The sequence below is a fragment of the Lotus japonicus genome, chromosome 1 (genome assembly GCF_012489685.1).
Source record: "Lotus japonicus ecotype B-129 chromosome 1, LjGifu_v1.2".
NCBI classification, from domain to species: Eukaryota; Viridiplantae; Streptophyta; class Magnoliopsida; order Fabales; family Fabaceae; genus Lotus; species Lotus japonicus.
Window position 1 is genome coordinate 67169831 of NC_080041.1, and position 58920 is coordinate 67228750.

General features: G+C 34.3%; 4 protein-coding genes and 1 long non-coding RNA gene across 12 annotated transcripts; 3 read left to right on the top strand and 2 right to left on the bottom strand.

Annotated features, from left to right (window-relative positions):
• Positions 1 to 3147: 3147 nt before the first annotated feature.
• LOC130740880 (uncharacterized) lies at positions 3148 to 9007 on the top strand. 6 transcript variants are annotated; one of them, XR_009020275.1, is made up of 10 exons: positions 3150 to 3818; positions 3912 to 4043; positions 4297 to 4385; positions 4573 to 4633; positions 4815 to 4882; positions 5200 to 5283; positions 5615 to 5662; positions 6406 to 6501; positions 8123 to 8284; positions 8564 to 9007. It is a non-coding gene; the product is annotated as an uncharacterized LOC130740880 (long non-coding RNA). The 6 variants fall into 6 exon arrangements; XR_009020276.1 differs by having other exon boundaries at positions 8168 to 8284; XR_009020280.1 differs by lacking the exon at positions 8123 to 8284 and having other exon boundaries at positions 3148 to 3818; positions 4284 to 4385.
• A 2929-nt stretch (positions 9008 to 11936) lies between these two features.
• On the bottom strand, positions 11937 to 15157 carry LOC130740871 (uncharacterized). The gene is made up of 5 exons (XM_057593587.1): positions 14834 to 15157; positions 14651 to 14754; positions 14372 to 14550; positions 12738 to 12846; positions 11937 to 12447 (listed from the first exon to the last, which is right to left on the bottom strand). The coding sequence occupies exons 1-5, from the start codon at positions 15111 to 15113 to the stop codon at positions 12136 to 12138; spliced, it is 984 nt and encodes a 327-aa protein (XP_057449570.1). The 5' UTR covers positions 15114 to 15157; the 3' UTR covers positions 11937 to 12135.
• Positions 15158 to 19462: 4305 nt separating this feature from the next.
• LOC130740828 (vacuolar protein sorting-associated protein 45 homolog) lies at positions 19463 to 29546 on the top strand. Its single transcript, XM_057593542.1, has 13 exons — positions 19463 to 19756; positions 20817 to 21018; positions 21164 to 21243; positions 21651 to 21878; positions 22136 to 22261; positions 22377 to 22457; positions 22556 to 22697; positions 22826 to 23004; positions 26641 to 26796; positions 27075 to 27182; positions 27273 to 27394; positions 28037 to 28168; positions 28994 to 29546. Exons 1-13 carry the CDS (start codon positions 19667 to 19669, stop codon positions 29052 to 29054), a joined length of 1707 nt encoding a protein of 568 aa, XP_057449525.1. The 5' UTR covers positions 19463 to 19666; the 3' UTR covers positions 29055 to 29546.
• Positions 29547 to 31970: 2424 nt separating this feature from the next.
• Positions 31971 to 38227, top strand: LOC130740839 (protein LAZ1 homolog 1). 3 transcript variants are annotated; one of them, XM_057593551.1, is made up of 9 exons: positions 31971 to 32124; positions 33226 to 33604; positions 33798 to 33854; positions 34471 to 34579; positions 34895 to 35079; positions 35175 to 35263; positions 35755 to 36010; positions 37084 to 37332; positions 37427 to 38227. In XM_057593551.1, exons 2-9 carry the CDS (start codon positions 33389 to 33391, stop codon positions 37721 to 37723), a joined length of 1458 nt encoding a protein of 485 aa, XP_057449534.1. In that variant the 5' UTR covers positions 31971 to 32124; positions 33226 to 33388; the 3' UTR covers positions 37724 to 38227. The 3 variants fall into 3 exon arrangements, with proteins under 3 accessions (XP_057449534.1, XP_057449548.1, XP_057449541.1); XM_057593558.1 differs by having other exon boundaries at positions 31972 to 32124; positions 33245 to 33604; XM_057593565.1 differs by lacking the exon at positions 37427 to 38227 and having other exon boundaries at positions 37127 to 37311.
• A 3385-nt stretch (positions 38228 to 41612) lies between these two features.
• Positions 41613 to 44010, bottom strand: LOC130740861 (WAT1-related protein At1g70260-like). Its single transcript, XM_057593575.1, has 7 exons — positions 43650 to 44010; positions 43461 to 43523; positions 43052 to 43168; positions 42723 to 42963; positions 42456 to 42617; positions 42051 to 42202; positions 41613 to 41900 (listed from the first exon to the last, which is right to left on the bottom strand). Exons 1-7 carry the CDS (start codon positions 43850 to 43852, stop codon positions 41744 to 41746), a joined length of 1095 nt encoding a protein of 364 aa, XP_057449558.1. The 5' UTR covers positions 43853 to 44010; the 3' UTR covers positions 41613 to 41743.
• Between the last annotated feature and the right edge of the window lie 14910 nt (positions 44011 to 58920).

The following is a 58920-nucleotide window of genomic DNA, read 5'->3' on the forward strand; positions in this document are numbered from 1 at the left end:
ATCTGTGAAACTTGGAAGTACCAACCACCTCTAGCATGAGAAAAAAGTGAGAGCCTTAACCTTGTCCCCGAAAAGTCATATAATTTTAATTAACTTTTCTCTCACAAACTAAGAAAATAAAATCTTGATAATCAAATCTTATGTCTAATATGCATATTTTGTCTTTAGTGTCATGAAATCCTCAAGCTTCAATGTGGTTATCCCAAGACTTACCTTGCATATTATGTAAAAAATGTAGTGAGAAATTATAGCATAATAAATCGCTTGACATGTAAAAAATTTAAAAACTTCAGGGGTTCAAATATGTTCTCATCAGAAGCTAATTCCAATAATTAATGATCATAATCAAGAAAGAAACCCACCATAATCAAGTTAGAAACCCACCACTACATCACAATGCTTAGTAATGTCACGTTTCACGTTACTGACAGAGTATGTCTCATTCCTTTTAAGATTATAATAAGCTTGTTAATGCCTTCTTACCTTGCACTTGAATATTCCTCATAGACTTCTTTTGTGAAATGAAAGTTAGGAAGTTGGAATTAAACCACCATATAAAAGTTCAAAGTTAATTTTCAGGATGCTCCACAGTGAATGGGTTTAACAGGTTAAGTCTTCCTAATTTCATCTGAACCATCTTAAAATTCTTAATAGTTCATGAACGAAAACCATAAGGAGCTATTGTAAGTGAAAAAATGGGCAAGAATAAAATTGAACAAAGAGATAATGTCAATCTCCTTTTAGAGTGCATCAATGGTAAAGAGCTGTAGAAATTTAGAAGAGTAACTATGCTGGATAATGAATAAGTGAGCAAACTAATGAAATACAATACAAACACGCTCACAAACCTGTTCCTGAAGTTCTGATTCTGCATTATTTAGCACCCTACATCATCATTAGATAAAGGAGAACAACATAATAGCTTTCAGAGTTTCAACAACCATACTACAAACACAATAAAAACATGCTCACAAACAATTAAAAGGAGCATGATAAAATTTAAGAACTCACACATGAGAGAAGCAGAGTTGTGAAAATCACGTGGCTGAACCAATCATCTTCAATTCCTGTAAAGAAAAATAAAAAAATGTCAAGAAAGAAATAAAATATTGATGAACCCTAATTTCCATGAAGCGTGAAGGCTCAACTCGATTTTGGTTCTCTTCAAGAGCCAAGCATGAAATGGGCTGAGATATAGTAAAAGAAGAAGGTTGCACACAAAAGAAGAAAATGTATAGCATGGCAAACAATTATAAGATAAAAAAACAATGCAGAGAAGAAAAACTGAAAAGGTGAAGTACAAAAGAAGAGAGAAGAGAACACATACGTTTTTATGATTTCAGTTGATTGAGTCATCTGTTTTTAAAAGCATTCAAGTGATTGGATGATAGTTGAGGTTGTTATAAATTAATTAGGTAGAAAAATGAAGTTTGAAATTTAAAATTAATAATAATTGCAAGTTTATGAAAGGTATTGAGGAAGCTGTTGACTATTGAGTGAGAAAGAGATAAGAAACAACTTTCAGTCATGCTAACCATCCAAATAGTTTAAATGTGCATTTGAATTAGAGATAACTATGAATTGTTACTCCCTCCGGTCTTATTTATAAGCATGAAAGAGAAGAAAAATCTTGGTCCTTTTTTATAAGAACCAAATGAAAGTTTGAGCCCTTATTAATTATTTTTTTTCAATGATGCCCTTATTAATTCTAACTTGTAAAATGTGTCTTATTAGTTATTCTTTTTCTTTCCAACTTTCCAACACTAATTTTTTTTTTGATAGACCAATGTTAGTTGTTAATTGTTAGTAGTAAATTAGTTCCTTCACCCACTAATTACAAAGGGTAATTTTGAAAGTTTATTTTGATTCAAGACATATTTAATGCATTTTATCTAGTTTAACTACATTTCTTAAACTATGTGAATTTTTTGATGTTGCTTATAAATAGGACCGGAGGGAGTAATATGCATTGTGAGTTACTATAAGAACACATGATATAATAAAAGACAACAATTAAAGATACCATTGAAATCAATTAGCAATTTTAATACGTTCAAAAAAAATAGCAATTTTAATTAGAGATTTTATGATTGGTAAAAAATATCCCTGGAGTAAGTACTCCCTCCGTTCCTGATCTTTTGTTGTTTAAGGTTATGCGCATTGTTTAAGAGTCTAATCATTGACATATTTGTTGACACAAACACCCCTATTTAATGTTGAGTTAGAGTGAAGAGAGAGAATAATAGTTATTAGTTAAGAAACTTGTTATGGTTTTGATTGGTGAAAATAAGAGGTGGTAGGTGAGAGATATAATATTAAATGAGGGTATACATGAAAAAATTAAGAAAAAATACATTGGGTTTGTAAAACAACAAAAGTTTTGAAATTTAGGTCAAAAGTTAAAAAAACAAAAGATCAGGAACGGAGGGAGTATTAAAGAGCACTAACCATGTTATCTCTAATTGGCTATTTATGTGGTGGAAATAATCATAGTTTTAAATCTGGTGGAAATAAACAGATATTTTAAGTTTTATAAGCTGCAAAACACGTGATTGGTTACTGAGTTTTTAGTGGGAAGAAAGTTTGAATTGATAATTAATGTTAGATATTTTATAGATTAAAAAATTTTAAAATAAAATTAATTAGTTGGCTTATTACATACTTACCCTTCAATACAATTGCAAATATCAAATGAACCATTCCAAAGTTTTCAAAAGTGGAATTAACATTTTCTTTTTAAATTATTTTATTCTTGGGAAAATGCTTGAAACCTATCTTAGTGATTGTCAAGGGTCAAAACTTGTCATCTTTTAGGTTCTCTTTTATATACTATTTAGATTGAAAAAAAAACACAGAAATACAATTCATTTCCAATTATAAAAATGTGAAAAGAGAAAAGTGGTTTAAACTCCGGCCAACTTTACACATTAGAAAAAAGACTTGGCAAAACATCAGGACAATGACAGAAGTTCGTTGCTTACTTTTAATAACTACAAAGCAATTAAGAAGAAATTGTGAATAAGTGAACAGGTAGAAAAAATCAAGAAGAATACTAAAAGCAATTGAGCTCAACTCACCATTATAAATTGCAGTCAAATTAGTGAGAGTCAATGTATGCTTCATATAATCCAGGACAGGACGTACACCAAGAAGTGCGTTCAAACACTAAAAGCCTAAAATTCAACTGCAAAAAGTTTCAAATAAAACACTGTAAGAACCACTGAATATGAAAAAGAATATCTATCTATAAACTCTATAAAAAAAGAGTTTTTGCAGCCTTCATGGTAAATCTGTCAATCAATATATAATTTCAAAGACTATGAAGCTTGACCATGGATATTTTCGTAAAAATGTCTTTTATTTCACTTGGATTGAATCTCAGCCATTGATTCACAATAAATTATTAGTTACGGATGAAATCTATACCGTTGAAATCCTCCAGCAATCTTGATCTCCTTGGCTGTTTGCGTTTCTCAATTTTCATCCGTTTTCATTCTAGGAGAAATGTTTCTCTCTCTTGAACGTTTGAGTTTCTCCCTGTGCTCCGTTTCAGGCTCTTTTCCTTCCCCTTCCCATTCGAGGATATTCCAAAACGCTATAAGTCTACAACGTCAAAGAGAGAAATCGAGAGAGAGAGAGGGGATGAGATTGGAGGCGACGTGGAAGACTCGGAGGAGGTTCGTAGGTTGTGGTGTTGCTGCGGCGCATTACCCTGCCTCGCGTTCAGTTCGGTTGCACGCACCATGTTTGTCGTCGCCCATTAAGGAATAAATCGGTATCGATGTGAAGTGTTAACATCACATAAAATTGATCCTGAGGTAAATGATATGATAAGTGCTCTCTCCATAGGGTTTTGATTGCAGTCTAAAGGGAAACCCCATATCTAATTGGAATTGGATGCGTTTTTGCAGTGTGTGTGCAGCAATAGTTTTAGTCTGCAAGAACAGAGAAAGGGTTTCAGATCGACGAGAGGGTTTAACATGGACCTGCATCGCCATTGACACTTTGTATACCCTGATGTTGTGATTTTGTTCATTCGGCGAGTAAGATCATGTTTTGCTTATTTGTGTTGTCATTGCGTTTTGGTGTTTTAAATTTTGTGCCATAAAACCTAATGGATGCGGCATTTTCTCCTCTGGAATCAGTTGATTGCCTCAAGGAGTCCATTGTGCGTCGTTTTGTCTACTTTTGGATTCATTATCTATTAGTTTTATTTTTAGTTATGTTTTTTTGTCTATTTCTTGCATACACTAATTTTGTCATGTTCCTTTCCTAAAATTCAGTTTGATGTTACAGATAACTACTATGGAATTGCTCAAACAGTATAACCAGTTCAGACAAGAGAAAAAAAAAAGGAGAGCAAGAAGAACAAGTAAGGTTTGCAGGTATCTCATATCCTCTCTCAAGATTGTTGACTGTGTAGGTTCTGATATTTAATCTTTTCAAAGGAGCACCAACATGGCTTTTGAAAGTCCTCCGGTTTTTCTCATTTCTAAAGCTACTAAATGCCTTGAGCTTTGAATTATCTAATTGTATATCTATTGAACTCTGAATTAGAACTACCTTTTGTAGGTTCAAGATATCGGTGAGGGGAAGGAGTTATGGCGCACTTGGTAGAAAAGCTTTCGCGAAAGTAAGTGCTTCTTGCTGTTTGTGATACCATATGTTGAAAGCCCTTTGTAGTTTCTATTTTCATTCTTTGCTTTTAATACCATATCTAGCAAGTTAGTTCATGATAATATTAACATGTGAGCAACATATAGTGGTAATAATAATGTCAAATTCATTATTTTTTTTCTAACAATTTCTTTCAGGGAGGAGGTTTCAGTGTTGTTACCACTTGCTATTTAACCTCTTCCAGCATTGATTGCCATTTTGAACTGTAAGTTTATTTCTCTTCTGTTGTTGTTTGTTTGTTTTTTATTTGCTTTGCTCTTTCTCTAGCTGGGTAGCTGTTGTTTTTTATTAATTCTCTATGTTGCACTCGCATGTTGTTATTTCTACTAAATCAGGTTAAAGATAACATCTCTATGCCTATTTTGTTATTTCTACTAAATCAGGTTAAAGATAACATCTCTAGATGGATCATTTTGACCTTTTCGTTTAGCCATTTGCAACTATAATTTGTTTCTCTTTTGCTGCTACTGTAACATTTTTATTCCTATCTCAAGGCTATGCTTCTATATTGTGATGTCACAGATACTTATCTTGAAGCATAGAGGTGAGAAAATATATATGGGGCCTTTAGGATGGCAGTGTTCTCATCTGATCAATTACTTGGAGGTCAGCAGCACTATCTCTAATTACTGAATTGGTACTAAATACTTTCTATATCAATCAGTTTTTACATCAAAGTAAGATGTGCATGGTCTAGGGAATTAATGGAGTGCCAAAACTTAAGAATGATTATGATCCTGCCACTTGGATGTTGGAGGTTACTTTACAAGCACAAGAAGCAGCTCTTGGAGTTAACTTTGATGAAATATACACAAGTATCTCATATCCATGTCATTGGAAATCCATAATGGAAAACATGATTCAGATGTTTGGAAGCAAACACTGCTCTTTAAGCAAACACTACTCCTCACATGTTACTTTAATGTTGTATTTGCAGGTGATGGAATTTCTCAAGTCCCTTGAGGTATGACAGTCACTTTAGAAGGTAATTTTACTGCTGCATTTACTCTGACACACTATAAGAACCAATTGGTCACAAACTCAATGTTTTAATCGGACTCACAAAGATATCATATAAATAAGTTATATTAAAGGAGATGACTGTCTTCTCAAAAATATAGACATTAGTCACAGTATAACAGACTCAATTTTGATTTGGTTAGTACTGATATCAAATTAGTTGTGACAAGTTCTGAGAGAACCGAATATAGGTTATGGGATCTTAGTATCTTCAGCACCAAAGGAAAACAACACAATTTACTCTCTATAATATATAAAGGAGCAGTTTTGGAAGCTGGGAGTGCAAAACAGTAATTCTTTAAAAAATAGCTGATCTGAGGATGTAGAGTGACCACATAGAGAAAAGGAGACTGACAGCTATAGAGATGGGGAGAAGGACGAGGGGAAAGATAAAACTAGAGAGAAGGAAAAGGAGATAAATCGATTAAAAGAAAGGCCAAGAGATAGAGTAAGTAGATAGACCCATGAGAAAGATCATAAATTGAGTAATGTTGATAAGTAGACTACCACTTTACCATAAATAAAGGATTTCACCTTCTTTTGCAAGGTTCTACCAGTACTATTTCCTTTGTTGTGGAAGGGACGCAAATATCTTATTGTATCAGGGATGTTCAAGGCAGAGAGAAGATCTTATATTGTTATTTATGATTTAGGGATTAATTATGACAGAATGGCTAGATAACTAAATGTTGATCGTTTTTTATGCAGGGGTGGAAAATCAGAAGACCAGATTCCAATGGCTTGCCAGGGTGCTGTAGCAATTTTGATTATGTTTGATCTAACAAGTTGATGCACATTAAACAGGTACCTTCTTTATCATGGTACATTTAAATTAATTTAAGATATGTAGCTTTTTAGGAGCAAATTGCTAATCACAGAAGAACTTACCACCATTTTAATTTTGGAATTTGTGTTTAGGTTGGTGATAAAGAAGTAAGATCATTGCTTTGATCTATTTTTTATCCTGATATATATATATAAGTTTTTTTTATTGCTTAAAATTTTAACTTAAAGTATCTGGTGGATTGTATGATGAATTTCTTGCATTTCTGTCCAAGTTCTTGCAGTTTAGTTTGGTCAAGTTCATAACTGTAACCACCTTTATTTGGAAAAAATTGGTAGAAATTGCTGGTGTCTTTTGTGAATCATGGGTATTCTTTCAGAGTTTAGAGTTTCTTTTAAACTAAGAACTAGATATTTGCCAAAACATCCCTAAAGAATCACCGATTCATTATCAGCTAAAAAGTAAAATGACATGTTCCGTTTTGATTCTAAAATGAGGTCTGTCAACGTCGTCAAGTGAAAACAGGTTATTTCTATTACCTTTTTTTCATTTTTCCTACTTTTCTGAAGTTCTCAAATAAGAACATGAAGACAGTGACGTTTGTGAAAGTAATCCAAGCTTCCTTTACTATTTCCCCCCTTCTTTTTGGTAATTCCAATTCTCTTAAGCTCCGTTTATGCATTCTGCTATTTTCCTATATTGGTTGAAAACTTGAAATGCATAGTTTTAAATGAAAGGAGTTCCTTTCTTTCAATAGAAAATGTTTGTAGCATATGTTGAGGTTTAGATCACAAAGAATATGAACTAAAAAACTATAATGGTAACACAGGTTGAGCTATAACTATTTGATGACTATCAGAACATATTCTATTGAATAAGAATTTGGAAGAAATAGCTACAGGGATACCAGAGAATTTATAAAAGCATTTCATGATTAGCTTTGTCTTGAGTAAGTGATAGCTTACGTTTCTTTCTAGACCAAATGATGATTATTAAGGGAATGTGAATGACTTCATTTTTGTCTATGTGGTTGTTGAGATAATGTTCCACACTATTTAGCACCAATTACTTCGCGTAGGCTGTTAGAAATGTTGATAGAGAATGATACCTGAACTACTTCTCACACCAGGTTGAAAGTAGAAGAAAGATTTTGTTGTTTTCTTAGCCAAAACCTGTTCAGTAATTTATTCACCAAAAGAACTTTGCTATGTAATACTCTGCATCATCTTGCAGTACAGCCATTGAAACCATGTTTTTAAACCAAAACTTATTGCATAGTTTTTCAATATACAGCCAGAGAGTACAATTGGTTGTTCACTTCAGAAGTTCTTTTTCCTCTTTAAAATCTTATTTAATATGTGAACCCATCTTCCATGTTTCTGAGGCTTCTTTGGAACATAATATAGTTGGAGACAATTTATACTTTAGAAACATATTTTATTCATGTTAAGTTCAGTGGATCCAGACTCAAACTTAATCCACAAAGTGATTCTTCTTTAGGAGTTCTTATTCCCATTTTAACTCTTACCAAAACCATAACCTATACTCATTTGGAAATCTTAATCTTAATATTCTACAATTGAGAGATATTTACCGCCACTACTGCACCCTGAATGATGTCCATACATTTCCCTTCTATAGGTGTTACTAATAGAAGCTTGGTCACTAATTGGAGTGGTTCTTTAGGTGCCTTTGCAGCAAATGGAGCTGCTAAAGTAGCTTCTTAGGATCATTTGGTTGGAAAGGTGTCCTGAAGATAACCACTTTTATGAAGATATTGTAACTGATTATAATCCTGCCAAGGTATTTTTATTGTATGCAAATAATCTAAAAGTATATTAAGTTCTTTGAATATTTCTACCTAACATTTGGCAAGGACGACATGAATTCAACAAATGAAATATGGGAGTGGGTGAATCTTAACACATGGAAGTCGATAATAAAGAAACGTCAGTAATATTTTGCTGATGTTTTGAAACCTGATGTCTAACATAAAAATGCATTCCCTCTTTATTTACCTCTTTGTAATGTATTTTAAATCTAATATCATTTGTAATGTTATTATGTCCATGCATTGTGTAGATAAATTCAAACATGGGACAACAAGGAACCTCGAAAAATTCAACACAAAGGTCAAATGATGGTGAAGCAGCTTTGGTTTTAATTTATGCCCATGTATTGTGTAATTTGAGGAACAACCTTATGAAATCCTCCTTTGGGAAAAGTTTGTTTCCTTAGCATTTTTTATCCATGCATTGTGTAGATAAATTCAAACATGGGACAACAAGGAACCTCGAAAAATTCAACACAAAGGTCAAATGATGGTGAAGCAGCTTTGGTTTTAATTTATGCCCATGTATTGTGTAATTTGAGGAACAACCTTATGAAATCCTCCTTTGGGAAAAGTTTGTTTCCTTAGCATTTTTTAGGTTGGTTATCATTTAGTTTTTGAATTTTTGAAATGGTGTTGATACTACTATAAATATGGTATTTTTAGTCCACAATATACTTTGTGTTTTGGCTGTCCTTTTGTGATTTTAATAGTTGTTTTTCAATCGAAGCATAGTAAATTGAAATTTTAATACTTTGGAAAGGGAAGCTGTGAAAGAATCTCTCCCCTAGAAATTGAGCATGTCATTGGAAACATCTCTCATTGAGCATATCCCTGTCTTGATTCTCTAAGATATATCAGTTGTGAAAGAATTTCTCCCCTGAAATTCGAGCATGTCTCTGAAAACGTCTCTCATTTTACTTTTGTGAGCTTAAAGAAGTTGTCAGTGATTAAATTTTGAAATTGTATTACTTCATGTGACTAAACTGCTTTATTTCTAATGCATCCATCTTTTTTATGTGGATCTCTCTTAATTTATGCATCAAAATTTGAATTTCAGATAGGTCACTTGAGATTTATGAAGCCTTCTATCAACAACTTAGATTTGAAAAAAAATGAATGCCCTTAAAATTCACCTCATACCATGGGGAAGACAAGTTTCATCCTTGCTTTTATCTGCTTAGCTTCTTTGTTCTTAAATGCTGCAATTACCTTTGTTAGATACAAGATGACTGGTCAGGGCAGAGAAAAAGTAAAATAGTTTGCAAAAGAAGACAGTTCTCACTCCTTTGAAGAACCCAACATGGCTTTGAGCTTTTTAGTAATGAGATCAATAAGTAGGATTGGTGTTAATGATGATAAATAATAAAATTAACAACATCATGTTTATTTGTCATCTACATATTTTCCAGTGTTAGTCATGTTAAGTGATCGCCATAAGGTGGTCAACACTATGTAAGAGTGCTGGGCCGCGAGTTTCAAGGCCCAACCAACTCAATTAACTTAGGAATTAGGGTTTAGAATTTTTCCTGTACAATCCCTATAAAAGGGATTTTTCACTTCAATGTAATGGGCTTTTATCATTGATCTAAAAACGGCTTCACCTTCATCTACTAGGGTTTGGGGCCTATACCCGTTTGGAATGTTCATTCCAAAACTTAAATTTTTTTTATCTTTTAATACTTAAATTATCTTTTAATAAATATAACAAAAAGAATACAAAAATTTACGCGATAAAAAATATGAAGATCCCCCGTACATCGCACGGGTCAAAGGACTAGTTGGGTAAAGAAATCAGAAGATTTACCTATATATTTTACGCTTAGAGTACTTATATCTCCTCATGGGTGCCATCATCAAACTAACCAAGAGATGATAACACTCCAAAATTCAAAATTCAAGTCAATTAAAACCAAAAGTTGTTGACACACAAACGATGAAATGTCATTTTTTGTAGCATGCACTGGTTACCATCACACGGGAATAACAATTCATGATCGCATGAAAAGTACTGCAGGTGAATCAAAATTCAAAGATAAGTTGATGGAGAAAATCTATAAGATGGAAGAGGATAATACTTGAGTGAGCCACTTACATAGAATATATATATATATATATATATATATATATATAGTATCATGTAAAATTGCAAGTTTTAAGATTTAAATGGCTTGATTCCACCTAAATGTATTTAATGTCACGTGTCATTGGGCAAAATGCAACATTAAGAATACAATAAAATTTGTGCATAGCCACATCGAATGACCAAAACAGGTGGCCAATAAATTTTTGTTAATATGCACTATAAATTTCTATAAAAACATATTATTTTTGCATTTAATTAATATTCTAGCAGATTATTTCACTTTTTTTTAACTGGTCAGATAGAGAGGCAATGTTTTTGCAATTGTTTTTAAACAATAGGAAATTGGAAGATAAGAAGGTAGTCAAAGGATAGGTACGTTAATAGAGAAAAAAAAAACAGAAAGGATTTTATGAGGTTTAAAAGAGCACTCACAATGCTTAATTATGATTGACTAATTGATTGGTGGTATTTATCATAGAATACATGTTTAAGTTAAAACACAATAGTTAGTAATTTCCGATTGGCTAGGTTAGTGGTGACATTAAATATTGTGATCAGATTTTTTAAATGGTTTAAGTTGTTTAATAGTGATTGGCTTAGAAATAGGTAGTGGATAATTAATGTGAATGAATAATGAATGTTAGTCAAATATAAGGTTAAAAATATTTCAAAAATAAAATAAATTATAGGTGCTATTACATGGCTACCCTTACATAAAAAAACAATTAGCAAAGATGCCACTCCCAAATTTCCTAAAGTAGTAATACTAATTTCTTTTTGATTTTTTTTAATCCTAGAAAAATAGTTGAAACATCTCCCAATAGATGCAAGTGTCAAAACTTGTCATCTTTTAGGTTCTCTTTTATATTCTATTTAGATATAGATTTCTCAGGATGATTGTATGTTTCCACAATATAATAGATTATTAGCGTTTTTTTTTAAATGCTATTGATAAATATATTTTTGAAAGTAATGCTATTGATAAATATAAATATTAAACCAAAGGCATGGAGGACATCAAATCAACATTTACGAACGGCATAAGGTCCGGTAGAATATCCTCAACCCAAACACATACACATTGGTAAAAAAAAACAGCATTATAAGTTCAACAGTTTGCGATACAATTACCAGTACGACGAACAAAAGACAACTTAGGAACGCTCACCATGAGGCTTTTGATTTTTCATTTGGATCAACTCCATGTGTAAGAATGCAAATATTCACAAGGTCCATGCATTCAGAAGGAAGCCCAGTTTTGCAGAACATAAATGACTGATGATAGTGAAAACTAGGGCATAAAGCCATAATAGACTATGTAATTCCTTTGCAAAGTAATTGATAGATATCAAGGGGTGAAAATTGTTTGCTTTGGAATATTTTTTTAAACCTTTTTTGTCCAAGAGACCACAGATGAAAGAAATGTTTTTAGCCATAAATGTTTTCCCTTGTAGGTGTAGCATTGTCATTCCATACTGCCATGGTCTCCACGTCTCTGCATGTGTTTTCTACCCTTTACTTGCCATGAAATAAACAGGTTAGAACAATAGCACTAAATGACAGAACGATTAGTCAAAGAGATAGTCAAGTTCCAAAGTGCGAAAAACTTAACTAATTTATGTGCTAACTGTTCTCCCAAGGATCTACACATGCAGCTCCTTATGTGCATTACATATACACACACACTCAGACGAAAGATGGGGATCTAACTAGCAACTGTCGGAGAAAATAAATTACTCAAGTGCCGGAGTGCAACCGTACAAAACGTAAGGAATCAAAGGGAGTGCTTAAACGCCATTCTCTTTGCTTTTTATTCAGTGGTCTTCCTTTCCCTGCTTTCTCTCTGTTAACTCTCACGTCTGCTAAACTCCAGGTGCAATATTTTGTATCCAAGTCAAAGGATTCAAGCTTGAACACACCATCACCTTCTGCAGATGGATTCATGGAATCATCATCATCTATGGCATATCTCACATACATAGATCTGTCCTTGAATCGGTCTAGGTCATCTGGAATCCGAACTACTCTTTCCACACCAGGAGAAGACACCTGAAGGAACACATCTCAGATATAAAAGCTAATTGAACACTTAATAAGCGACATTGACCATAATCAAGAAGGAAAACATTATCCAAAGACCAAAATCATTATCAGTTCCATAGCAAAACATGGTTCATTTGCTCTAAAATTTGAAGACATTATCCAAAGGTTCATGTGGATTTATTAGACTTCAATAATTTGCACTCTCAAATATTGTTCATCGTGACAATCTCCTGTTATATCTCTCCCTCCAGACTCCAACATAAGATAAAATGCCAATAAGATACTTGAAATTGTACCTCCAAAGTTAAATTCTCCGGAACAGATTTGGTAAGTTCTGCTTCATCCAATTTTGCTCTATAGGTTGTAGAAAAGGCTTCAATATCTTCTATGTTGGGGGAGCCAGACCTATCGAACACGTAAATCATAATTCACAGATTAAGCATGCATCCATTGTAATGGCAAGTTAAGCAGCAGTTTATGCAAAATGAAATAATCATTTAAGCACACATTGCATTAAGCGAAAGATGAAAAGATGCTGATAATTTATTTCTGCTAGTGCCTCTGCAGTTACAAGCCAGAAATCCATTCATTGAGCAATGGATAGATAGCATGTACTGCTTTTAACAAGGGTAAAATGTCCATTATGGGTCACAATCAGAAAAAAAATTTGCACTCAGAAATTGTGATTAATTAGGCACCCTGCACCCTTGGAAATCTGTTAATCTGTTATATGATTATAAAAATCTCCAGACTTCTCTAACTTATATTAGAAGGGACGGCAGTCAAGGCACAACACAACAGGACAACAATGTTTCTTTCAACAAGCTATACATTCCTTAGATTACAGAGGTTAAAAGGCTTTTCATTTTCTTATAGGGGATATGACTACCAGATCGTAATATACTGCATTCAACTTCAACATTTCCTTTTTCCTGTAAATCTTCTTTACGGATGAAATTGCAATAAAACTCCACATCCAGATAAAATGGTTCCAAAGTCTGATATTTAACCAGACACCCTATCTTAGTAAAGCTAGATATGAACAAAGGAAATAAGCCACAGAATGATTATGAATGACAGGAGCAAATGGCCTAAAAGATAGATGGACCTAAATAACATTGCTTTTTTCTAAAAAGAAACTTCGTAACATAGCACACTAATTTAAACATTTGAGTCATTTATATACCCTATCACTAAAATATCATAGATATTTACATGTATAAATGCATTATTCCATTCATTATCTGAAGTTAATGATGATGATATTGATATTAAAAGATAGCCTGCCTAGCATATCCAGGCATGGAATTTTAAAGTTAGGCTTACTATAGATTCATCACAAACCAATCAGAATAGAAATGTTCTTTAACTTGATGAAAAAATATGTTCTTAGTCCTAGTATAGTTCTCAAATTCTTATTTTAGTCCCTGATTTAGAAAATGTCCTGATTCGATCCCTCATCTTTTAAAGTAATGTGACCTAAGTTCCTAAAAGCACCATGACAAAAGATTAAAAACACTATTTTTGTTAAATATAGAGACGAAAATGAAGTATAAAAGAACTAATTCTAAAAAGAATGTGATATTGTCATAGACCAAAAATATATTTAATCCTTAGCTTTTAACAAATTTATCAAACTAAACCTGACTGATTGTTTAAGGATGTTGAACTGCACATTAACCAGGAATTATACATTTCTCAGACAATTACGGAGAGACATAGCAATTAGCAACAGGTGCCGTAGCTCATGTTTCCTTGTTGCTTAATCCGATCGAATCGGTTAAATTTGATTTAAAAAGTGTTCCCCTCTTAATAATTTCCAGCTCTCTATTATCTATTCACCTATTTTGGATCTATAGTAAAACACAACACTACATAGAACATAGCACACCATCTTCTATTCTATTCTATTCTAATAACAATGCCTTACTTGTTGGAAAGCTTCTCAATGCGAACTTGAATGGCGGAGTTACGCAGCAGCGTTCTAAAAGCATAAATTTGCAAATCACCATCAAAAGACTCAGTAACCTCTTTAGCAATAGCTAGTGCCTTTTTATCCCACCATGATCCGGCAAGGGAAATTCCACCACCTGAACCCCCATCACCTGCCTTCAAAAACGTGAAAAAAATCACACATTCCACACCAAAATTGACCATTTTCTATCAACAACAACACACACAAAAATATCAAGCTTTTAACAAAACCTACATAGGGCACACTATCCTCATCTTCATCCTCAAACTCTTCTTCTTCTTGTTCGTCGTCGTCATAGTACTCGTCACCGTCCTCGTCCTCGTCGTTCAGTGGTTCCTCTGTGCAATGAAGAACTTCAATCGAGAGTTGAGAAAGAGAGAGTGAGAGTGAGAGTTGAGAGGTTGAGAGCAGCTCTACCGTAATCGAATTCATCGTCTTCTTCTTCATCCATTGATACTTCTTGGACGATGGTGGGTTCGAGAACTGGTTCGGAATCAGAGGAGTTTCTCTTCTTGCCATGGAGAATTAGGGGCTTTAACTGAGTGTGTTGAACTTGAAAGGTTGAAAATGGAAACGAGAAATTTTTTGAAGAGCGAGGAGAGAAATAGAAGGTGGTAGCAGTCGAAGTGGTGATGTTAATTAGTGGCGGTGAAGGAATTCGCCATGGTTTCAGGCTTGAAGCTTTAACCAAATCCATTTGGTTTTTTGAAGAGGAGCAGAAGCTCAACACAATATTGAAGAATGAAGATCATCCAGCTCCTTTTTTTCGGTAAAACGTCTCATTATTCTTTGGGCAAATACAATATCGGGCCCAAGCCCATACATTTTCTTGGTACAAACATTTTATAGAGGCTGAATTCAAATATCACAAAGGCTTAAATATTTGAAGTTAGTTTTAATATACTAATGAGATTTCAAAGGTTTGTTTTGTTTGTAAATATCATCACAGCCCGTAGCTGTGAGATTAATCTTTCGCCCCACGATCATCATGCTAAGGCTATGTTTGGCATGTCATTTCAGCTAGCTTATAGCTTATTTGACTAGCTTAAAGCTTATTTGACTAGTTTAAAAGCTCTATAAAAATGTTTGGCGAATGAGCTTATTTCAGTAGCTTAAAGCTTTAAGCTATAAGCTATCTCAGGTAGCTTAAAGCTTAAAGCTTATAGCTTATTAAATATATTCTCATTTTTATCCTTATTATTTTATCAAAATTTCACCTTTAGCCTTATGGGCCCGTTTGGTGGTCAGGATAAGATATGATAGGATATGATATGTGAACAGGATATCAACAGGATAGGATAAGAGCAGGATAGACTCTTATCATATCCTGTATTTGAGGTGCACATGATAATGACAGGATATGATAAGAAAAAATGTATCAGATTTATATTTGAATAAAAAATACATTTAAAATTGATCATTCTATTAAATTTAATTTCTTTACATTTTCATGAATGAGTCTATATTTTAAAATAAATAAAATTAATTTAAATTTTATTAATTAGCCTATTTTATTGTTTTGAAGATACCCTATATTTTAAATAAAATTATGCAGTTAACCGATTGGTTTTCACTTAGTTGTGACACGTGATAATTAACAATAAAAGTTAACTAAATTAAGAATATTATTATTTCAAAAGTAATTTATATTTGAATTATAAATTATTATATAAGTAGATAAGTAGTTTTAAATAATAGGAGATGAAAATAAAAAATTAATCTATTACTATTAAAAAATCAATATTTGTAATCAATGTTTTTCACTTAGTTGTGACACGTGATAAACAATAAAAATTAACTAAATTAAAAATATTATTATTTCAAAAATACTTTATATTTAAATTATTATATAAGTAGATAAATAATTTTTAAATAATAGGAGATGAAAATATTAAATTAGTCTATTATTATTAATAAATCAATATTTGTAAGTGAGTAGTCTATTTTTACTATTTATGAATAATAATTTTATTTATTTTTTATTTTAGTTAAATTAATATTTTTATATTTATTAATTAATATTATTATAAATTATAAATTATATAATATTAAAATAAATTAATTTGGAGTTAGGATACTGAAAGAAAATATATAACTGGTATCCTATCCTGCTCTATCCTAGCTCGCCCCTCAGGATAACTTTTACACATGATTGACAGGATAGGATAGAAGACAGGATAGTGTTATCGTATCTTGCTGGTGCAACAAACAACAGATAACAACAGGATATGATTATTATCCTGTCCTATCCTATCCTATCCTTGTCACCAAACGGGCCCTATATGTTTTTTACTAAACCTATTTACCTACTCATTTTCCGATGTACCAAGAAAAAAACTTATTTATTTATCAGTTATCACACTTGTCTCATATTACATCGTTCCCGCACAGAAATAATTACTACTTCAGAATAAATAAATAATTTTATATTACAAATTATTTATTTTATTTAATTTAATTTAATAAAAATATAGAAAATTAGATAAGTAAAAATGAATATTATATTTTTAAGATGATAAATTATTTGAGTGAAATTAAAATATTTATAATAATTTTAATATTAATATCATATAGGTATTAATGTGAAAATAAAGTAATGTTAAATATAAAAAAAATTATACAAGTATGTCTTTTTATGTCATTTTACAATTTCAGCTTGTTCAACGACTAGTTTTACCAAACACTTTTGTTCAAATTACGTAGCTTTTCAGCTATCAGCTATCAGCTTTCAGCTAGCTTATCAGCTTTCAGCTTTCAGCTAGCTTTTCAGCTATCAGCTAGTTTATCAGCTAAACGTGTCAAACATAGCCTAAGTGGTATGAGGCTGCCTAATGGGTATTTTGTCAAGTGTTCATTTTTAAGCTCTCATTTCTCACTTTTTCGTCACAAGTTTTCTATTACATTTATTTAAGTAAAAAACGATAATGATAAATTTATATTTAAATAAAGGCTTAAGATTTCTACCTCTGAGATATATCTCATTTTTCGTTTTTTAGTCTTAAATGTTAAATTTTTCATCCAACTTTAACTCAAGTTCACAAGACCTGACATGTGCCATATTTTTCTACTTATTATCATATTTGAATTACACATGAAAACATGAACTCACTACACACACGCTCTCCTCTTACCTCCATTTTCTCCCTTAACCTCTCCACCTTCCCCCCACCTGCCACTTGCTCCCACCCTTTTCTCGCATGGCTTTCCATCTCAGCTGGTAATCTCCATCTCCTCCTCCTTCACCACCTACCTGATTCTCCTTCCCCATCGCTCCCGCCTCCCCTCCCCTTTCTCCTTCCCATTACGCACTTGCACCACCTTCCTTCTACCACCTTTTTCCCTATCTTCATTCTCCTCCCCCATGGCATTTGGAGGCTGGGTGGTGTTGGAAGCATAGTAGTCAATCGCGGCAAATCGCGCCGCTATAGCGCCGTCGCGGCTCCTCCCCGCGATTCTGAAACAATCGCGTCGCAGATCACCGTCGCGGCTGGAGCGGCGCGATTCGCGGCCCAAATCGCGGCCAATCGCACCAGTTCGCGGCGCGACAGGGAGAAGAGAAGGGGAACTCGAGGAAAAACCGAAATTGCCCTTGCAATTTTACAATTAGGTTAAACTTTGAGGGCACTTTTGGGATTTCGTTCTGAATAAATGAAACGCGCATTTCACTTTCATCACTATTCATCTTCTTCTTTCTTCTGCGAATCTGGTCATGGTGCGACCTCCTTCAGCCACCGTCGATGAGCACCCATGGCCACAACACGACCTCCGACAGCACCGTCCACCTCCGATCAGCCTATCTCCGGCGACCACTGGCCCTGTTTGGCTGTTTCCCTTTGGCCTCTGTTCTGTTCTGCTCTGTTTTTTTTTTCTTTTTATTCCTCTATTTTTCTTTCCTTTCTTTTCCTCTTTAATTTTCTATTCTGAATCATTTCATTTTGCTACCCTTTGTTTCTCTCCTCTTCCAGCAGGGCATCTTTTCTCTATCATTTCATCATGTTATGAATTTTAAGTTATATTTATCATTTTTTTAGTAATTATATGTATATGCTATTAAACTATAAATTATATATGAAAAATCAGAATAACGGCCATCCCGCTATCCCACTTTTGGGGTCGGCCGCTCCGCACTGCTATCCGAGATTGACTACTATGGTTGGAAGAAGTATGGTGTAATACAAATTCAGGTTATGGTGGTTAGCACATGAATTTTGGGGTTGCTTGTGGGGCTGCAACATGATAGAAGCTTGATGAAGGTGAATATGGTGAACAAGTCCTAAATGTATGGAGGTTGTGGTGTTTACTTGAGGATGGTGAGTGTGGTTCGATTAATTAGGGGAAACATGTGAGGAGCGGCGCGATAGGAGAAGGGGGTGGGGTGAAGATGGGAGGATATAGTGAGGGGAGGTAGGGGCGATGTGGTGGGACTGGGAAGGGATGGGTGGTTTGGGAAGAGTGGTGATGGAGGTGAGAGAAGGGAAAGTGTAAGGCATCTTTTAAAGTGGGATAACTTTTTTTTTTTTAAATGAGTTAGTGTTGCGCAAAGTTGTATTTCCATTTCTTTTCTATATAAAATTTAAGATCTAAGGAATAAAAACAAAATTGGTAATTTTGAAGGATGAAGAATACATTTTTTTTGCAATGATAAAAAATGAAAACCAGGTGTATTACTTTTTTTATACATCGAAAAACTACAAAAAGAAAACGACTAGCTAAACAAACAATCCCTCCAAATGAGGTTTTCTAAATCCATAGTTGGTTCTTGTATCCGACAAAAGGGTATCGATGGCGAAGCCGGCCCCTTCCGAGCTAACCAATCTACGGGCTTGTTACAATCTCTTCCAATCCAACTAAGAGAGATCATCCATTGACTACATTTTATTTTTGCAATGATAAAAAATGAAAATCAGGTGTATTTCCAAGTAAGAGAAAATTATTTATTTTAGTGACTCTAAAAAAAAAAGAAAATTATTTATTTTAACAAAATGCTCATAAAAGTATTTTTTTGAAAAAAAAAGGCATGAAACAAAGTAAAAGGGGTTGCAGCAACAAAAATTGACATCAACAAGCAAAGAAAGTCTAAAACGGTGCGTTGGAGCGAAGCGCTCGTCGTCCTCCATCGACGTCGTGGGATCTGAACTCTGAATTCCGAACCCTTGCAGTTTCTGTTGCTCTCTCTGCTCGTAGATTCAGCAATTGAACTAGTTCATCGATTCATCTTCTTCAAGAGATTCAATCACCACCGCACACAAGATGTCGCTCACATCGTCTGTGCGTGAATACGTCAACCGCATCTTGCAGGACATCTCCGGCATGAAGGTTCTCATTCTCGATTCTCAAACGGTACGCCGCCGCTTCTTCTTCAACGATCTTCCACAATGTTCACAAATCTGATCACAACATCAAAAAATTGATCATTTCTTTTTTTAATTTTTGCTTTTTTGTTTTGTTTTGATGTGTTGCTGTGATTATTTGATTTCTGAAATGCCGCATGCTACAGTTGGATCAATTTTCTTTATGATCTTAGAATTATTTTTATTCTTCACTTTGGATTATGGACAATTGAGTGTCACTTATTGTAGTTCTTATTAGTATTATAGTATACACTGCTATTTCTGATTTTCTGCCAAGCTCAGCTGTTTGACATTTCTTACGGGTCTGTCTATCAAGCAAATTATGTAGTTCAATTATATAAGGATTTGAAGTTTTCATGATTTTTGTGGATCATGTCAATAGGAGTAGTTTTGGATGTTTCCTGGAAAAGATTAAACTACATCATTTCCTTGTTAATTAGTCGCGAAATTTGATTTCGTTTGGTGTTACTTTATGTCCTTTTAACGGTGGAGCGCAATAAGAGATTGTGAGTTTGGAACCAGTGCGCAGTGATCGTGAGATACTGTATGACTATACTAAGTTATATATTTTTCAGTTTTATTTCAAGGTTAGGGAAACAAAATTGAGGTTTCATACTTTTGCAATTAGAATGGTTTGGTTCGCTATTATGCCCAAGGTTTTAAATTGTGGGTAACGGGCATGTTACGGTCCTTTATATGGCGAAAAATTGCAAACAAATTTGACTGTTGTTGCTGAAATCACGGTCACATTGCCGTTTCGAAATCCTCCAAAACCTTGACATCACGCCTGGAATTACGATCACGGACCTTGATTTAAAACCATGATTCTGCTACTAAAGTTGATACATGCCTGTAAAGCCATCACCTGTGGTTTTATCACCAAGGCACCAATGTATTATGTTTTGGCTTATACTATTTTGTTTTACTTTAATAAAACCATACATAAATCCGCCAAAAAGGTACTTGGTTCCTAGAATTAATTAGCTTCTGAGGAAATGGATGATTTTATGTTAATTCCACTTTTTTTTTTCAATTTGTTTTTGATACAGGTGAGTATAGTGAGCGTTGTATACTCACAGTCAGATCTTCTTCAAAAAGAAGTGTTTTTGGTAGAATTGGTAGATTCTATTTCCAAGTCTAAGGAATCAATGTCGCATCTCAAGGCCATTTACTTCCTTCGACCTACATCAGAGAATATCCAGCAATTGCGCCGCCAGCTTGCTAATCCCAGATTTGGAGAGTATCACTTATGTAGGTTCTTTAATTTTTGCTTGAATCTTAGACATGACATGGTGGAATCCTTCCCTAGGATTTTAACTTGTAATTTCTCTTAATTAAGTAGTGATTTTCTCCCGTTGATTTGAAGACACTTTGTGAATCCATTATGAAATTACAGTTTTCTCCAACATAATGAAGGACACTCAGATTCACATACTTGCTGATTCAGATGAACAGGAAGTTGTCCAGCAAGTTCAGGTAAATTCTAATGCATGCACTGTGCTATACTTTTCTGTTTATTTCAACTTCGGAACTTTGTTATAATCATTTTATGATTTTTGGACCACACTAATTTTGTGATGATAGATGCTTGTCTAAGCATTTATTTTTAAATTGATAGGAAAATAACTGCTCAGTTTATATAACAAATATAATAAGTTCTCATGAAATAAGTTCGGACGGAAGGGTATCCTTTTCTTTCTTATTCTCCAATAATTCTGATGTTTTGTTATTCACTTCCTAGATCTTTGTCTGATAAATGACTCTGCAAATTTGTTGAGCTTGAAGCCTGGAACCCCCCACCATTTATCTATGTTGAAATCTCTAATGCTAGGGTTTGTGTTGAAAAGTTTAATCCTGATATGGTTCTTTCCCTGATCATTCAGGAGTTTTATGCAGACTTTGTTGCAATTGATCCCTATCATTTCACTTTGCACGTCCCTTCAAATTATATTTATATCCTCCCAGCAATGGTAGATCCTTCAACATCACAGCGCTTCTGTGATCGGGTTGTTGACGGTCTTGCAGCTGTTTTTTTGGGCTTGAAACGGAGACCTGTAATTAGATATCAAAGAACATCAGACATTGCAAAAAGGATAGCACAGGAAGCATCTGTGAGTTCAGGCCTCCTTGTCTAATGTGCTAGATTTTTGTTTTTTTTTGTTTATCTCAAATAATTGTTTATGCATTTTAGCAATGGGGGTTTCTACAAATTCAAGCTTTATATCTACATCATTTCTATGATTCTGAATAGCATAGGACTTATCTCGGAGTCTACTTCTATACACATTAACCAATCCACATTTTAGTACGGCTGGCAATGTACTGACATACATGTGAAAACTAATTTACGTTATTGCACTTGAAACAGAAACTGATGTACCAAGAGGAAAGTGGTCTTTTTGATTTTAGGCGAATGGAAATTTCTCCGTTGCTGTTGGTAATTGACAGGAGGGATGATCCTGTAACCCCATTGCTAAATCAATGGACTTATCAGGTATCTGTGAGATTAACACTAGAGTCTAGCGTGTACTGATAGACTTAAAGTTGAGTAATCTGATAAGTTGGTTATTCATATAAGTAATATCCGTTCATGATATTATACTGTACAGGCTATGGTTCATGAGTTGATAGGAATTGAAGACAATAAAGTGGACTTGAAATCCATTGGAAAATTGCCAAAGGATCAGGAGGTTGGATACATTTTTTATCCTGGGTAATTAAGTCAGTAGCATATTGCAGTCTAAATTTTATGCTCTTTGAGAATCAATTTTTCTATTTATTGTTACAGGAGGTTGTACTGTCATCCGAACAAGATTCCTTTTTCAAAGCTAACATGTACGAGAACTTTGGAGATATAGGTATGAATATCAAGCGGCTGGTTGATGAGTTTCAGCTAGTGGCAAAGAGTAACCAAAACATCCAAACAGTAGGTCTGTACCTTTTATTCTCTCACATTTCAGTGATCAAATTCTTTCACCTGTTACAATTACAAATGTAAAAAGAATCATTTATGATTATAACATACAATTAACTAATTTTATAATTTGACTCTTGGCAGAGGACATGGCCAAATTTGTTGACAACTACCCTGAATACAGAAAAATGCATGGAAATGTTACAAAACATGTGACTTTGGTTACAGAAATGAGCAAGATAGTCGAGGAGCGAAAACTTATGCAAGTTTCACAAACAGAACAGGAGTTGGCTTGCAATGGAGGACAAGGGGCTGCTTTTGAGGTATATAATTTATGGTCTAAGATATTGGAACATTCTCCTTTACTTTTGCTCAACTTCAAATGTTCTTGGATGACCATAAATAACTAAGAAACAAACTAGTTAATAATAAGAACATAAATAATGCCATTGGGAGTTTTTTATTACATACTGTTAATTTCTGGCTGACACTAACAAATTATATTCACCTGAAAAAAACACTTTGGAGATGGCAAAAATGGTAGAATCTTTTCAAGTTGTATAATGTTGGCTGTAACATGTTTCTCTCGGGTTCTGCACACAGGGTTTGTTGCAGTATTTCTTTGGGTGGTTAAAACTTGTGAGAACTTTAAAAGTAATTTTTTTCCCACTTCAGTGCTGATATTTGTTAGGAGGATATTAATAGGGAACCTTGGGAAAGTCCTACCACAAAAGTTAACAGTTGAAGTTGAAGAGCACGTGGCCTTATAAACCCCATAAAAAATTCCTGTGGAACTCAAGTCCCATTCCTTGTAATGAGATCCTAACATCCCACCAAGCTCTGAAGCATCAACGCCCACGTAGTTAGCTGTGTACTAGCCCTAGCCCCAGTGTAATTAATCGCGGATCGCGGCAAATCGCGATGAGCCCAAAATCCGCTATGACATATAACGGATAGCGTAGCGGGAAAATAGCGGAAACCGCATAGCGGTTAAAATAAGTAAAGTTTTATATAAAAAATAGCTTGTCACAAGCTATTATTTCAAAAAAAAAAAAACTGCTGCACAAAATAAAAACAAGACATGTAATGAAAATGCATGAAATAACCATTCATAACTCAAAAATATTAAAATATCCAAGGCAGTTCCAAATAACCAGACATGGTAAACTCAAAACAGTGAAAATAAAAACACAAAACCAGTCACTGTAAACTCAAAACAGTGAGAATAAAAACACAAAAAGGTTCTACTCATTATCCCCTCCTTCCTCTTCCCCAAAATGATCATTATCTTCACCATCAGAGATAGAGATATATCCTGAAGCATCAACCTCTGAATCCTCCAAATCAATATTCTCTACCTCTTCTTCATCCTCTTCAGCTACAGCAATCTCTTTTCCTTTTGCAGAACCTTTCTTCTTCTTATTCTTCTTCCTAGAACCTTCAGCACTTGAACTCTTGTTTCGTTTTTTAGTTTTCTGCCTAGTTGTCATTCCATCATCTCCAAGTCCAGAAGCATCCATTACAATATTCCAAGTAAGGTCTTCATCTGCAAACACCCTCTCATTTCCAACATAATCTTCATTCGCATCCATCTTCCCAACCAGCCACTCCTTGCACTCATCAATGTCAGAAATAATTTTTTTATAAAAAAACAGAGCATGAACTTAACAGTGAAGTAGGGAAACTGTTTACTCACCAAAAAGACCTTAGAGATTCGCTTGTTGTCTGGGAAGGAGAAGAAGAGTTTGTTGAATGAGGAAGAGAGAAAGAGAATTCAGAAGAGAGCGTAAGGAGAATGAAGTGAATAGGTCTTAATAAAGGGGAAAAAAAAACGTTCAGGTTTCCTAATTTAATGCCCCAATCAACAATTTCCTAATTCAATGCTCCAATTAACCAATTTCCTAATTCAATGCACCAATCAAGCAATTTCCTTATTCGATGCTCCAATCAGCCAAAAAAAAATGTTTAGGTTTCCAGGAAATCCGCTATTTCTGCTTCAGTGTCCATAGCCGCTATGGCTTTCGCGGCCGCGATTGCGTTTATCGCGGTGGCCGCGACGTCGCGGCGTCGCGATCGCGCCAGCCCTAAAATCCGCTACGTTATAATGGCATAGCGCCGTTATAGCCGCTATTTGATTACACTGCCTAGCCCTTTGACTACTCCCCGGTGAACACTGCAATGCTAGAGGCACCACCCACGCAGCTCGTTTGTAGCTGAGATACATGGTAGAAGGCATTGATACCAATGATAAGAACCCTTGGGAGAACCATGCCGTAAAAGATAGTCCTTTAAGTTTGAAAGTCCATGGCCTTCTAAACACCACGCCAGAATCTCATACTTTTAATGTGGTATTCAAGTCCCATACACAGCAATTAGATCCTAACAGAAATGCTATCTTTATTGTGTTTTGTCTCTCAGTCTCTGTCATTATAAGTTTGATGGTGTTTCCCTAAGAAGTTAATATTTTCATGGACTGAATGAGTTACTGTGGCTTACTTTGTTCTCACTTAGTCCTTTATTTATCCATATGGACTTTTTGGCTCACATTTGAGTTCATAACAGTAATACGAAGTAAGGACAAAGGATCTACAGTGAAGTATAAGAGTTAATAAATCCCTGAATTATACATCATCGTTGGTTTCAAGTGGCCAACAATCCATGTCTAACATAACATATTATATGGCATATGAAGCAATATAATTATTATCACATGAAAAAAGCAATTCCAGTTTTTCGTGGTAATTATTTTGTTGTTATATATATTAGGCTTAATTCCATTTTGGGCCCCTGATCTTTTAAAAATGAGCGATCGGGGCCCCCCGTGTTTAAACGTAGCGGTCAGGCCCCCTGATATCTCTAAAACGTGCGATCCAAGCCCTTCCGTCTGTTTCCGTTAGTTGACCAGACGGAGCTTCATTTCTCATTCTTCTACTCAATAACAACAATTAAACACAAATCAAAGCCCAGAACAAAAACACGATGATTCTGTGCAACAATTATAATCTAGTGAGGAACCCAGAAATCAAAGCCCACAGATCCCCATCTTCTTCTTCCTCTCTATTCTTCTATGCAAGCTTCTCCAGATTTCTTCCGCTTTTCTTCTTCTTCTTCTTCCGATCCAGAAAAACCATTCAACCCATAAATCGATCTGCCCCAAACCTAGAAACCCAAACCCAAAAAATCAACCCATTAACCGTTGAACCCCAAAACCCCAAATCCAGAGAAAACTGAAACTCCAATTTAAAACCCCGAATCCGGAGAAGTACTGAAGAAGGGTCGAAAGGGTTGTTGATTTGGGGATTTTCCAAGAGAGAAGATGGATCGAGCAAGGTGGAGGTGGTGGCTGAAATTAGGGTTGTTTCTCATCATGTTGGTGATGATGATGCTCGCGGGACTGAAGGAGGTGGCAGCGTCATCGTGGCTGCTGGCGGTGGTGGCTAGCTTGGGTGATGCCAGAGTGGTTTGCACATGGAAGGAGAAGAAGAGAAAGATCAGGACAGGAACGGTGGTGATGGTGTAGCCTCTGGAAGGAGAGTGACCAAGCGGTGGTGGTTGTCATCAGGAGGAGAAGAAGGTGTTGGTAGTGCTGCAACCTTAGGGAAAATAATCAGAAGAAGAAGAAAATGGGTCTGGGAGAGGAAGAGAGAAAGAGTCGAGAGGTTGAGGGAGAGCGTGAGTGAGTGAACGCGTGAGGGAGAGAGAGAGATGAGAGTGACCGTTTGGTCAACTAACGGAGTTTAACAGAAGGGGCTGGATCGCACGTTTTTGAAACGTTGGGGTGCCTGACCGCTACGTTTAAACACGGGGGGCCCCGATCGCTCATTTCTGAAACATCAGGGGCCCAAAGTGGAATTAAGCCTATATACTAATAATAAGTAATAAAAGTTCTAAAATAACAAAGGTATCCTAATATCCAGGTGATAGGTGATAAATTCCTTTTCTATGTACCTATTTTGCAGGCAGTGACAAATCTACTAAATAATGAAAGCATATCAGATGTGGACCGACTACGATTGGTCATGCTGTATGCTTTGCGTTATGAGAAGGATAGCCCTGTTCAATTAATGCAGCTCTTCAACAAACTGGCTTCCAGATCTGCCAAGTACAAACCTGGGGTAAACTAATTTAAACTGTTTTCTGTCTTCAATCCACATATACTTATGCATGAATGTTTGAATGCGAGTCCTTTATCCTTAAGCTATGTTGTCCATTTTTAAACCTTAGATAAATGAGTTATGATGATAAGATTATTTTGGATTGTGTTGTCTTGTTATATCTTTGGCTTCAGATTCTCTAGCAGAAATTTGCATTCAATTAGATTAAATTTAAAACAGCATATATATGGACGAGTTTTTTTTTTACTGAGATTGATATCTTTATTGTGGCACAACAGCTTGTCCAGTTTCTTCTGAAGCAAGCAGGTGTTGACAAGAGAACTGGTGATCTTTATGGTAATCGAGATCTAATGAATATTGCCCGTAACATGGCTCGTGGATTGAAGGTCTGCGTGTAAACATTTTGATTATTCTATCATATCCTTAATGTGGGAATTTTCCATTATAATAAATTTGTTTTCTGTGTTTTGCTTCAGGGTGTTGAGAATGTTTACACCCAGCACCAGCCACTTCTGTTCCAAGTCATGGAAAGCATTGTCAAAGGGCGGTTGAGAGATGTGGACTACCCATTTGTTGGAAATCACTTTCAACAAGGAAGGTTTGTTGCTGTTAAATGAAACCTCTTCATTGCAGTGGATTTGTGAATTTCTAACATCACTTGAATTCTCTCCAAATTAGTGATGCCAATACATTGTTGCCTGGTTTCTAAATAATTAATATTTAATTGAAGGTGCAATAGCAGTGTCAATTGTTTTAGTTTTCAGCCCTAACTAATAAGTCAAATTGATGTACAATACTATTTCAGTTGCCTGAGAGATAATGTGGCAGCACGTATGGTAAATTGTATCTGCAATTGAGCATGTAATGGGGGTAGGAGAGGAGTACAGGCTTGACTTTGTGGACATATTTTAGTGAAAGTGCATTAACTAGAGTCTTCACATTTCACAACACACTGTTACTTGACTTTTTGGAGTGGCTTTGCATGCTTAATGAATCTAGAATTCTGCAATTCTCTCTGTATTATACTTCTAAGTTTGCTACATCCACAGGACTGAACCTTATAATGAATTGATGGCTCCGGTTTTTAAAATGAAGAAAATACTAATCCAGTTCCTGTTACTATATATGATTGCACACGGTGCATGTCTAATAAAAGTTCTAAAACTTTACAATTGTCCATTATTATCTTAGAATTGTGGAATAATCCAAGTTGTGCTGTTGATGACTGCATGAAATCCAGGCCGCAAGAAGTAGTCATTTTCATTGTCGGTGGGACAACTTATGAGGAGTCACGGTCTGTTGCTCTACAAAATGCAAGCAATACTGGCATCCGGTTTATCCTTGGTGGCTCTTCTGTTCTTAATTCTAAAAGGTATGATTAAGTCATAAAGATAGTTTGTATTCGATTATGGAGATGTTCATTTGTTGGCCCAATGATTCTTTAATTTCAATTTAGCGTGCTAACAATGATTTTAATGTTTGAATTGATAGGTCCAGTTTGTGCTTTGTATTTGTGTTTACTGCTAAACTTGAAGTAGTCAATGTTTTGGGCTTTACTTCGGGCCTATTTGGGTTGTAAAATATACGACCTTATCATCACCATTTCTTGTAAAATCTTTGGAAAGTTAACAAGTGAAAATTGATGACATTGTTGGAATTAATATTGAAAACAAGAAATAAAACCAGAAAATACGCACAATTATTTTGGATATTGCTTGAAGTGAGTTGTTGATCATGGTTTGGATGTTTAAGGGTTTGTTTGATTACCTTTTCAGTTTTCTGAACTTAAAAACTTTTTTCAGCAACAATTTTTTAAATTCTGTTTTTCAGAAAAAGAAAAGAAATCATGTTTTTCAAAGCTGAAAAAACTGTGATTTGAAAACTAAAAACAAAAACAGCTCTGTGATGTTTTGGGTTTTCAGTTTTAAAAACTGAAAATGATAATTGTTTTTACCAAACAAGTTTTTTCTGTTTTTGAAATTGAAAAAAACTGTTTTACAAAACAATAACCAAACAGGCCCTATGTTTATTGGATTGGTTTTCAATTTGTCTTATAGATTGATATCTTTGTTATATTTGGTTGCTACATTGATTGGTACTGGTACTTAGTTAATTACTGAAGCATGCAACTTACTCTCCACTAGTCTGCATTCTGGATTACTTAGCGGCAAAGGTGTTTATTTATTTGAACTTGCAGGTTTTTAAGGGACTTAGAAGAAGCTCAAAGGGTAGCTCGTTCTAGCACCTCTGTTATTTGAAGTTTATCCTGGACATTTTTGCTTATTGAGGGCCCATATAGATATAGTTTTTACAGCTTCAGGCGGGGGATTTTTGTTTTGCACCTACGTATATGTATAGAAGTAGTAAACTAAAAAGAGCTTGATGTGGGATATCAGACTCAATCACTGTTGCTCCGAAAGACGATCACCAACCATTGATCAGGTTAGGTATTGGCTTCTTGCAGATGCATGCCATCGAGATCCAAAAAATGAGAACTTCAAGAGCAAACAAGCCCCTCTCTTTTGTTCATGGGGGGAAAAGGTAGACACCGAACATACAGGTAGAATGAAAGAAACATTGATTTGTGTGTAACTTTTCGTCTTCATTTCAGCTGATCAAATTTAATGATTTTACTGACAGTTACTGATGGAAGAACAATTTTGTATAATGATGTAATGAGTGCCCCATTCTTTTGTATACTAACAGTAACAGACACATTCCATTGTAGATTCACTGCTTCATAATTTTAAGTTCAGGTTGTGAAACTGAGCTGTGTGATTAACATGATTTTGCGCAGTACACTTGATGGCATATTGTGTCTCTTGGAGAACGTCTTCTAAAGATGAGATCATGAGAGCACTTCTAGAATTGGTGTATTGGATCGAGATTGACGATAGAAGATTTTGTGATTAATGATGATATCATGCTTAATGGATTGAAGAGATTTGAGTATAAGATCGAACACTGGAAAAATAACAATATTTCGTGAATGAAAAATTATTTAAAGGGAACATATTAATTCAATTTTATATTGAAAACAAGATGTGTATCATGAAATATAGGAGATATGAGAATCAGGGTATAAATGAGGGTTATTTTATTTTTATAAAATGAATGTTTAAATTTGTACTATAGAGTTGCATGTAAGATTTAAAATTTGCTTAGGATAAATTGAGAGGATTGGAATTTGAACCTACACTGACGAAGTTTCAAGGTTATTATGCTAGGAGATGTCGGTCCTTGTGAGCTTTGTCCGAGCAACTAGTCAGAAATCACCACATTCAGATGAAGTGTGTGTTCACATTTTTGAATAACACTTCCACCAAGATAGAAAAGAAACCAACAAATGTCCACCAAGATAGAAAATAAACAAATGAGAGAGAAATGAAATGGGAGATATGAAAGGTGATATAATAAATAAAGAAAAGAGAGATAAGTAGAAAAATAAAGTGAAAATGAGATGGAAGAAAAATAGTTGTATTGAATTGAGCATTTTTTCTGAGATGTGTGTTGCTCACTTGAAATGTCATTGATCTTTGACAAAAAAATAAAATGAATTAAAATTAGTTGAGAAAAAAAATTAAAATAAGAGTACTTTATTTGGTTCAAATAAAATAATTTTTAAAATATCTTAATTTTTTTTTAAAAGATCATAGAAGTACATAATTTTTTTTTGAACGTGAAGTACATTAATCTTGATTTGATAAAAATTTGGTTGATATTTAATTATTTGGAAATGTATCTAATCAGGATATGATTTGTAATTAATTAACTCAATCTTGAATTATAAACAAGCCTCAATCTTAGATTATAAATAAGCCCCTAACACTAAATGCTACTCCCTCCGTTTCTTATTATAAGACCAATTTAACTAAATCTCTAGGATTAAGAAAAGTTGTTAAAATTAGTTAAAAGTAATAAATTTGTTAAGCTTTTTAAGGAACATTACTAAATTACCCTTACTTATAACTTTTTGAATACAATTAATTCTTATTCCAAATTAACTACTCCACTAGTAACTCCAAGCATTGATATAAGGGTTTATCTTGATATTTTCAACCGGCCCCTCAAATTTACTCCATTGGCAATTCACTGTTTTCTTGTTTTAGTTGAATAATTCATTGCCTTTTTAATTGCAAACACTGCACCAAGACTCCAAATTATTTGTTCCCTCTCATTTTTAATTTCCAGCAAATTCCAAATTTTTTACTTCCCTCTAGCAATTTCAAGTGTTAATGAATTGATTTGCTTTCTGAAAACTTTTGACGCTAAACTTGTTCCCACCAAAATTTATTTTGGGAACTAAAAAAATTCAGCTTAAATATTCACCATTCCAATGTGTGCTCTAAACAATTTACACCACAATGGATATAGATTTGAATTTGTTAGCTAGAGATGAAGAAGATATTGAGCAAATTGTACAAAGTGTGATACCATGGCATTTCCTAAACTTGTTTCACAAATTCTTATATTTATATAGATTAATATTGTGGGTACCATAACTGCACTTTAATTCATGGCATTTCCTAAGTAGTATCTATAGCATTTAGTTATACTCACATACTCCAAGTACTCGAGCAAATGAAAAGGTAGTAAAAGGTAATGAAGGGTTGTAGCATTGAAAATAAGTAAAATTATGAAGAGGGTAAATTTGGAAAAAAATAATCAATGCTATTTAAATCTTAGAAATAGACTTATATTTAGGAACAAAAAAAACTCTAAAAAATGACCTTATAATAAGGAACGGAGGGAGTAAATCTTAAAGACTTAAACCATAAAAATCCTTTAATATAAAAGTAAATCTGATTGAATTTAAATCTATGATCAAGAATAATAAATTGAAATAGACAAAAAATTAAACACATCTTCATAAAATCTACAAAAACTAAATTCCTTCTCCTCATTGAAATAAGGACATGAACCAAACATTCTGAGTCTGACTGTTTGGCAGCTCTATCCGCAATTCAATTTTTCTTCTTCATTTGCCACGCACGCACTGACATGGGCCAATTCTACGATTTCCAAGCTGTCATATAACCCTACATCACGGTCATTCCAAACAACGACTCCGAGTCCTGCTGTGACAACAATATCTACTCGCCCCTGTTACGTTAGTACATCCCGCTCGTCCTTTTCTTAACTCTCGAATTTTTGAAAAGATATATAAATTAATTTCGCGATTCGTGTTTTACTGTTCCCAACCGCCGAAGCAAAATTCCGTTGCTTTTTGTTTCTTCTATACGATTTTCCGCTCTCTCGCTCCTTTTCTCGTCTTCGATTTTCCCGGAAAATATCCATTGTGATTTTCCCGGATAATGTTCAGCACAGGTTCGAACTCTTTCCTCAATTCTCCTCTCATCGTTTCTGAAACTCATTGTCATCGTTGTTTCGTTCCCATTGCAGCGTTTATATTTTCTCCGTTAGCATATACTTGAGGTCTAGGGTTTTGGCATTTTATTTTAGATTGTTTTTTTCCTCTTTTTACATACCGGGATGAAATATAGTGATTCATTGAAAATCGTGAGTGTACTGATTTGCGATTTCTGAATTGGCCATTCTTCTCTGTACCACTTCTGCTTATAATTTGTAGTGCCTAAATAGAAAAGTAGCATTTTTTGTTTATATCTTATTGGTGGGGGGTGTAAAACACTTGTGTCATATTGTCTCTTTGCTTCTTAGAATAACTGCAATTTAGTGATGAAATGTATTAGGCTAATTGATGTAACTATTTTGGATTTCGAAATAATTCTAATGAATAATGTTATGATTAAGTCTTGTGACTAAATCTATAAGTGGAACTCCCCGAATGATAGTTCAAGTTCGTAAGAGCTAGGTGACATATGAGTTGGGGAGGGGAAGGTCTATGGATAATCCCTGAAGGGTGTAATTTATCTTTCAGATGTACAAAAAGAATTATTAGCGGAAAATGTTTGCTTCTTTGTTTCTCTTGACCTTCCTTTCTCTATAATAAAATGGAACAGATTTTGCTGATGATGACGTATGCAATCTGTTATTTAGATCGAATTTCCTCAAAATAAGAGAAGATTGTTGGTATTGGGCACTGTTGGTGGACCTGCTTGTGCTATGTGATCATGTGTGTAGCTAAATGCAAATTTGATATGATGGCGGCCTGCAAATAGTTTGTAGATTTCGTTGTACTTCAATTAGTAAATGTTGTATGCTTAAAGTTTTTGTGCTGCTTTGTGACAACAATTTCTATACATAATAAAGAATGGCACACCAGGTCTCAGTTCTCTCTGGTGGTTGGGTTTTTCTATCTCCCTTCCTCTATCAAACTGTGGAGTACTGTGTATAGTTCTATACTTATTTGTGGTTTTTGAGTTACGGGTACATTGATGTGTAGAGATTGTATGATGCTTCAAATTTTTTCTTTTTTGGTGTAAAAGGATGTTTTGCTTTATCTGACAGGGTAGTGGTTTCCATACAGAAAAGGCAGAAGGAGAGAAAGCTAATTGAACCAGAAGGTTATGTGGGAGTGAGACACTTCTCATTGTTTGAAATATAGTAAAGCATAGAGTTGATTCAAATCAAGGGAAGGCTATTTTTACTACAAAGTTTAAGCTTCGGCTAAATGGGTTTGATGGATATTCTATGTTCTTCCATATTTCTTTTTACGGTCGTTGAGTCCACTAGCAGATTCGGGAGTATGCGGCCCTTAAACATAGGTGTGGAGTCTGCAGGAGCAGTCAGCTGGACAGTCTTCAGTTCAAGTATATTTGTGCTTGTTGCTCTTGTTCTCTCCATGTATCTAATATTCGAGCATCTAGCTGCCTATAATCAGCCCGAGGTTTCCCTTAATGCTCCTATACTTTAGGGTCTACTTACTTTTGTTCCTGTACAATTTATAATTTTTTTATTTCCTTGCTTCACTTCTCTTAGTGCTTCTTGTAATTACACTCTCTAAGTGACTTGACAATTTCTCCCCTGTATTACTTTTCATTTCATAATATTTTCTAAATAGGTTTTTCTCTTTAATTCAGGAGCAGAAGTTTTTGATTGGTCTCATTTTAATGGTTCCTGTTTATGCATTGGAATCGGTAAGAGATACTTCGAAAAATGGCCAAATACTATATGTTCTCTTTATTTAGCATCTTTTACTTGGGTTTATCAATTCGTCATAATGAAGATCACTGTTTGTTTTCTGTTGTATGGAATCTAACGCTAACAATTTCTAGACCGATACATTGAAACTTACCTATTAGTGCATGTTGTTTGATTAGGTTTTCAGCTACTGCCATTTACTTAAGAAACTAATTGTACATTTGATCATTAATGTATTTGTGTGTCTTTTGCTGTCAGACTAAAATGCTATTTTTTTACTTCATCACATTCACATTTATGTTGGATTAGTTGGTTGTTTTGAGAACGTACTATTATATAATACTGGTCTTTATGATAAATAAATGATAATTGATACTTCAAAGAAAAATTGCCCCTTTTTTATATATAACAGTCACAGACTTTGTTCTTGTTCAAGTGATGATATAATTTCAGAAAAAACTTGGTTTTTATGGACCATTGTAGTGAGTTTCCACAAAACATAGCATCAGTGTGCCTGCTTAGCGTATAATCCAGCTTCGTATTTATTTTTGTTGCTTTATATCATAATTTTAATAGTAAATTGTTAAAGTCCTGTTATTTTGTATGGTGCAGTTTTTGTCGCTATTGGATTCCAGTGCTGCATTCAACTGTGAAGTTATCCGGGACTGCTATGAGGCTTTTGCATTATATTGCTTTGAAAGATACTTGATCGCTTGCTTAGGTATGTCAAGTCTCAAGTGTATTATGTTGTTATATACCTGTATGATTTTCCTAAGTTGTAGCTATTTTTCCTGCATACATATTTACCAGGAATGGAGAATTGTAAAGATTAATATGTTTTCAAGAGATTTTCCTTCCTTTCCTCCTTCTGTAATCTGAACTCTGAATTCTAAATTAAAATGCTATATCTGTGTGATGCTTGAATATTATATAATTATATAATTCATGACAAAAAGTTGCCATGCATCTTCTCAAATTTTGAATTACGTTGGGTTTATCATGTTCTTTATGGAAAATTGTTTATGGTTGCTTATAGGTGGTGAGGACAAAACAATTCAATTTATGGAAAGATTGAGCCTAACAGACTCCAGCACTCCTCTCCTGAAAGAAGCATACGCATATGGAGTTGTAGAGCATCCGTTTCCTTTAAATTGCTTCTTAAGAGATTGGTATCTTGGTCCTGACTTCTATCAATCTGTGAAAATTGGCATTGTACAATATGTATGTAGGATTTTGGTAAATTGTGCTTTTGTTCCACCCTTCTTCTTGTGATAAAACAACCCATGTCTTATTGTTCACTGAAATATACATTCCAGATGATGCTGAAAATGATCTGTGCATTGCTGGCAATGCTCCTCCAGTCTTTTGGGGTTTATGGAGAGGGGAAATTTGATTGGAGATATGGGTAAGATTATCTTGGATTGCTGCTTTGATCTTATGTTCATGTGTATAACTATCTCAAAAGTTTAAGTTGTTGGATGAAGATTCATGAATAATTTATATTATATTTCAAACACCCCTCATTAAGAGCTATTACGCTTGAAGCATGGACAATGCACAAATCCACCTACCTTGTGCTGAAATGGGTTAACAAGGATCAAACTTCAGACTACGTGGTCTTAGAGGCTTTGATGCCAATCTTATAAACTAACTATCCCAAAATTTTAAGCTATTATATTTCTATACATGAATGATTTTATATTATATTTCTAACACATGCCATAAATATACAATCTTAATTCTCAACCACAGAGATTGTTCTTGATCTTAGATAAATTTCATGTTTTCTTGGGAGTACCAAATTAAAAGATGCGCATTGATTATTAATTCTACTTTTATATCTCCTATTTTTTGTTTTAATTCTTGTTGCAGCCTGACTCTCTTATGTGCTTGCAGGTATCCCTACTTGGCAATTATTCTTAATTTTAGTCAGACATGGGCCCTGTATTGCCTTGTGCAGTTCTATTCTGTTATTAAAGATAAACTGGAGCCAATCAAACCATTAGCAAAATTTCTAACCTTCAAGTCAATTATCTTCTTGACATGGTGGCAAGGTGTGGCTGTTGCATTTCTTTTTTCTATGGGAGCATTTAAAGGGTCATTGGCTCAAGAGCTAAAAACACGTATACAAGATTATATCATCTGCATAGAGGTATGCTGTTTGTGCTTTTTATGGTTTTGACTGTCATTTCTAGTACTGCATAATTAAATCTTCTCAAATTCTCAATTTTAAGGAGTACTTATATATATTTTATCATCTGCATGAGTATGCTTTATGAACAAGTTTAAACTTATTTTATCATGTATGATCTAATCTATACATGAAAACCTGAAATATGACAGGATCTTGTGAAACTAAAAAGGATTTATGAGATTTGGGGTATTTTTCTACCATTCTCAATATATCAAGTGGAACTATTGCTTGTTTGTATCCTATATGAATGCAGGATGCCTATGAAGTTATGAACAAGATTACTATTTTGTAATTACTTATGTGTTTTTCTTAAAGAAAAGTGTGACATTAGCTGGCTATTATCTTCCCAATACATATATGTACATGTATATAGTCAAAATCATTTATACACAATTCAATAATAGATAATTTTATCCCAAAATACAGCATTAGGAAAATTCCTATCATATATATTATATCCATAAAATCTTATGATAATCCAAAATTACTGAATATTTCGTTGATTTACGTCAAGATTAATGTAACATATGTTTCTAATATATGAAAACAAGAGACTATTAATGATATTCTCACTGTTGTTCTGTTTTTTTAAGCTTTGTCAGCAATAATCACAGTCATGAATAGTTATGTGGGTGTTGGCCTAATGTACATGGCTCTCACTATTGTGAGGTCCAGAGGGAGACAGATATGTTCTTGGTTTGGCCACATGCATATGTTTTATAGTACATGAACGATCCTTTTGGGTCTCATGCATGAAACATCAGGTTCTACCCTTTTTTCTTGAGCCTTAAAAGACCAAATTGACTACTGCCAGATACTTTATAACTGAAATATGAACTCTCATTTTGGCTTTAAGCTACGCAGTCAAGCTGTTATATGTATAGATGTGAAGTCAGGTTTTTTCTTATTTGATGCCCCTGTTCAACCTAGAAGAGTAGAAGTTCTTTGAGTATCATCAACATGGAAATCAATTTTGAAGTTCTTGGTTGGCATATTTTTATATGATTCCCAATCTTAAACTTTGTTAACAGATGGGCGTTGCTGCTGTTGTGCACCTTTATGTCTTTCCTGCAGTACCTTACAAAAGAGGAGACAGGTGTTTTCGCAATGTAGCAGTGATGGCTGACTATGCATCACTAGGATCACCTCCTGATCCTGCAGAGGTTCGAGACAGTGAGCGCTCAACTAGAATGCGACTGGGTCGACATGGGGAGAAAGATAAGCAGCGTATGAGATTTACCCATAATGTTCGTGATGTGGTTCTCGGAAGTGGTGAAATTGTGAGATATTACACTAGAAATTGCTAACTTTTCAATTTTCTGTTATATCTTTGTCAAACTCATCTAGTTTGTTTCTGCTGTCTTTATGTTTCAGATTGTAGATGACGTGAAATTTACTGTTTCACATGTGGTCGAACCTGTTGAAAGGGGTTTTGCCAAGATAAACCAAACCTTTCATCAGATATCAGAAAATGTGAAACGCCATGATGAGGAGCGGAGGAGAAACACCAAGGATGATAGTTACCTTATTCCCTTGCGTTCATGGACAACTGAATTTTCTGATGTTCGTGATACACTTGTGGAAGGAAGTGGAAGTGTAAGTGATAGTGGTTTGTCTAGTGGAAAGAGACATGTCCAATCCAAAGCATCAAGCTCCAGGATGAGAAGATAGTGTTTAACAGTTCAACAACCACTTTAGTTTTGCACATATATAAGAGAAAATTCTAATAGATTTTGACGTCAAATAGAAAACCAAAACAAAATGGAATGAAGAGGGTTGCGCCAGATGATGGAAAATGTATATAATCGGCATTGGCAATGGCATGTGGAGGGCTGATAACAATTTCCACGGTTATCTAAAGTGTGAGACTGATGGATTATTATGTATAATGCTTGGTCTTGGACCAATTCATATCATGGGCATAGGCCCCTCCAAGTAATGAATGAATTGAGAAGAGGGGGGGGGTTTATTTTGGTACCCCCGGAAACTCTTCCAGAAATTAATTTCCAGAAGTCAATATTGTGCCCCAAGTGGGAAATCTATATATAGGACACAGGTGAACTTTGGTTTTTACTGAAATGGTTTATTTACACATTGTTGAGCAAATCTTCAGTACTACAGCCAATCTCTGCACACTTGTGGTTTGATTAAGTAAGCGTTTGAATTTTTGTTGAACTCAATGTGGCCAAACATGCACCAATAGGTTTATTCTATTCACCAGCATGTTGCGGGATTGAATCAGGCACAACCTAAATCTTCAGTACCTCAGTAGTACCGAGTGCTTCCTCTCTCATAAACTGAAAATTATCTCCAATTTTAAATTTATAAAAATAGGCTTAAATAAGTTTTTGTTCATTGGAATATACCTCATATTTAATTTTAGTTGCAATTTTTTAAGTGTTTTTCATCCCTTCAAAATTACCAATTTTGTTTTTAGTCCTCTCTGTCTTTAATTTCCGTCCCACTTGGACTTGAACTGTTGCTTTTTTAAAATAAGTTTTTGATCTTTGAAATAATATTACAAACCCTATTTTTCATATTAAGTCCTTGCTAGTTTTTTTGTGTCTTCCCTCCCTCCAAAATTATCAGTTTGTTTTTAGTTGTTAATGTTAAATTTTTCATGCAACTTTAACGAAAATCCATGTGGACTAGACATGTGATAATTTTATTTATTTTTTGTTACATTTAAATTACACATTGAAACATGAATCCATCACACATTCTCCCCATCCCTCATGGCCCCCTTCTCTCCACCATTTCCTCATCCTTTCGCACTCCTCCCCCCCCCCCCCTCTTTTGCCCCAGCTCCCTCGTGCCAAGCATCAAGAACAAGGACAAATACATGCAACTTTTAGATGAAGTAAAGTGTTGACCAAACATATACAAACATTAAGTACAAAGTAATTTAATCTCGACTCCAATAATTAACCATAAATTTTGAACGAGATCCAAGCAAGTAAAAAGAGGAAGTTCAGTTAAAACTAGGAAACAAAGAGAGAGGGAGAAGAGAATTCATCTCAAGTTCAGGTTCCTTCATTCCTAGCCCTCTCCTCTGCAGATTTTCTTCAAATTCCTTCTCCCATAATTTGCCATGTTAATATTCTTTTTACTTTTATGACATGATAAAATAGTGAATTATGCTTAGATATTTGTGTAAAAAATTGTCAGTACAAAACTATTAAACTCGAATAAAATGCCAAGATTATGTTCAAAAAGTAAAACTAGAAAATTAATGAGTGAATTAGGTGACTTGATGTTTACGGTGATATTTGGTAAATAAACATTCTCCAAATTCGATTGGAAAAAGTTTAAGATTAAGGGGTTCTTTTGAGAAAACGTCTTGCCAAAGTGTTGTGTGTGGAATGTGATTTTCGACAAACAAGTATCAAGGGTTGAGTTTGTAACTTAAAACAAATATTCAAGAAACTGGAAACTGAATTTCATTAAACAAGGGCAAAGTACACAAAGAAAGTCAAAAAACTGAAAATTACATCAAGTAAAGAAAGTCGACAGAAAGTTAAATGAACGGAACAACAAGTCTGAAAGCATTAAATGCAGGAATGGTAAATGGTTGGTTCTGCAACATACTCCTTCATGATCACGTTAGGCTCCTGGAGTCTCTTTGATGCGGACATATGAGCTTTTTAGTGAGTTTTTGGAGTTGAGTTGGGAACCCCTCTTCTGAATGATCTTCTCCTATTTATAGCACTTCATTGCCTCACATGTCCTTGGTGGTTTCCTTTTCTGCTTGATGAGTTAGTGGGCTTGGTGATCCACGATCTCTTACTTGTTCCAGAAGCTTCTTGCATCGTGGGGGAGGGGTGTACCTCAACCGCTTGCCTGCATCGTGGGGGCCGTCGTGGGTGAGGACACACGCTCTTAACCGCTTTTGTTGCAACGTTGCAACGTGGGTACAATGCATGTGCTAGTAACTGCCCGTTTTTCACGTAACTGCTTCAAGCATCATGTTTGTCGAATTCTGTTCTCAACTTAACTTACATTTTTCTGGATCCTCTGGAACCAAATCTCGACAAGCTTGTGTCGACAAACCTTAAGCCAAATTTTGGGTTAACACTTGAACTTCACAAAGAAACCTTCCATGTGTCTCTTAATTAAAGTTACTAAATAAACCTTATTTTGTGTGTACTGTTGGTGTTAATTTAATAAATTTATGCTTCTTTATGTTTTTTTTTTTTAAAAAAAGTTAGAATAAGTAAGGGGATGATGTTGCTTTCTAAGGTCACTTAAATAGCACTTGTAGAAAAGTACCATTTAAGGAATTAGCGAGAGTTTAAACTCATGATCACAAGACTATCATGCTCCACTAGACCATGATTTTTTTAATGCTTTTCTAAAGCAATATTTATTGACATAGAAATAGATAATGTATAAAATAATTAAAGTGATATTAAAGATGATCTAATTCCATAGTTTATAAGGCTATATAAATAATATGACGATAGATGAAAATAAAGTTAAAAGAGAAAGCATTAGTGGTGTGCGTAATTAATATATCAATATAGATATTAAAATTGAAAAAATGTGGAGGCTGAAATGGTAGATGGGACATGTACCAAATATGTTGATGTGCCTAAATTGATGCTAATAATAAAACAATTGTAGTGATCAACCCCACACTTTAACAATTACGTAGATGTATCTGACAGTTTGAATATATTGACATGTTTGATTGCCGTTTTTAAAAATTGTATTTTAAAAATGATTTTTTGAAATTTTTTTTAAGAAAAATGTTTGAATTAAATGTTTTCCAACATTAAAAAATTTGTGATCTGAAAACTAAAAGCTGAAACTGAAAACATTTTTTTTTTGCTGTTTTGAAATTTTAGTTTTAAAAAAACCTGAAATTAAGAACAATTTTTGAAAACATGACAACTTTTTAAAAATTTTCAAACATGTTGATATTCTCTGGCCACCCGTATATCTTTATATAAAGATTGTATATGTCAGAACAGGAACGAGACGGTGCAAATTTTGTTTCATTTCTTGAATGCTCTTTTATTCTGTCATATCCTCTTTTACGAACGTGGTTATCGAAAGTGATTCCACCCTAGCGGTGGGTGGGTAACCTCAAACTAGAATAGGTCTTGGAAGCTCTTAAACGAGCTGAATCATATTGACTTTCTGCTAGCAGGAGACAGGAGTGAATTGTTTGGGGGGGGTTAAGCACATTTATAGAGAAGCAAACACACACACGTTCAATAGCTGATTTTTTAGCCAAGGATGGTAGTAATACAACCAATCCTTTATGGGTATGTAATGAAGGGTTGTTCGGGATCTATTGAGTACTGACCTACTTCAGAAGGATGTTTTCATCATCATTTGTTTCCTTTTTGTTAATGCTATAATTTATTCTTAAAAAAATAGAAAAATTACATGGATATGACACTTGTAACTTTATTTAAGCAATTTTTAATTAATGAGACAATTTTATTGGTGGAACATGAAATGAAACATTTAAGAATTAAGTGTGGACACATAGCTGATATGATGGATGATTTAATAGGAAAAGATGAAAAAAAACCAATAAATCCAGACAGAATTAACTAAGTGTGTGAAAATTAGATGAAAAAGAAATGGAGTCATATCACACTCGATAGCAAACAAATGTATTAGGCTATTAGCTTCTTCTTTTTTTTGGTCAACAATGTATAGTTTCTTTTAATTTATTATTTACACTTCCATCTTTTCTTGCAACAGAGGTATCTTCTTGTCCAAAGAATCTGAGCTTTCGTCATAGTCACAGCTGTTCTCTTCTTCATCATCTCCTTTGAATTCTCCATAAAATACTGTATAATACCCCATTCCAAGTATAGCTGCTCCTATCACACTGCAAGATATGTAGTTTTTCTTTCTTTCAGCAGATAAAAACTTTGTATATGAATAGGACATGCAAACAAATTAATCAAGTGAACTCAAATTCTGATACATAATTAATTACTTTACAAGTCAACATATATGTGAAAGAGAATCCAATTACCTTCCATAATGAAGACTGTTAGGAAAGAAGCAAACTCCAAAAGTGGTGGCAAAGGCAACACCAAAGGGCTTGAATAGTGGCACATAAAGTGGACCCTTCATACGAGTGAACCACACTTGAATATTAGGACGAATCACACCCCCAAATAGTGCCTATAACATTACATATTTCTCATATCATCAGCATAGCCATATGTATATAGTAATGGTCCTATGTAATAAACATGTTCAAATCTGATCCTCCCATAAATCATGTTTTTACTTGTTATAAAACGTAATATTTACAATATGATCCTTATACATCTTAATAATTTTGCAAGAAACTCTTTTAATCTGCGAATCAAATTTTTCTTAACAAAATCATAATAATATGTATCGGAATAATATTAAAGTATGTTGAACTTACGGTTAGAACAATGAGAATGAGGTCCATGTCACGTTTTAGCTTCCAAGCATTTGCATCTCTCTCCACTATCCATGAGACTATTGCACTAAGGATCGTTCCAAGCAAGCAATAATAAGAAACCACCTTCATTGGTTCTGGATAATATTGCTGAACAGTTTCTTTCTAGTAGAACAGGACAAACTTTAATCAATCACCTTACAGATTCAACAGGATCTTTTGATTTTTAAGAATAGAACAAGTATATGAAAAGGGGCTCAAGAATATTACCTGGATGAAGTTCCAAATTGCTGTTGAAAAAGAAGCTGCAGCAAGCAAAATGCCACCAAGAACCCAAAACTCTGGTGTTGAGGAGAAGACAAAAAGTTGCTTAGTGTGTTTAAGGTGGTGAGAAGAGGGTCTTATAAGTGGGCCCTTGAAGAATTCAGCTAGCACTGCTCCCATTATTGATACCATGATACCAATCAATTGGACTTGTGTAGTAGAGCTTCTCAAATTCAACTTTGTCTTCCTGAAAAAATCAATATCAATTAAATTGAGTATCAATAATCTACATGTCAAATGTGGACAACAATTTTTCTATGAAAGTTTTCAGGAACCTGAGAATGACAGAGATCAGGAAATTGAATGTTGGGATCAAGTGGCCCATGGCACATACAAGTATTGGAGAACTGTAGCTTAGACCCAGGTATAAAAATGTCTGAGTCATGGTTATTCTGCAAAGTCCACCAATGGAAAATAAATAAAATTACAAATATGAATACAAATATTTTTTTTAAAACAAATTAGGGACGAATAGAAGCAACAAGGGTTGTATTTCAGTACATCGTGGTAGCAAGACCACTCAATCACTTACAATTCTTCGTTGCATATGTATCAAAACTTGGGTTTGGATAATCTAAAACCAAATAGAATCTTGAATTCTGAGGCTTAATTACTATATTTGAAGGACATAAAAAAGCTTTGAACTTTATTAAAAGGGTCTCTTGTAGGAGAAAGATTGTATACCCTGTAAAACCCAGGACCAAGAATCGCATGAACAAAGAGAAAGTAAAAGGTGGACTCTCCTTTCTGAAAAAAGAAGAATATGATGAAGATCAGGACTAGAAATAACCGTCCATGCAAAAAACATCACTCAGCAGATAACTAGCTAGCAACACAAACACACACACAGTGGTGAAAGAGAGATATATAGACCTGTCCTTGTGGTGTGATAAAAAAGAACAAGGAAACAGAATTATAGTGGCCAGAGCATTTGTAGAAACAATGAACACAAATGGGCTCATTCCATTAGTTATTGCAGTTTTTGTAAATATTGTTAGTCCTATGGTGCAGCCTTCCATAATCACCATGATTATGAATGGAAGCACCTCTGACATCATCTTAATCTTAGCCTCCATTGAGTTTTCCTTCTTTAGATAAGTGCTAGTATGTTAAATATATGGTGGTATGGATAGCAGTGTCTTTATCTGCTATGTGTGCGCACCACAAGTTTTGGAGCTAGTACAAGCACCAAGAAATTAAGTAAATGAGATTCTTGTCTCTGAATGTAATGAGGTGGATCATTGAATTTGTGCTCCAAATATAAGAAGCAAAGGGAAAGGAAGAGAAGAGATGGGGCCATGCATTTTGATGCGGGTAACCCTTCAAAGAATGGGGGAGATACTTTTGGAGGAGAAGCTGCAACTCGAGTGTCCCAAGTTCTTAAACAAGGGACCAATTAATGATGACGTCTTAGGGAGTTTTTAAATCATTGAAATTATTTTTCCTTTTGGGTGGATCTTGTAAACATGTTCACTATATTTGTCCACCACCTTTACAATTGAGGTGTGGCGTGGTGGTTTTAATTATCTCGTCCCTTAATTATTATGTTGAAGTTTCGATTCTCGTTTATATGAATGAAATATATTTTGCGATCGATCATTTACTGCTTATTAGTGTGAGCATTTACGGTGAAATTAGTCATTGTTATCGATAGTGAATACCTTTGTGTTAAAAAAACAAATAATTGATCCACGTTTAATTAACCTTTGGCTTATTGTACACGCAAGCACATGATTTATGAAGTTAATTAACCGTAGAATAATGTATGAATAATCCCTGACCACTAAGTGGTAGATCTGTAGTTTGTTTGTGAATGGGTTAGTGGCAAACAACTTTTGTGGCTCCACCATTAGAGAATTTTTTAATATTACCGGTATAATTGCGTGTAATTAATTAAGGAAGACCTAGAATCTCAAGGAAAAAAATGTTTTTGTGAGTTTTCTTTTGTGAATCTTCCCATTTCTGTCAAAATCAAGACGAATTCTCTTTTGAGATCTGGTTGTGCATTTGTCATCATGCGTATGTCAAGACTCAAGACTGTGGGCGTGCTGCACATGCACACATGACACATATGAGCAGGATTCCATTTATTTTATTGAATATAAATTTGACAAATTTAATTTTGATTTTTTGAAAATTAATCATCAATTAAAATTATGCTGCAACAGTCGGCATAGAAGTTATGACATCAGAAAGAATAAAAGATAAAAGATATGAAAGCCCCTCTTCTATGGCAAAAGAGGAAGCATTCCGAGCGAAATAATTAGCTGTAGACCAGTCCATGAGGCCCATTTCGAACTGTGACCCAACCAATTTGAATTTTTTTTGTTGTTTCACCGTGACCCACCCAATCCGAATTTTTTTTGCTCGGCGGTTCTGAACGGTCCACTGTTGACAAAAAATGATTTTTGTTGGTATGTCATGGCCCGTCTTGGTTTGGGCTCTAGCCAGACCGCACGAACCGAATCACCTATGTTTAAAAAAAAAGTTTGGGTCAAGACTGAGAGAGAGCCCCCTAAGTTATTTACTAAACCTAGCCGTAGTACAACTATTTAACCTAGTACAAAAAATTAGGTGTCATAGTACAACACATTAAGACTAAGGCATTCAAACCTAGCCTCACACTATCTACTTCATTGTCACTTTTAACTCCCTCTCCTCTTACTTCTTCCCTTTTCCCACTTCCAGCAAACCCTAGCCATTATAGTTTCAACTCCTTTTCTCTTATCCTCATTCTCCGCCAAGACCCACTTAGTGCTCTTCTCAAACCCTAGTCTTTGGTCGTATCCCTTTCCTAGCTGGACTAAGCGCTCGATCCTTCTAGCGACACAATTCTGGTTTCTGGTAGTATGATTCTTATTTTACAAGTGTGATTCCAATTTCTAGAGGAACGATCGAGTTTCGCCAACAACCCCCACTAAAATCAAGTTACTTGTTGCATGACGTTCAAGATCGAAAATTTTTTGTTGACGTGCATCTAATCTTCGTCCTCACTTCCGACCACGTCTTTGTCATCCCGAGTTTTATATTTTCTCTTGTTTCTCACTATCATCTTTTTTTTATGTTGCGAAATTTAATATTTGGACATTGTAAGTTGTAACATTGATTTCTTGTGTCAAAATTTATGGATCTTTGTATTGGGACTTATGGTTTAGTCGTTTCTATTGCAAAATTTTGTTTTCTGGATCATTGTAAGTTGTAACATTGTTTTTTGAATTTTTTTTTCTCTCAATCTAGGGTTCCCATCAAATACAAACGTGAGATAGATGTTGTGATTTTGAAATTTCACTAAGGGTAGTTTAGTCAATATAATTTCAATCGACAACTTCCCAAAAAAGCTGAAAAAAGAAGCTCCTTGACCTAGCTTTTCTAAAGGCCCTCTAAACAACTTTTTAATAAGTTAATTTTTTTACCCTAAACAAAACTTTTAAATAAGCTCTGACTTTTTCTAGACGCGTTAAACTTATTTAATGCGTTGTCCCGCCGCGACCACAATTGCAACAGATGGAGGCTCTGTTGGGGAAGTAATGAGAGACATGCATGTATTATTGATTGTGTTGTTTCCTTAGTTTTCTATTTATTTGGTTTACCTTATCCTCTATTGCTTGCCTTTTGTTATGTGCTTTATTTGTCTTGTATATATGCTGTGTATGGAATGAACCTAGGGTAAACGATTCCTGAGATTGATTGTTTGTATATCTGTATTTGTTGTCTGTTTGCAGGTGGAGTAGGTTTGTTGTGTTCTTGTTTTGTAAAGGTTGGTGCTCCATGCACTCACAACACCATTATCGTTTGATAGATACTATTTGGGCTCTATACCCGAGCTCGTGCAAACCTAGGCATACGAGATGACTTGGTGGTTTGTCGTGAGAGGCCTAGTGTCTACACGTCAATTATCGGGTCATCACTCAGATTATTACTGACCATTGGATTAATCAATGGATAGGGCTCATGCATTACAATAGTTTGTAATCAGCAAAAGGGAACCTTACATGGGTAGTAAACCATCATATAATCAAGTTAATTGAGATAAAGATGGGATGAGTAAGGAAATTATTAGACTTGGGTCAACTCCTCAAAGGCAACTAAGACCATTTACAATGAGGGTGTTGAGAGGGGGGTTGAGTTTTGTTGAGATAGTGTAGTGGCTGTCTGGATTTTTCTCATCTTAATCTTTTGAACTCAATTATTTCATTGCAAAAAAGTTATTTTGGGGAAAAAAATTAACCAAAATTCATGATTTCTTTTCCTCTATAAATAGAGACTTGGTTCGTTTGATATGGACACCGAAAAAAAAAAACCAAGTTTTTCACTATCTTAATATTATTATCTTTTTATTAGCCTTTGTTTTGAAAAAATAAATTATTGTGTGCTTAGTTTGTTGTCTTGCATTTTAAGTTAAGAAAATAAAATAAATTATTGTCTATATTTTTTTTAAAAAAAAAATTAATTGTTAAGAGTTTATTGTTTTAATTTAATTTAAATCGATAATTGTAATTTTATGTAATCATAAAAACAAAAATAAAAAAATTAAATAAAAATATGAAATAAAAAAGTGGTGGTGTAGGGTGTTGAATGAAAAACCATTGGAGTGGGTAAAAGTTGAATGAGTGTTGAATTGGAGAGAGAAAATGATGTGGAGTGTTGGAAAGAGGAAAAGTGGTGTTGAAGGTTGAAAACCATTGTAAACTAGTGTTCTTTACCCGTGCGTTGCACGGCGATTAAATTTATTGTAAAGATGAATCAGTAGTAATGTGTTTTAACTTAGTTTAGGCTCTTTTCAGTAAGTATAAAAGATATGGAACCGAACATATGTTACAAACATGTAGATGAATGAACCACAATAAATATATTAATTTGATGAGGTTGTAGATACCATACAGTGCCAACACTTGAATAGTAATAAAAATCAAGTTTTTAAGTAATGCATTACATTGAAATTGAAATAAGATAAACATAACAATTACAGCAACATGAACACTTATTCGAAATTGTAGTCCATGATTAATGATAAAGACTTCATAATCGAGCTTGTTGTCAATCAAGCACATTTGAGTTATAGAACCTAGAAAGGAAAAAAAAAATTATCAGTGTAATAATCAGTAACCAATACAAATATAAATTGTGTATAATTTGAAAGTGTTAAACTAACCTTATAGAAACGTCAATACACCTTCAAATTAGATGATCAATAAAATGTCCCTGAATGATAGCTCAAGTGGTAAGAGTTAGAGACATAAGGGTTGGGAGGGGTGAAAGGCGAAGGGTCCCGGGTTCGAACCCGGAGGAGGGACTAATTTGCTAACATTTCTAACCACTAACATTTGCATATCAAAAAAAAAGATGATCAATAAAATGCTTGATATCTTTTTATGTTATCAATAATAAAGAGAATAACCATATCATTTTTCCTATTTTTAAAATTGAAATTGAAGATAAATAAACACTTACATGTCAAATATTATCGAAGACTTCTTGATACATTACGTTGCGTGTAGTGTTAGATACAACTCCTTCGTCATCTATGATGAGCATCTTCAACCCTTTTCTAGATTTAACTCTAGAAAATGCTATATATAGCTGCCCGTGAGTAAAGACAGGCCTTGGCAAATACAGTCCAACATGAGATAAAGATTGCCCCTGACTTTTATTTATAGTCATTGCAAAACATAAAGTAACAGGGAATTGTCTGCGCTAGAATTTGAATGGAATGTCATAATTAGATGAAGTTAAGCTCATCCTTGGAATAAATGTTGTTTCACCCATTTTGTTTCCATTTAAAATAGTAGCAACAATTATATATTTAGTCAAAGCATTGACTGTCATTCGAGTGTCATTCCACAACCCTGCAGCTTGGTCTATGTTTCATTCGAGTGTCATTCGAATGAGCATGATAGGGACACAAACTTTCAGTTTAATTGCATGGTTTGGAATTCCAGAGCATTTGAAATCATTTAAGAATTCATATGTAAACCATTCTGCATTGACACCCGAATCTTCGTCTGACTTGCACAGAGTATCATAACTCAAATATTCTGTTTCATCACCAGGAATCATTGCTAACATAAAGTTGTTGATTTCCTCTACACTTTCAAGTGTTGGTGCAAGGATCGCTCTTTCTTGAAAGAATGAATTTTTTTGCAAATTATGCGCAAGTTTCGGATATGCAAAATTAACTAATTCAAGCAACGGTTCCTTACACTGTTCAATAAGAAGATCCGGAGGAATCTCAATAAGTGTTTCTTCCTCATCCATCATTTTAACTGTACCATCTCCCACTTGAAGCAACCAATCTGCAAATTCTTTTATTTCTGCTGGTGAAGAAGTCGATGTAGCATTTTGCAATATCATATTAACAGTCAACTTCATTACCTTACAATGCTTCCACAAATATGAAGAATTGATAGCTGAACCGACAATTTCAGAACGACTTCCTTTGGAAATAACTGTAAGTATTTGTCTAAAGTCGCCTCCTAGTACCACAACTTTACCTCCGAATGGAATGTCATAACCATGGGTAGACTGAGTCTTTATAATGTCATTAAGAGATCTGTCTAAAGCTTCAAAGCAATGTTTGTTTAACATAGGTGTCTCATCCCAAATAATTAGGCTTGCTTTTTTTCAATAATTCAGCTTTTGGGGAACCGTGACGAAGATTGCAGGTTGATATCTCATTTATTGAAATAGGAATAGAAAATCTTGAATGAGCAGTTCTACCTCCAGGTAACAATAGCGATGCAATTCCGCTAAATGCGACATTTAAGACGATAAGGCCCCTTGAACGCAAAGCAGCAGATAATGTATTCCAAACAAATGTTTTTCCAGTTCCTCCAAAACCATATAGAAAAAAGAATCCACCATTATCAGACAAAACAACATCCAAAACATTCTTATAAACAATCTCTTGCTCTGAAGTAAGAGAACTGACCAATTCATCATGGATATTTACCATTTCATCCCTATTATAATTCAACTCATCTGCAACGAATATATTTTCAAAATTATGAATTTCTGAAAATTTAGGGTATGGTAAACATGGAAATTCCTTGAGTGACCTTCCATTGCTTTACAATATTTTTTCAATCTCAATCATACATAAGTTATATAATTCTTCATCCTCTATACGAAGATCTGAAGGAAATTAAATGAAATAAGGCAAATAAATTAAATAAGAAAATTAAATTAAATGAGAAATATTGAGTTTTTATTTTTTCATGTTAAGAAAGAAAATGCATTTACACAACTTAAATTTTTCCTTCTAATCTGACTCACCGTATTTTGATAATGTCAAATTAGGAATATTTTAAAAAAATGGTAGTAGTTTTAACGTGATACTCATGTATAAAAGTATTTTTTAAAAAAACTTGACACATTTATTTAGAAAATAGAAGCTCTGATATTGATTTTTTTTTTTTTTTTAACATGCAACAAATAATAGTGAGTTTGGTAGGTGAATCTTTGTTTTTTTTATTTGGAAAACTAGTTATAGGTTAATTTGAGTATAAGAAAAAAATATCTCCATAAAAATTAGAAAATAGATATGGTATGTAATTATGATATAGTAGCTGTCCAAAAAATTATGATAGTACATCGCTTAGGTTGCTGCATAATTTTTAAAATACGGTAAATATTATTTGGTTCAATTAACATATGGAAAGAAATAATAATAGTCATGGACAATTATATATGTGAAAAAATAAACGCATACTAATTCTTAAGGGATAAAAAAGAAAATATTACTAATTGTGGCAAAAAATTAAAATTGATGAAATACCTGAAATGTTGAGTGCTTTTCTTCTGTCATATAAAATCTCATCACTTAAAAGAGTCCAAGACTTTCTTCAAATTTATTGTGGCCTGGAAATCAAGTTTGTTATCAGCATTCTGGTAAATAATTTCCTTAGCTGAGGTCCGGAACCAAGTTCACTTGCAATTGAAATTCCATCAACATACTCCCGGTAATCCTCCATTAATCACATCGCTTCGCATGCATGCGGAATGTGGGATAAACAACACCCTTTACAGTTCCTATGCTTTTAAAACTGTCACAACCTTTTTGTCTAGTTAATAAAACACGCATGTAGTAATTTTCTCCTATTCCAGGAGCTATAAATTGCAATCGACCAAGAGAAATGCCTCTTTTCCTAGGAAGCCATATTGTTGATTTTTTGTTGTACACAAACTTGGAAGGAAATTCTGCATATGTAAGATTTCTCCCCTCATGGTACTTCTTGTTGGCATCCATCCATGCCAAGAATTGAGTGCTCTTTTTAGTTGATTTTTCCTTCATAACTTTCAAATCGCCATTCTCTTTGAATAAAACACTTTGTTGGTTTGTAAGATGAAATCCTAATCTCAACACTGGAGGCCATCTATCATGAATATCATATTTGAATGTTCTCCATGCGGCTTCACATGGAGTAAGGTACCTGCATTTAATTTCAGGAGTTAAAGAATTCAAATGATATTAATCATAAACTCATCTTATAGGGTAGCTGCATTTTAGGTGCCTGCTAATAATGAACTTATTTTTAAAAAAATTTACCGTTTGAACTTAAATATTCAGTCCTTAGTTGACGGGTTCCTTTTATTTTTAAAATAAGTTTTTTTTATGCGCTATAAAACAAACCACACATATTTCTAAGAATGCAAAAATTTCAATACTTTACGTTTCCATTCTTAAAATAGGAATTTACATTTGACAAACACTTAATATTGACATTACAATAAATGGAATGATTTTATGATAATAAAGTGAAAATAAATTGACTCCTTAAATTTGGTTGCACATTAATCATCAAATTAATATGGTTTTCTTAATTTTTGTTTGGTTGTACTGAAAAATAGTACAGTAAAAAAATAGCCCAATTTACTAAACAGACTATACAACTATTTTGTAATAAACAATTTAAAGCAACCAATTTTACCATAATTTTGTATTTATTTATTTATTTTAAAAATGATTTATAATGACTTTTATGGCAAATCATATAATTTCTTTCAATAATTAATTTCTTTATTTTCGCACAAAAAACAAACAATGCGTATTTCTTTCAAGAACGGGTCATTAATATGGTTCTCAAAATTAAATTTTTAAGGTTTGATTGGTAAAGCAGCATTAACATGGTGTGAATGCTTGAAAGAAATTAACCTGTGACTTGCTCAGCAGAATTAACACCCTTTTAATTCTTGACTTCTTTTCCTTAATAGAAATAACACCATTAATGTTTCATTTAGTGCAGGTGCTGAATCTCAAATTCAAGGCCGTGAATATCCATTTTAAAAATAGTTTGAAGATTCAGATTCAGAAACAAAAAAGTTTCAGCAGACTAAACGTTGAATTTGAGAATGTTTTCACCTTACTAAATTACCTTTTTCATGCCTACCAAAAATTCGAATTTTTTTGAAAAATGATAATCAATGGTATAATGGTATATGTATACAACATTTATGTTAACAATTAATTAGGAGTTATAAAACAATAAAAATAAAATCATCATTTGAATAGTGGACCTCCATAAAAAAATTGAAATTAAAATGGGCTTATACTATTTTGGTCCAAAACAATGAGAAGGTGACACTTGTCATGCAAAGAGAGGGGTGGGTGAGAGTCATTCTTGGAGTGCCAAATCATAGAGGTGGGGCTCACAACCTTCCTCTTTTCTAAAGTATATAGATGGTCTAAGGTGCTTCTTGCATCCTCCTGCATCATTTGTGAAGGAAATGATGAAACTTTACCTTATTTTGTGAAGGAAATGATGAAAATGTTCAAAATTGGTTTTGCAAATTTAAAATTTTACATTTGATGTTCTTTTGATGACTTCATAGCGTAAGTTTAAATAGCACATCCCCTGTAAGACCATAGCTGCAACTGAACTTGTAAGGGCTACATCTACATAAATAGAGTTTTGAATTCAGTTGAAGTACTTCTTTTTTTAGAATCAAAATGAGTATATATATAAACTAATGAAAAAGGAAGAATCCTTCAGTACATGAAACATAACAGCTCAAGATACATTAAAATATAATGACAATGAAATTGGGTGCTGCAAGAGAGAAGGAAATTGCATTTTGCCAATTCACTGAATTTTGCTTATGTATTTGTGCTGGCCGTAGGGACTGTAGAGGTCTTAGTACACTGTGGAAACCATCTCAGATGAAGGTGGAGGATGTTTTCAAAGAAGGCAGACTTGAACAGTGGAGAGGGCCTTTGATGATTAGAGGCGATTTGTTGTTCTGTTTTTGCTCCCAGCTACTGCTGTGTTCAGTTCCCTCCTCATGTTTTTGCTTAATAAGTGGGGATGATCTGCTACCTTCTCTACTGTCTTGGCTGCTGCTATTTTTCTGTCTGGTCTTTGGAACTCCTTGCGGTTTGTGTTGTCTTTTGCATGGTTGCTTAATTGCTTCTTGGCTATCCTTGTTCTTGCTGTCCTGTGTTCGTGTGTCTTGATGTTATGCCTGCTATCAAGTACTCCTGAAGGTGTCTCAGTAATTTGAGTCTTGACTTTGTGGCTGTATGTGTGGAATTTAGACTATAGGTTTATGATTTTCTGTTTTCTCCGGTTGTGTAATAGCTTTGTGCTTTGGCTAGGTAGTTTTGCTTTCCTTGTAGGTTCTGTTTTCTTATGTCTTTTGCTTCTACTGGTGTTGTTTTCTAGTCTTGTATTCTTAACTTTGGGTCTTGTTCTGTTATTAATATATATTTGGTTTTTCCAAAATATAATGAAACTAGAAAGAAGAATTGCCTTTGCATTTTGCTGTTACTAGCTTATGTTATTCAGAAAATTATTCACCTAAAGATTTTTCACGTTTAAGTTTGGGACATAGACAAAAAACTGTTGTGTGATGTGTACATTGTTAAAGCAGAAATAACTTGTTTTGAAGTCATCCAACACAACTTCTACATGTAAGTAATGTGTCTACGTCAAAATATGTCATTAAAGCAGCACCGAAACTTATGAGCATGTGATACATAAGCAATGTTATGAAACTCAAAACCAATATTTAAAATATAAACTAACTCTCCAACTAATCATATGAAATGCTTACACTCAAGAAAAGATATGAATCCAAAATAATTGTATTTTAAGTATTTCATGTTGCCCTGGCTTCATTAGGAAAGAACTTTCAGGTTGTATGCAGTTCTCTAAATCAAGTCCACAGAAGAAAAGAGGTTTTCTGGCAGTTTTGAATTTTAAAAGCACCTACAGATTGTATTCTATTAAATCTTTGTAGTTATTCCAATTCCGATACACAATATTAAAAAGAAAAGTAAAGGCATACTGTGAGGCTATTCTGGTGCATTGACCACACATATTTTATGGCATGTTTGTGATCTAGAAACTCTATCTGCACAGCACAAGCAACAAAAGTAAGAAAATTGTTGCTAATAAGAGATGGAAGAAGTTCATTCAATCATGCAACGATATTTCAATGACATCATAAATCAGATTACCGGCTCATTTGTATCCATGCTTTCATAGAATCTAACAAAGCTCTGCAAGTGATCATTTATGTCAGGCCTCACAAAATCCTCACAACCTTTTGGTTTTGCGGACCAAATGTTGCCAACAACTCTTCCTTGGGGAACTAGAGCAAATTGAATCGACTGAGGAGGCAACGCCGGAAGGGGCTTCATGAATGTATTCCTAGAAGGAAAGTGAAGAACACAATGTTAATGAACCAGATCGCAATTCAAAGAATCAGAAAGTGAAAATGTTCTAAAAGGATTAGAATAGTAATACCATCATCGATTGTTCGAATAGTTTCTTCATCCAGTCTTTTTTGCATAGATACAAAGCTCTATAGCTTTAGCAGGAATTGACATACATGTAAAAGAATCAACATATATCAAATTAATTTTTTTTAATATAACTAGCAAATGTATAAGTTATTTATAAGTACCTTTGAAAAATAATCCATTATTTCCATTTTCACAAATTCTCAAGTATCAAGTTTTTCTCAAGTATCATGTAAATCAGATTTTTCAATCATGAACTGTAGAACTGACCTTGGATAGCCCGCGTACTTTGACTGTAGTGACCACCTGTTTAGAGTTATAACCATGTAGCAGTCATTATCCCTAAGTTGCCACCCTATTAGGACACATGAGAGCATACTTCTTCTCTTCCATTATTTAATGCACAAATTCATTTAATATGTCATGAATCATCCATATCACATGAATATACCTCAAGTTCAATTTGCATAATATAAATTAATACAAAGCTTTGTAATTAATTATTTCCACTAGCTCTTTTCTTGCAGTGAAGACAATTTTTTTTAACAAGTCCAAATGGAGGGTTCAAGATCAAATTGTGTCGGATATAAAGAAAAACAACAAGGATATAGCGGTGATCGATGATTTTTAGCGACTCAAGAGTATATATAGGCGGGTGCCGCAAAAGATCATTGTCAAGTTTTCAAGTAGGTATGGGAAGTTTTTGAGCCTACTAATTATTGCAGTAGAGGTGGATGCTTTGAGTGCTCTAACTCAATTATAGATTCCGGATCTCTGTTGTTTTGAGTTCTCCCAGTTTGATGTTGTACCTTCTATAGAGGAGTATACTGCTATGATGGACTGTCCAATCATGGATGGACCAGGTTTATACCTTTATAAGGGGCTTATGTGGAGGTATCAAAGGTGACAGGTTCCCTAAACATACTTGAAAATTTCCTTGCAAGGGATAATAACAAGCCTGTCCGTGATTTGAAAAGAGCCAAGCTTGAGAAACATCTTAAAGAACTAGCTGAATTGGGAGATTGAGTTTGTTTCAAGAAAACTTTCCTTCTCATCATTTTTTGTTAGTTCTCTTCCCTTATGCAAAAGAGGAATTAGACCTCGCTTCCATTGATGCACACTTTCAATTTGTAGATAATGGGCGTGCCCGATCCTGACGGTCCTAGCAGAAACTTTGAGCATTGTGGATGTGTGCCGTAGAGCTAGAAAATGAGGGAAGCTTTAGTGTTGCCTTCAATTGTTGTACTTGTGGATCAGAATTCATTGTTATGCCCATCGCCATATGGACAACGCTCCAAGTGCACTACTGGATTTTCATAAAATGCAGAGAAAAAATATGACAGTTTTTGGATGGAAGGAAGGATTCGCTAAGTTGGACCCAGAGAAGTTCTTTTGGATATGTCCTTAGTATAAACCGAAAGATATAATATTCAGTTGTGGAAATTTCCCGCATGTCCCACTGATGGGCACAAAATGGTGTATATCTTATACTCTTGTTGTCGCTCTTCACCAGCTCAAACAAGTCCAGGTCAAACCATCGGAAGAGTAGCTTGGAGGACTTAATTTCCAGTATACCGATGAGAATGCCGAAGAGTTGGGAGCTCAGGTGAGAAGTGCCTGCAAACGTGTCCAAAAGGAGGGAACATAAGGTCAGGGAACATCCTGTCCTACTATTTCCCACGAGTACACAGAATGGAGAGCAACCAGGGGAATTCAAGTTTATGTGTCTAAGGAAAGTATGCCTCATAAAATAAGTAAAGACTTGTCATATATGACCGTTCAAATGGAGGCGCTCAGAGAACGGGTACATAAGTAACAGATAGAGAATGAGGATAAAGACTTAATTTTCTGTTGCTCGAACCCATACTCTCATATTCTCTTTTTGTGATTTTTTTTCTGGATTACCAAACTCGCATGAACCCACCGATAAAATTGAGATCTGACAATACCGAACCCAAACAATCTATAGCCATTGAACGGACGGTTGCGGGCCTAGTGGTTTGTTGTTTTTCACCAAACCAAACTGATGTTAGTGGTGTGAATCCGACCAAATCTAACCAATGAATAGTCCTAATCACCGACATAATTGTTTGTCAAGAGAACAAAATAAAAGGCAAAACAGTTAAAGCTAGAAACCAAAGAATAACAATCATTAACAACTGAATCAATATATATGACTACGACCCTCGACATGGTCTCCTCTACATCTCATAAAGGTGCAAACATATGGTGTCAAAAAATCACCCTCTGAAAACCTTTTCTGGAGCCAAATGCAATGCTCAAAAGAGTGCAAGATCCTCCCCCAAGGTTGGGCTTAAAACATGAACATGATAAGACATTGCCGAAGTCATGATCTCACTAATGAATTTAGTCATGCTAGAAAATTAAGGGTTTTAGTTAACTTAATCAAATACATCAAAGAATTTATGATTTAATAAAAGTAATGTGTGTTTGAGATGGAGAGAGTGGGGATCCACTTAGTGTAAAAGTAATTCATATTCAAGTTATTTCCCTTAATAACAATTTATAAAATATGGTTCGTGGATTTGCGCTCTGCCTTTATGGTTTGTGGCGTACTGGGAAGAATATAGTCAGGTTTAAGGCTAGAGCCTTGAGTTAGAGAGCTTACCGTTATTGGTTTAAGCTTGAATAATGATTTCAGAAATTTATAATAGAGGTTTCGGGTAGGTTCCGGTGCATTGCTTTCCTGCGGTTCCCCGTTGTGGAGATCGTAGGGAGAAGGTCGGATTTATGGTGTCGTTGCATAATAGATTCTTTGTCGAATCTGATTCTTGTTAGGTTTTGTAGGTTTTGTGCTTTCGTCTCCACCTTCGGGTACTTGCCTTGTTGAAGGCAAGATGTAATTTTCTTTACAGTTGGGAGTAGGCATGACATGTTTTGAAAATACTTCGAAAAGAAAAAACTAATACTCGTGTTTATGAATCCTTTTGGAAAACATTGGATATTTATTTTAGCAGGTTACTATGGTGACCCCTGAAATTCGGGGCATTACATTGATGGTGGTCGGTAGGAACGTCCTAATCAATTGTGGGCCACCATCAATTCAAGAAACTGTAAAACAACTGCACAAGTTGTTAGTTTGTCTAATTTTTCTTTTCCTTTCTACAGCATTTTGTCAACTTATCCTTGTGGAATCTGTCGAATATGTCTTCAAACACACTAGTTAATGTTTGAATACTTAGAAAATCAATAATGGTTTATCTTTTCCACCTTCGCCTCACTTGAATAAGAAGAGAAATAAGAGTAATGAGTGATGTGATGTGTGATGTGACAGTAAATGTAGAAAGAGATAGAAAAAAAAATGTGTGAAAATGAGATAGAAGAAAAAGTGAGGTGTGTATAAATCATTACTGCTTAGAAAATTAATTAACTTGGTCCTTCATTAGAGTTGTAAGAATGAGTTGATCTAGCTCCAATAATGTTATTTACACACCTTTCTTTAAGGTGGAAGATGTGGAATGAGGAGAAAGATATGAAGAAAAAAAAAGTAAGAGAGAGAAAGTATGAGATGTGATAGATGATAAGAGAAGAGAGATAAAAATAAAAATAAGTAGAAATAAAATATTTAAAAAATGAAATGTGTATATATCATTGTTGATCTAACTCGGTTAAATTGAAGATGAGCTAACCAGGTGTATTTTTATGCTTATGAAATTAGTTTTTATCAAAAGCTATTTTGAACAGTTATATCTCATTCACGTGATTCTAGGATGAAAAATCTAACACACACTTATAATTTGTTTGGATTGTAAGATAAAATATTTTTGAAAGAGAATTGAGAGATAAAAATTAGTGAGAAGAATATGTGATGAAAAAATACAAGGGAAAAATAATGTGATTTTTAACTTGCTTTTCTTTATAACTCATAAAGAAAAAAGAAAGAACCGAAAAACTTCGGGCTAAAGCCTTAAAGAAGTGACGTCTGAAGCGTCAGCCAATAGAAGCGAACTCATACCCTCTAAAGGTTGCTCCACAACCATGAAAGCTTCATCTTGAACAGTGTCATGCTTAGTTAAGAAATCTGCACACACGTTCTCCTTTCTTAAAATATGATGCAGCAGCACATGCCAAGATCTCCCCAGAAGCATAAAGATGAGTCGCAACAGACACAGAGTGCACAAGTTTCACCGCATCCATAGAGTCTGATTGACAATTCATAGAGTGTCAACCCCGATCCCAAGCAACAGTCAAGACATGAAAAATTGAAAGCAACTCAAGATGTAAAATACAAGAATCATCTAAGAAGCCATAGAACCCACCAAGCCATTGTCCTGAGTCACTCCTGAAACAACCCCCAAAACCTTCCCTTTTCGGATTTCCACAGACACTCCCATCCACGTTCACTACGGCACAGTTGAGAAACGTCGGAGACCAAGCCACTAA

Bases quoted from the DNA above. Each gene is read 5' to 3' on its own strand.
- LOC130740871 (XM_057593587.1), bottom strand. From the start codon at position 15,113: ATGGATTTGGTTAAAGCTTCAAGCCTGAAACCATGGCGAATTCCTTCA. The intron at 14,755-14,833 runs GTAGAGCTGCTC...TTCATTGCACAG, and splicing joins AGACGATGAATTCGATTACG to AGGAACCACTGAACGACGAG. The intron at 12,847-14,371 runs GTAAGGCATTGT...CGTGTTCGATAG, and splicing joins ATTGAGAAGCTTTCCAACAA to GTCTGGCTCCCCCAACATAG.
- LOC130740828 (XM_057593542.1), top strand. From the start codon at position 19,667: ATGTCGCTCACATCGTCTGTGCGTGAATACGTCAACCGCATCTTGCAG. The intron at 21,879-22,135 runs GTGAGTTCAGGC...CACTTGAAACAG, and splicing joins GGATAGCACAGGAAGCATCT to AAACTGATGTACCAAGAGGA. The intron at 27,183-27,272 runs GTCTGCGTGTAA...GTTTTGCTTCAG, and splicing joins ACATGGCTCGTGGATTGAAG to GGTGTTGAGAATGTTTACAC.
- LOC130740839 (XM_057593551.1), top strand. From the start codon at position 33,389: ATGGGTTTGATGGATATTCTATGTTCTTCCATATTTCTTTTTACGGTC. The intron at 33,855-34,470 runs GTAAGAGATACT...TGTATGGTGCAG, and splicing joins CTGTTTATGCATTGGAATCG to TTTTTGTCGCTATTGGATTC. The intron at 34,580-34,894 runs GTATGTCAAGTC...GGTTGCTTATAG, and splicing joins ATACTTGATCGCTTGCTTAG to GTGGTGAGGACAAAACAATT.
- LOC130740861 (XM_057593575.1), bottom strand. From the start codon at position 43,852: ATGGAGGCTAAGATTAAGATGATGTCAGAGGTGCTTCCATTCATAATC. The intron at 43,169-43,460 runs GTATACAATCTT...TGGACTTTGCAG, and splicing joins TTGGTCCTGGGTTTTACAGG to AATAACCATGACTCAGACAT. The intron at 42,203-42,455 runs GTAAGTTCAACA...GTAATGTTATAG, and splicing joins TCATTCTCATTGTTCTAACC to GCACTATTTGGGGGTGTGAT.